General features: G+C 36.0%; 3 protein-coding genes, 2 long non-coding RNA genes and 1 pseudogene across 7 annotated transcripts; 1 reads left to right on the top strand and 5 right to left on the bottom strand.

Annotated features, from left to right (window-relative positions):
• The first annotated feature begins 15,703 nt into the window (after nt 1-15,703).
• Nucleotides 15,704-17,131, top strand: LOC113311434 (protein ENHANCED PSEUDOMONAS SUSCEPTIBILTY 1-like). Its single transcript, XM_026560273.1, has one exon. It carries the CDS (start codon nt 15,704-15,706, stop codon nt 17,129-17,131), a length of 1,428 nt encoding a protein of 475 aa, XP_026416058.1.
• A 4,154-nt stretch (nt 17,132-21,285) lies between these two features.
• LOC113313984 (crocetin glucosyltransferase 3-like) lies at nt 21,286-23,164 on the bottom strand. Its single transcript, XM_026562758.1, has one exon. It carries the CDS (start codon nt 23,076-23,078, stop codon nt 21,510-21,512), a length of 1,569 nt encoding a protein of 522 aa, XP_026418543.1. The 5' UTR covers nt 23,079-23,164; the 3' UTR covers nt 21,286-21,509.
• Nucleotides 23,165-44,172: 21,008 nt separating this feature from the next.
• Nucleotides 44,173-45,614, bottom strand: LOC113309194. Of its 2 annotated transcripts, none has more exons than XR_003340439.1 (4): nt 45,263-45,614; nt 44,983-45,081; nt 44,534-44,788; nt 44,173-44,363 (listed from the first exon to the last, which is right to left on the bottom strand). It is a non-coding gene; the product is annotated as an uncharacterized LOC113309194 (long non-coding RNA). The 2 variants fall into 2 exon arrangements; XR_003340440.1 differs by having other exon boundaries at nt 45,427-45,614.
• A 2,316-nt stretch (nt 45,615-47,930) lies between these two features.
• Nucleotides 47,931-49,944, bottom strand: LOC113311433 (annotated as a pseudogene).
• A 356-nt stretch (nt 49,945-50,300) lies between these two features.
• On the bottom strand, nt 50,301-51,641 carry LOC113313541 (protein SLOW GREEN 1, chloroplastic-like). The gene has a single exon (XM_026562329.1). It carries the CDS (start codon nt 51,570-51,572, stop codon nt 50,550-50,552), a length of 1,023 nt encoding a protein of 340 aa, XP_026418114.1. The 5' UTR covers nt 51,573-51,641; the 3' UTR covers nt 50,301-50,549.
• A 14,578-nt stretch (nt 51,642-66,219) lies between these two features.
• On the bottom strand, nt 66,220-69,727 carry LOC113314343. Of its 2 annotated transcripts, XR_003342369.1 has the most exons (10): nt 69,476-69,727; nt 69,122-69,166; nt 68,910-69,002; nt 68,754-68,819; nt 68,453-68,601; nt 68,234-68,369; nt 68,035-68,123; nt 66,820-66,865; nt 66,589-66,650; nt 66,220-66,464 (listed from the first exon to the last, which is right to left on the bottom strand). It is a non-coding gene; the product is annotated as an uncharacterized LOC113314343 (long non-coding RNA). The 2 variants fall into 2 exon arrangements; XR_003342368.1 differs by having other exon boundaries at nt 68,910-69,166.
• Nucleotides 69,728-72,089: the final 2,362 nt, after the last annotated feature.

Genomic DNA, 72,089 nt, shown 5'->3' with positions numbered 1-72,089 from the left:
AAATCTATGAAGAAAGTGAAGACGTTTTAGGTTTATAAGCAACAATAGAAGAGAATAATTCAAAAATCAAAGTTGAAGTTATAAGAGCAAATGATATAAGTTGTTAGAATCCATGATACCAAGACATCACAAGTTGCGAAGATCCAAGTTTTGAAAGTCCTTCTCTCATGGCCATGTAAATTTTTGTCTTGTAATATTATATCAAAAAGCAGGAAAAAAAAATGAAAAAAAAAAAAAATGAAAAAAAATGAAAAAAAAATAATAATGAAACATCATTACGTTCTTTTTGTTCAATAAGGCCATAGGGAAGAAGAAATTTATAAGTCAAGCAAGAAATCGAAGAGAAGAGTTAATTGTCAAGGTTCTATGAGGTTCGAGAGTTTATCATCAACAGTTGAAGACCGACGAAGGCGTTGTTTCTACTGGGCACTGTGAGAGAGTCGAAGAAAGATGCATTTTGGTTGCTTTGTTAGTCTGCTTTCAATCTGGCACAAGATCTTTCTAGCACTGGTTTAACTCATCACACGTAATTAGTCCAGCTGTATAGCAGATGTCCCTCTCATTTTTATCTCTCTCCTAATCTTATCCAGCTGTAAAGCAGCGGACGCATCTTACAATGTTTATCTAGCTGTATAGCGGATATCTATTTATCTAGCAGTCATGCAGATGTGTCTCCCTTTTTTTCTTCAGTCAGCTTTAGAGCTGACACCTTTAATTTCTCTGGCATTCTACTTACTTGGAGATAGGTTGAGAATATGTATGGCCTCATAGCTCTTTGGATACTTGTGACCAATTAGGAGTACAGGTTTTGTGGGTATATCTCTGGTAAGCCCTCCCGAGACTATAACTCGGCCACTAGGGCCACCTAGGGGTTTAAAGGCTTATTGCATACGCTAAATGCAATCGACGATGCCTGCGACACTGAGTTAGGATTTTATTTTGTAGTTTTGATTTGCTCGAGGACTAGCAAATAATAAGTTTGGGGGTATTTGATAGACGCATTTATGTTTCTAATATAGCTCATTTGTATATATTGTTAGTGCTCGATATCGTACTTATTTGATTATTTTATTGATTTGTAGGTGTTTTTGGAAGAATAAGGCTTTGTGGCGAAATTGGCTAAAAATGCGGCATTTGGACCTCCGTTGATAACGTGCCGGAAGCGCCCCAGGAATACCCCGGAGGAACCCCGAAAAAGTGCGGAAAACATCCCAGAAGAATTGCTAAAGGCACCCCTAAGTTGGATAAGGGGCACCCATTTCAGGGCATGTACTAAAGGGACTCTCGAACTGGATAAGGGGGAGGTCATCTTCATAATTCAAATATGAAAAAAAGGCGGGAAAACTTGGTTTCACGCTGTTGATTTTGGAAGCAAATTGTTTGAGCTGTTCAGGGAGATTCAATGCTGAAAATCGATTGGGATGAACTTCCCAGACAATAACAAGCCCAGTACAATCGATTGGACCCATCCAATTGGGCTGGAATGGCCGAGAGAGGGTTTCAAAGTCCCAACAGAGAGACGTGTTCTGTTTCGAGTTTAGAAGATTTTTGAGAGATTTCAGGAGGACTTTGACGCTAGATAACTATGCACCTAGTCTTGTTCAAGTCTTAAGAGAATTTTGGAGCGTAATAACTGGCCATAGGACGCGTACAAAGCAACAGAAAAGAGATTATTCTCTCAACTGCTCGAGAAGAAAAAAAGAGAAATACTCTCGGATTTGCACGAGAATTTTGGTCCTGTTGGCTATATAAAGCATTGCTTCGAGTCTTAGAGGGGTTAGAAACCCTTAGGAGAGAATTGGGAGTAGAGGATAGACGAGAAGAAGAAGTTACAGGAGATATTGTTGCTGCTGCTGCTGCCATTGAAGATCCTGAAGAACACGAAGAACAGACTCACATAGTCAGTCGTTCTTTAGTAGTCTTAAATGACAATACCAGTGTCGTTCTTTTACAGCAGTAATGGCTTATCGTTTACAGCAGTCTTAAAAGCACTTACCCCTTTGTAACAGCGGCGCTGTAACACCACTACAGCGTTGCAAATTTCTGTTTCATCTTATATTCATCAATAAAAACACCTATTTTAGCCATGAATTCATCATGTGAGTGTGTCTTTGGGATGAGGAGCTAAACCCATTAGCCGAGACGACGGAGGAAGCCATTGGTCCATATTGATTGGTATAATTCTAATTTTATTATTTATTTGCAATATTATTATTTGATTATTTGCATGGAATTGAATTTGAAATATTAGTTTTTATTGAATAGTTGTGAATTATTTTGATGAAGCATGCTGGGTTTTAAAAACTTTTGATGTTTTATACTTTGTGATTACAATTATTACTTCAAAAATATATTTGAGGCAAATATTAGAATTATTTTTAAAGATAGAATTGCATGAATATTATTTAAAATTTACTATTTAATTGGTCAATGGTGGAATCCTAGTCTTAGTATTTTCTCTAAAGGTTTGAACTATTTTATTTATTTTCCTGTTTAATTTAAATCTAGAAAAATTGTTTTCTTCACAAGTCTGAAAAGACCCTGTTTACCACTACAACTACAATCACTATTTGAAAACCATCAAGAAACTTTTTAGTTGCAGTATAAATAAATAAACTCCAGAGCCTAGAAATTTATGCCTATTAAGGATAGCATCAACCAATCTAAATGGATGGAAGCATCTTGGTTGTAGGAGTTGAGGAACCAATCTGATTAGATGGAAACATCTAAACAGTCTATTCATAAAAGCACAGAGCTCATGTATTAGGAATGACATGGTAGTTTCACCGTTTCTCGGAATCATCTTATTACTTCTGTTTTTGTTTTTTTCCAAAAATTTTATGTTGATTTCTACTGAGTAGAAATTCAATAAAGTCGACCACTGATACCCTTGTATATGCCAGTTGTGTTGACCTAGAGTTAGGATTATCGACTGTTGGTTCCCTTGTATATGCCAGTTGTGTTCATATTAGTCAAGACCAGTATTTCAATCCATTAGGTCATGTGATTTGTTTGATTTCAGATATTTATGTCCATAGTGCGACTATCTAAGTAGAGCTTTGTCACTTATATATGAATTTTAGTATGCTTGAGTGCAAACTCGCGTACATCAATTGAAATTTCGCATCAGGGTACTTCCTCCTATAGCCAATGAGAATATTCCAACCAAGGAGGTTCTTTAGTGCTATTTCAAGGTTTTGCGTAAATAGCTAGGGTCTGGAGTAAAGGTTTTGTGGGTACACCTCTAGTAAACCCTCCCGAGACAACACTCGGCCACTAGGTCCACCTAGCGGTTTGACGGCTTGTTGCACGTGCTAAGTGTAGATTTTATTTTCTAGATTAGATTTTCTCGAGGACTAGCAAATAAGAAGTTTGGGGGTATTTGATAGACACATTTTTGTGTCTAAGTTGTTTTCTGTATTATTGGTACTCGATTTTGTATTAATTTTGGTGTTTTTGTGTTTGTGTAGATATTTTAGGAGAAATACACTTGCGTGGAAAAAGTTGCTCGAAAAGTGATATTTGCACCCCTGAAGGACAACTGCTAAAAGGACTCTACTATTGGATGAGGGAGCCTCAATGGTTAAGGGGCAGCAACTTGATATTCGCACCCAAGCAGCTGGTTAATAGGCACCCTCATCCTCTTCGTTTGAAACTGGATTTTGGCGGGAAAAGAAGTTCTTTAAAAAACAGAATTAGGGTTCGAATTTTGATCATGTTCTCGGTAGATTCAAGTGCCTAATGTTGGGATCCTAGTCCCACATTAGTTAGATGGGGCTTAATTGGTAGTTTATAATTCAATGGGTTCCCTCATCTAGTCAACCGGTTTTCGAGTTGAGTTCTACCCATGGGCTTATGACGAGTTTAGGGTCGGTACCCTAACATTTGGTATCAGAGCCAACCACCACGACCCATGACCGATCCACGGAAGGGGTGACCTATAGTCTAGATTAAAGTGTTGGGGCACCTATGTATGGGCGTAGTTTTCACCCGCATTGACTATTGATAGGGGAGTGAAGACGTCATAAGAGAAAGGGATACCTTCGGGTCAGTGTCGATAGAGTGGGCCAACGAGGACGTTGGTTCTGGAAGCGTGGTAGGATGTTGGGATCCTAGTCCCATGTTGGTTAGATGGGGCTTAATTGGTAGTTTATAAGTCAATGGGTTACCTCATCTAGTCAACCGGTTTTCGAGTTGAGTTCTACCCATGGGCTTATGACGAGTTTAGGGTCGGTACGCTAACACCTAAACTCATTAAGTTTGTTTATTTTGGCTCAACAGGGATGGTAATGGTCTTCGTTTGTACCAGAACTGACTAGAATGGTGGATTTAATGATTGAAAAATTCTCGGGTTTATCTCCCTGCGGAAACCCTGTTAAGAATTTGGACAAGTTTGAGTGAGACTCGAGCGCTGGATTTGGTTGGTTTGGGACTGATTGGACCAAATAGGGATGGTAATGATCCTGGAATCGAGAGAATTGGACCGCAACGCGGGTTTGGATGTAAAACAGAGTATGAGAGATACACGGGTTTCAGTTGGGATTGTTTTGGAAAGTTTGAGTGTGTTTACAGCGTGTTGGATCACTCTTGAACGTGTACCAGAGTATATTGGAGTGTGTATGCAGCAATTGAATGCATGAAGAGGCAAGAAAGGAAAGAAAATTTCCCGAGATAATTTTATTTATTGTCGAGCTGTGGAAGATATTTTCCGGAGTAATGAGGAGTATTCTTGGTGCTATGAAGTATAAAAAATATTTACTAGAGTCGTACACGGGCATGGAGAGTTAGGGGTGAGAATAGGGCAGAGAATCGGGAGTTGCAGAGGTTGTCTCTGCTGCTGCCATTGAATAAGAAGAACAAAGAACAACAGTTAAAAAAAGTCGCAGAAACCGTTGCCTATAGTTTCAAATCTTTGTAACAATTTCTGTAACAATTATTTCGAATTCGCAACAGTCTGTTAGTGTTTCTCTGTAACAATGGATTTTGTAAAAATTATAACTGTTACAAGCACACTGTTTTATACTTTTTCTCCTTGCAAACACCTTTTTGAGCAATGAAAAATTCCTTTAATTGTGTTTTTACCATGTGAAGCTAGAACCCATCACTGGGACAACGGAGGAAGCAAGTTTTCATGATTGTGGTAAACGAATTAATTCTTTTATTGACTTTTTGCATAGATTTAATTGCTTTATGATTTCTATTAATTACTTGTTATTTTGTCTGATTTCGCATGCTTAGTTTAAATTACTTTTGATGCGTCATGCTTACAACTTACAAATAATGTTTTATGAAATCTATTTTTTGGCAAATAATTAGAGTCACAACTTATTTTGTTTGAGATATATTGTCTAGAGTTAATGACTGAACCACAAGAATATGAAAAGTAGTGAAATCCCGCGTCCCAGTGCCTCTTCATGTTGTCACCATAATTTGTATATTTTTGCTAGTTTAAGTATTTTTGTTTATTAATTCTTATAATCAATCTCATCAAGTCCGAGTGAATGACAACTCTATTTACCACTATATAAAATTCGATTAGAGACATACAAGTATTACTCGAAGACCTGAAGAACGTGAATAAGTAACGAGCTACAACGACGATATCATCCTTCCTCTTGAAGTTAGTAATATTGACTTGAACTGTCTCATTCCTAACGTATATTCTAAGTCGTGCTATATTGAAAACATAACTGTGAACCATTGTATGGATATATTACTCTAGTAGTGAGACATGATCACCTGATCATAGTATTAGGGAATTAGACTATGAAGTATAACGTTTATCTTTTGAACTTTGTAGATATGGAATCGACATAATCTTATGAATGATGTTATGATTATGTGAATGGGTAATGGTGAAGATTTCATCCTAGGAAACCATATTTTACATTTGTTTAAAGGAAGTAAATTCATGAACTTGTTTTATGAATCGAAAGGGAAATCGCTAGGCTTATTGGTACGACTATTCATTGCAAATCTTTGAATTACCAATATGTGTGAGATGGTAGAACCGATCGTAACCTTGTTATGTATCTTGGTACAACTAATCATAATGCATGACTTATGATTTGGTATGACTAGTTTTGATTAATTAGTGTAACCGATCCTAAGTAATCACCTGAGATGGTATGATCGATATTTGTAATTGGTGTGACCGATCCTAGTAATTGGTGTGACCGATCACAGAGTGTTGTGTAATGGATCCTTTTAATTGGTGTAACCAGTCCTAGTAATTGGTGTAACCGATCTTAGTGACTGGTGTGACCGATCACAAGCAATACCATGAGTACTGGTAACTTGTGTGACCGACCACAAGTGTTTCCAAATGAGGGTATAACCGATCCTAGTGATTGGTAGAACCGATGGAACCCATGGATGTGATTTGGTATTTGATCAATCACATAAGTAGTCTTCGAATACAGGTGAACCAATTCTAAACTTGGTTGGAAGTGTAGTCCCGATTCCAAGAATGTAAATATGAAAAATGATTTACAAAGAAAAGATGTCAACATACTTTGAATACGGACAGTAACTCTTATCATTTATTATTCAAATATATTCCTTAGTACTCAAGGAGATCTGTACCGAAATTATCTAAGAATTTTTTAATTAAGGTTTTTGGTTATATATGCTTTTAATGACCATCATTTAAATGCACATATCTAGAGAATAAAAAATAGTAATGTGCATTTACTAATTGGAAATTTTCTATTGAGAGATTTCGGAAAATATTGAACAAGCATTTACTGGAATTATGAAAACCGAATCTTGCCATTCATTGCATATCTTGAGAATGTTTTCGGTCTTGGAAATTTCTTGGTGTCCAAACATCCTTGATCTATAAATACCTAAGTTTGCATTTCTAGAAAACTATCCTAATTAGGCGAAATCTCTTACGACCGCTCGTTTAAAGACTTATGTGGGATCAAGAGATCTACGAGTACCGTTTGTGGGTAACTAGATAATTGCAGTGTTATTAGTTTTCGATTGATTTGATTGACTAACGGTTGCTTTAATTGCACCTATTTTGTTTATTCTTGAGAATCTTCTCTTCTGATATAAGATTCACTCAAACTAGATCGAACTATCAACGGGATCTGTAGAACTGTCTGTAGATCTAAAGACATCTTGTGATAATCCATTGTCAACAGACTACGTTCTGTGCGTGATTGATCACAAGAGATTCAAGTGGTTTTGTGCAGGTTTAATTGAAGATTAAAGAAGATTTGAAGACGAAGAAGACTTCTTATTGGTTTCTCATATCTTTGTGTTGCACAAACCTTGATCGGATGGGATCCAAGTAGAATCGATTGATTAGTTGCGTGAGATCGGCATCACTTTATAGTTTCTTGTTGGAATATATATCGATTGATTACGAATCTAAACTTGGCTACTTCAGTAGTTATTGGATAGGTTGATCTAACCAGGAAAAGGAGTTTATTAGATTAAACAGAAGAGCCTTTGCATATGACTTGAGATATCTTATCTTAAAGAATCAATAGAGTTGTTACCAAAAATATTTCTTGTTCCTTTACTTTTTGGAATACGATCCAAAGGAATTGTTCCAGTGCGTGCACTCATCGAAGTCGGAAGCACAGGGATACTGAAGAAACTAAGTGAACTAGGGGTATTTACTTGGTCTCAACTATACGATGTTGGTGTAGATTTTGTATAGCGGCTTAATTCTGAGAGTATTCAATTCTGGACTTAGTCCCGGGGTTTTTCCGCATTTGCAGTTTTCCTCGTTAACAAAATCTTGTTGTGTGATTTACTTTTTTATTTCCGCAATTATATTTTTTCATATAATTAGAAGTAAATTACACAAACGTTAACTCCGCTTTACTTGATAGTGATCCTATAGAGTTTGGTTAAGTCAGAACTTATTATCAAGTAATCACACTTTGGTTGTCCTATTGTCTCGATCTCGTATCCATAGACAATCACACAAAGTGTGAATACCGATTTGTAGTATTGCTCGACTTTGTCCATAGACAGTCAGTTTCAGTAAGAGGACTTATAGGTGGATTAATTAAAGATTTTGGTGTATTTGGGTACCCTCGTCTTTTCAATTGGTATCAGAGCAGGCAAACACGAAAAGATCTAATAATCTGTGTATGGTGCGATCCAACCTATAATAAATGAAGTCAAGGTTACAAGCCCGGTTTTATTATTTTTCTCCAATTTCATTATTGTGAACACCCTTTGATCAATAAAAATGAATTTTGAGCGGGTTTCCAATATGATGAGAGTTTAAGTACCCGGTGACTGAGGCAATGGAGGAAACTATTCACTCATGCTTGATTGGTAATTTATTTTTAAAATTTCTTCAATAATTTTTTTTATTTAATTCGCATGGACCAACATAAAGATAAAAATAGTTTTCTTAATTAGTTGTGAATCAATTTGATGTATTATGCTTAGAATTAATTCTTTGATAATTCATGCTTATGGATTACAATTCAATCTTTGGACACTTTATAAATTAATAGTGGATTAATGAGAAAAGAGCTTAATAATAATTTTTGAAATATTATTGCAAACCAATCAATCAGAAGTAATAGTGGAAGCTAGAGCCTTAGTCTACTTTTAAATCTTGAAATCAAATTTTGAATTAAATTTTGTTTATTTTTAAGTTTCATTAAGTCTAAAATCTATCGCTTTCACAAGTCTTGAACGAATAATCTTACTACAACAACATTGAAATCACATCAATTCATCCTCAAATTCCTTCAAGTTATCTTCATAAATTTCCTCAGTCAACGACCAAACGATCTTGTCCCATGCTTTCATAAAAATTTTCCACTTTATTCGATCCTCTTTCCAATTTTCTTCAAATAACCTTTTCTCTTCCTCTCGTTCTTCCACGGTTAATTTACTAATGCGCTTATCCTCTTCCTTCGACTTCTTGGTACCCGTCCTTGGCTTTTTATCTTGGAAATGATGATGGAAATTGGATTTGAGGTTGCATTGAATGTGCCACGTACGTTGCCGGCTTTGGGCTTCAGGAAACACTACCTCTATTGCATTCATTAAGGATTGATCATTATCCATTACAATAAACCTTGGAAAATTATCGTCGTTATAAATGGACCTCAATGTCTCCAACATCCAAACGAAACTCACATTGTTCTGATGATCCATTAGACCCCTATGCAACCGTAAACGTGTTTCCATCTGAAGTGTGGCAAGAAATGTTCAAGAACGACATGTTATATTTTTTTTTCTTATAAGTAGCATCTATCAACAAAAATTGATGAAAGCATTGAGCCAATTATATCATTTCGGGATGTGACAAGAAAATACAAACCACTTTACCATCCTTTTCTTCCCTTCTCAACGTGTAGTCGTGTAACTCCGCTAACCACTCCGATTGTTGCATGACCGTTCTACCATCCCTTTTCGTCCTTTTGATCGTATCTAGGGCCGACTTAATTGTAGACAAAGAAGACAAGTTGTTGGGGTCGTCCGCCTTTATTTTACTTAAGATCGCACTCGCTTTTTGGATAAGCATAGACCTCACCGTCTCCATTTCATTTGGTTTTATCTTGGCAACCGTTACATGTCCAATTAGAGTATCCGGATCACCGTGGTTGTGATAACCATTATCAACTTTAAACATTTTCCACTCTTTACCTTCCCTACCCTCGGGATTATAGAAAACAACCTTAAATGGGCATCCTATCTTCTTTGTATTGCTTTGGTAGTTCCTCTCTTCCTTCCTTAAGTACTTACTATTCTTTCCCTCGTGACTCTTTCGCTTCCCAACTCGCTCACAATTCATTTCAAATCGAGTTTCACCCACATGATTGTTTTGAACTACCACACACATCTTCTCTTTATTCTTGTTCATAAGTCATTCCTTTGCCTCCTCCTTACTTGCAAATGATTAAACACGCATATAACAAAAAAAAATCTCATAAGCATAAGCATTTAACATACATAATTTGAAAAATAAAAGAGTAGTAATGAGTATATCAAATCGTTTGCATAGTGTATGGAAATATCGCTCCTCAAATAGAAATCATCAACAAACGCTACAACGTCCTGCATAAGGAATCAACAAGTTATACTATACTAATCGGAACACATGTAGTAAGTTTGTCTACCGATTGTCCCATAAATGGTAAAAGATTGTGTGCTCCAAACAACCGATTTCAATATAAAAATATAGACAGTTAACTGAGTACAAAAAATATCACAATCAGAAGCAAAATATATAGCAAAACAACCGAATACTTCTAATCGATATATGTAAACGATATACAACCGATTATAGGCTTTAAAATTCGAAAATTTTGAAGTAAATTCAGTTTTGGGGCCACATATATAATCAGAAGATAATGGAATTAATCAACTTCCGATTTTTAAGGATGAAGAATTACAATTTTTACAAGTTTGTGGAAATTTGTTTTTGGGTCCATTGAGATATTCGAAAGTTAGATAAATTTACAATACTATCGATTGTAAAAGATAAGATATACGAAGTTTTATTATTTTGGAGCATTTCGGTTTTGGGGCCAATTTTATAATCGGTAGTAAAGATACTATACATAACTACCTAATGTAGATATTTTTGGAAAATCAATTTGGGGGTTTTCGCATGTTCGGTAGTATTCTACGTCCACAATACTATTGATTGTAGATATTTTGGGTGCAATATCCTATAATCGGTAGATATGTTACTCCATTATCTACCGATTTTGCGCAGTTCATGGCATTCAATGCATGCATAAGTAGAATTTTCTTGTTTACAAAAGCATACAAACGCATACAAAGTGGGTATTTGAGTTTCTTAACACAATACTTGTATGTTTGATGCATCATTAGCTTCGATCTCGGGTGATTCTCCGTTTTTTTCCATGAAAGCGTCGTCTAGGGATTCCTCTCAAAAAAGTTTGGATCATTCAACATATACCCCAAATCATCTTCTCTAAACGGTAGTGAACCTTCAACATTATGTTCATCATCATGTTTCTCACCTTCTTCTTCATACCCATCCATTTTGGTTGTAGATTTAAGAAAAAAAGGGTTTTTCATTTTTTTTCTTCTTTCTACGAATTCAAAAACAGGCTTAGAAACTCAAAAACTCAAAAAATAAAAAATCCTCCAAATTTTATTTAACATCCGAATACTACTTAAACTACCAAATGTGTGGTTATCTACCAATCGATTATTTGATGACAATTTTGCCATTATGAAAATTACGAGATACGGGCTAGATGGAATTTAGGTTTGGATGATCCGTCTTTGTTTTATTGTTGGCCCCTAATTTTTTATGAGTGGTCCTAAAAATGCGCGCGGTTATTTTACTCACAGAGAAAAACAAAGGTTACAAAGCAAAAGGCAGGCAATACATTGGTCCTTTAGAATAGTTGATGAACTGGACCAGATGTGGTTGGGCATGGCATACCGCAATACCACTGTAAAGGGCCGAACATTTCATGGTTTAATTTTCCATAACTTCATCACCAGCATGCAGCCAGTTGTCGACTGTACGGATAGGGAAGATACGCCATGCGCATTACGATACCAAGGTTGAATGCAGTGGGAGCCACGATTTTAAGAGAGAGGTAAAAGACCGCACAAAAGCCAAACGATTTTTAGGGATGTCTCTGGGGTCACCGACCCTCATAACTTTTGTTTCATCCCAGTTGCCCAATGTCCGGACAAGGGAGATACACGCTACATTCCAATGTTAAATTCAATGTCTGAGCCATGATTTTAAGCACAAGCATTGGGAGCACTGCAGGCGATTACATGGGCAAAGGAGATGGATATACATAATCTGCACCTGGCGGGAGATAACATGAATGGAATATAGGCGTTAAAGGGTAAACGTGATGTTATGAAGTGGACAACAAACTTTGTCATCTTGGACTACTTATGTTTGCCTAATTCTTTTGAAAATTAGAGTTATAGTTTTACTCTAAGAGAGTCTAATAATGTAACACATCTATTAGCTAAAGAGACGTATAATAAAGAGGCTAGTATTCTTAGAGTGACTAATTTTCCTGGATGGTTAAAGGCACGAATTGAAAATGACTATGTAGGCTATTTTTTATTTCAATATATGATTTTTTTCCTACTAAGAAGAAAAACAAACCACTAAAAAATAGTACGTGCCAGTATCCACCCACCCACCCCTTCGCTTCCCAACAGGATTCACGACTGTAACCATTGTATCCGTGCTATTTTACTGCTACACCAACCGGGCTTTCTCCTGGAAAGCTACCGAGAGGGAATGAAAGGACGAGATGAAAGCTCTTATCATTTGGAATAGGCTTGGGGGCATAGTGGGACCCATTCTCCATTTCACTCGATAGAAAATCTCGATCGTTTCAATAAAACTTGAACGATGAAATAAATTAAATTGTGGAAGCGATTGGTCAAAAACATTTCTGCTCTAATACTATGTTAGATTTTGATACGTAGGTCAAACTAACATGAATATCATTGATTTGACAAATAATAAATATATTAATCAATAATAAAATAACAAAATAATTACCTCTACGTACCAAAATGAAATAGGAGAAGGGCGATATACGTGGTTCAGTCGATTTAACCTACGTCCACGGATAAACCCCAAAAGATGAGATTATATTGATCTCCAGAATTTGATCATTCTGAGATAAAATTACAATTACACTCTATTTATAGAGTTAAGAGGATGAAAATATGTTACTAATTAATATTAATATATGCTTATTAAGGAAACTAAAAGATTACATGCAATATTCTTATCCTGCAATCTTTAATTGGTATTTTCTTCGCTACACTGCACTGACATTTCGGTGAGCTTTTCTTTGTGGTCACCTGGACTTGTAGCATCTGCGTTATATTATATTCTAATAGGTCGAAATTCTTTTATAAATTTTTGTATGACATTAATCTTCTATTGCATTGTAATATTCTTTTCAAGTTTGGGATTACTTAATCAAAGCCTCCCACATATCTTGGCCTATACTAGCAAGCTTCAGCTTTTCCGAGGCTCGGAATTGGAATGTTCTAAGAGGTAAATGCAAGATTTTATGGGATCTTATACACTACGCAATCATTTGGAATATTAGGAACGAACGCTAATGCATTCTAAGGACGGTTCCTATGACAAATGGCTAAACCCTGGTAAACTGGCCGCGCCACTATGGTAAAAAAGGTAAGCGGTCGAGATTCCACCGAACGGTTGAGACTACACCGCTAACGGTCTAGTTTACACCGCTAGCGGTCGGATCTACACCGGTAGCGGTGTGGTCTCAACCGTTCGGTGGATTTGAAATCTCCAACGGCTCTTTCTCCACCGCTATTAAAAGGGAAAAAATTCACACAAAAATTACACCAAATTTTTTACACAAAAAATTTCCATCTTTCTATCTTTCAAAATGACAAAGTTTGAATCCCAACTTGACTTGGCTACCCAACTTGATTTTTCTGGAGTGGTGCTTGAAACCGCCCTTAATAAGATATGTGAAGGTTTTAAAGAAATAGGTAAAAACCAAAGAAGTCTACAAGTTTTGGATATTAACCAAATCAAACCTCCAACTAAAAGAAGACCAAGAAAAGTTCAAGGGAAGGAAAATTTGAAGGCAAAGAAGAAGATAAACAAAGGAGACTCCGTTCATGAGCGCATTGATTGGAAGTTTGGTCAAATGAAGAAGATAAACAAGATGAAGAACATTGTCCCAGATTTTTACTTTTAAAGTCTTTATTGTAAGTTATGTCATTATCTAGATGAATGAAAGGGGCACTAATGTAAATTAAAATTCTAAACTTTTAATGAAAGATGCACTAGTTTTATATTAATATCTTAAAATTAAAATTTGATACAAATGATAGTTGCATTATACAAACGAAAGATGCATCATATTCGGGCATTTACTCTAAACTGTTCGTATTTGGGCAACACCCTCAAGATAAGATAACAACACTCAAAGTGAAAATTTTGACCAACTCTGTTACGCCATTTGAGCCGACACATTTGCTCCACGTCATTTGCGTTTTGGCCATTTTGTCGGTTTTGATAGCCTTCAGCAAGTACAGCATCCCACAACTTCACATCTTGTTGATTATTCCGAAGCGATGTCACAATCCATCTGCATTTCGATTATTGAGGTTCAAAGTTTCTTCTTGAAATATCTGAAATATGAGACTCCATACAACCTCTTGATGTTGATTTTGTCCACCATCAGGCATATCTTGCATAACAAAAACATAATGCCTCTAAATGGATTCATCTTCAGATATGCTAAATTTGCGAGTTCGAACTCGAACTGACATATTGGATTTGTGGAGTGAAAGAATGGAGATTGAAGAAATGGTGTGAGTTGAAATGAAATTTGATATTGTATTTATAGGTAGATGAAATGATGACCGTTGGATGAGATGATACGAGTGGTCTAGTCTACCCTACTAAAGGTGGACAGTACACCTAACGGTGTATACTACACCGAGCGGTCGAGTCTCGACCGCTCGGTGGAAACTTGATCTGGCCTGGCTAAGTGACAAATTTGCCACTTAGTCAGGCCACTTTGCCAGTTTACCACCTCCATAGTGGGTGCATAAATGGCAAACCCCCATAGGAAGTGGCATAAGAAGTAAATTCCAAACGTACGGATAATACAAATAGGTTTGGATTACGCATGGATAAAATTTTTAAACTAGTGTAGGGAACAACTGCGGATCTAGCACTTCTGAGCTAGTGTCTGAGAAAATTGTGCTAGATGTCCCCATAAAAAAGAGTGCTCACTGACCGTGGGCTCGATCTCATGATCTGTCCATCCAAACATAAGGTAGTGAAACCATTCCTCCATTATGGATCAGCAGAGGGCTAGATTTATGGACCGTGGCTCTCTCCCATGTGGCTGGTGGGACTATCCGTGCGATTTACCCTACGTCAATCTACCATTTCCGGTTAGTTAAGTGTCTGGTACTTGTGTCGCGTTAAATTTGGTCCATCACAGAATATCTCTCTCCTATGACAGCTGTTTACAGATAACTGTTCCTGGAGTTACTGTTATCCCCCTTTTATAAGTGAACGATGTCTGTAAAAGCTATCTCTAGTTAAATGAAAATCTTTTTCTTCTCTAAACATGTTATTTCCTCTTTGGTATCAAATTGTAAATGTGTAAAATGACAGTGTACTACTAATATAGAGCAGCTGGGACATTTTATAAGCAGTAGTTGGACATTAGGTACACCAATCACGCTGACGTAAAGATTAGTGTGTCTATTACTGCACCCCATTACTCATGGACCCTTTTCTTAGCGAGAGACTCACTGCAGTTAAATCCCGCAGTGAGTCCGGATTGGGCAATCCGACGGTTCTGGAAACGTGCTCACCATCGGGATTAGTAATGGCTGAAAGTTGGACCCGTTACATGTGTGAGACGGGATTTTGCGTCGGGAGATAACGCGGTAAATCTATCATCTCTCTTTCTTAGCTGCCAAAGTAAAAGGATAAATAATGCCTACGTCTTAGTTTCTCATTTCACCACAAAAAAAGAGGAGAGACCAATGCGCATGCCATGTGCTAAGAAGTGCCATCATGGAATGGTAGTTGGCATTTAAGTTCATTGATTAAAATCTGGTATAAGGTTTCATTTCAGATATTTTATATATATATATATATTCATCAGGGTTGTGTTAGAGTATGACATTATAGCTTTCAAGGAGTAATTCTTAAAGGGAGTGTGTGCGTGGTCGCAAAATGAGTGTTGCCGAAGTTCGTCGTATCTCTACAACAAAAGTAAGGCCGGCAAGTTACATCCAAAAATCTACCGATAACTTTAAGCGGATTGATTTAAATCCATGGGATATAGTATTTTTGCGGCAAGTATATTGGCAACAGGGTCTTCTCTTTGCTAAGTCACAACAATCATTTCCCGGGCGAAAAGATGAAGATGAAAAGACAAACAATGATGTTATCAGTAACATGATTAGTTCTTTGTCACATACACTTGATCATTTCTCTCCTCTAGCTGGTCGTCTTGGCATCCAAAATAATGAAGATGATAACACGTTCTCGGTCTATATCAACTGCAACTTTGAGGGTGCAGAGATCATTCATGCCACTGCAGACATATCAGTGAAGGAAATCGTCGCTCAGACCTACGTTCCTGCAAGCGTAATAGATCCATTGTTTTCCCTCAATGGGGTAAGAAACTACGAAGGTCAGTCACATCCTTTACTCTCTATACAAATAACTGAACTTCTAGACGGTGTGTTCATGGGGTGTAGTGTAAACCATTCTGTTGTTGATGGTACAACATTTTGGAATTTTATTAATTTGTGGTCTGAGATTTCTAGATCTTCTGATAATCATACTCCTTGTCCTCATCCGGTCTTTGAGCGTTGGTTTATCAAGGATACAGATTGCCCCATCCGTCTTCCGTTCTCCGTGGCTGATGAATTTTTGGCAGGAATGAATATATGTAATACTAAAGATTTGGTGTTTAAGGGTCATGTAGAGAAATGTTTCCATTTTACTAAAGAAAACATTGCAAAATTAAAGGCTAGGGCGAATTCTGAAATAATTTCTGTAACAAAACAAAATACAGCAGTAATCTCTTCATTACAAGCTGTATTGGCTCACCTTTGGATAGCTGTATTACGTGCTAGAACTATCATAGATAGCACTTCTGACGAAAATGAAAAGACTTTGTTTGGATTTGTGACAAATAACAGAAGTAAGTTGATTCCACCCTTGCCAGAAGCTTACTTTGGTAACTCAGGATCCTTGGTAGTGATAACAGCAAAGGACGACGAGGTGCTCCAGAGGGGATTTGGGTTCCTAGCTTCATTACTGAATGAGGTTGCTAACTCTAATAATGATGGAAGGATTAGAAGTGAATTCGAAAGGATGACAAAGAAACCTTTTATCATAAGTGACGAGGCAGGAATTACAAAGAAGGCTCTACGAACGAGGAGTTCCCATAGATTCAACATGTATGGAAACGATTTTGGTTGGGGTCGACCTATTGCCATGAGAACCGGTATCCGTGGAAAATCAAATGGAATGACAACTGTGGATGAAGGACCAGATGAAGGAAGTATTGACATTGGTATCAGCCTTCCAATTGAGGTTTTTGAGGCTCTGGAAAATGATGCTGAATTCATGGAAGCCTTCTTATTTTAACCTTTTCTTATAAGATCTCAAATAATGATGTATTCAGTAATTGTTTCTCTACTGCTTTCTCCTATCCGTATTGTTCTTCCATTTTCACATGTAACGTTTTTTCAATCAAAATGTAAGTGATGCAGGTGACCGTGCAAGGTGCAATGTTCTATTTGTAGACTCAAGAACCAATTGTCGTAAAACAGCTGAACAGTAGTCTATTCTGATGGAAAATGGACGATCATTTCTTGTCGTACATCCAGCATGTTCTTAAATCTATGTTATCTCGAATTTGTATCCATCATTTCTTGTCTTAAATCTATTTAATTCAGCATTTTCTCAAATCTATTTAATGGTGTTCAAGTTAGTTAGTGTTCTAGTAAGTTAAATTTAGTATAATTGTTTTTATTAAGCTTGTAACTTATTGTTCTAGTGAATTATCACTCGTTTATAATCGTCTAAAACACTACTTCTTCTTTAATTCTCCACCTGTTGTTTTTTTCTTGGAAGCCGTATAAAAAAAAGTGGGAATTGGGTAAATACTCCTACTATTCGTGATTCATGAGCCTTCGAGCAGGTGATAAAAATCATGTAATAAAAATTACATACAACACAAAATTTTAAAACTATTAATTCATGAGCCAAATCATAAATGTACATGTATGAGTTCTTTATTTTTGTTTGTAGATAAAATCAATATACATGTATTTTTAGATAAAGTGATAATGGTTTGTGTGAAAGGACAATGGTCCTACACCGCTAGTATCTGCATAATGAACTTAAAATATAATATGAAAGGGTCATCCTATTCATCGCCAATTGATTTTGAGTTGAATGTCCGCAAACATTAACATGGTATCAGATCCTAGAAAGACTTAACTAATAACAATCTGATCTATTCAAAGGATTAACTTTATGACTGGAAAGCAATTCTCTTCCCAACATGAAAGGAAAGTTGATTTAACTTCACCATATTACTTACACACTTCATTTCATACGGGAATGATGATTTCTCCAGTGAAGTTGAAAACTTATGAAGAATGTACGGAAACTCGTATCTTGTCCCCCAAATATAAATATTGTTGGTACCAAATGGATATTTAAAAACAAGTCTGATGAATTTGACACCACTATCAGAAACAAAGCTAGACTTGTCGCTCAAGGATATTCACAGATTGAAGGGATCGACGTTGAAGAAACCTTTGCTCCTGTGGCACGTCTTGAGTCCAAGCTCATGCTTGTTTTCTTAAGGTTAAGCTGTTTCAGATGGACATTAAATCTGCCTTCCTAAATGGAAACTTAAAAGAAGAAGTCTATGTCGCTCAACCTAAGGGTTTTAAAACCCTGATTTTCCCGATCATGTACTTAAACTTAACAAGGCATTGTACGGGTTAAAACAAGCACCTCGTGCCTGGTTTGAAAAACTAACTACTTCTCTTCTTAGGAAAGGTTTTTCAAGAGGTGGAGATGATAAAACATTGTTTACCAAATGGAGTGGGAAAGATGTTATAATTGCTCAAGTTTATGTAGATGATATCATTTGTGGATCAACATTGGAGAAACTTGCAAAAGATTTTGAAGTTTCTCTTGGTAAGGAGTTTGAAATGAGCAACGTTGGTAAATTAAAATTCTTTTTGGGTTTACAAATTCAACAACACAAGGATGGAATTTACTTATCTCAAGACTTACTCCTATGCCTAGCACGGGTAAACTACATAGAGATGAGAAATGTGTAAATGTGGATCAAAAGCTTTATCGATCTATTATTGGAAGTCTTTTGTATCTCACTGCCACGAGACTTGACATTGCTTTTAGTGTTGGTTGTTGTGCTAGGTTTCAGGCAAATCTAAAGGAATCTCATCTTTCCGCCACAAAGAGGATCATACGCTATATGAATCACACTGCCGGGTATGGTCTTTCTTACACTTTCATACTAACACTGATCTTATTTCCTATTCAGATGCCAATTGGGAAGGGTGTTGATGCGTGTCGTAACCACAACAAATTAATTAAGATTAATTAAGATATTTCCCACTAATTAACTGGTAATATAGCGGTAGTAAGGATCGTTCCCACGGAGAGCTGTGTAATTGATAGGTTGTTATTTGATCAGCAAAATTGCAATAAAAGGAAAACACAGAGGGGGGTTTGTTTGAGTAAAATAAAAAGATAATAAAGAAAGCAAAGATGATTAAGGAATCATTCTTCATCACTGAACAGAAACTTAATAAAAGTACTTGTTTATCTCTTATAAAATTTCTATTGTCACCAACCGTAGAATAGCAATAAGCTCTGTTATCCCCAGAGTTCATGTTGTCACTGGATACGGAAGTGCTCGACTACCAGATTCTATCCATCCGAGCCACCATGAATAAGCTCTCAAGGTGTAACCCAGTCGAATGCATTATGGTTTGTTAATTAAGTTGATTCTAGCATCAGACGCATAAGCTCGGTCTTCTTACTAGTGTCATCTTTATACACAATTGCTTAACAAAATCCCTTTGTCAGCTTTTGCGATGTACTGCTTGTGTATGGAATTGAGTTACTATTACACGTATCACCAATCCCAATACTAGTAAAAGAATTATTATCAGGTTAATTCAGATGGCCGGTTGAACAACCCAATAATAATCTTAGGCGATAAAAATAATAGAAATAATCGACAAGATAAATCAACTTGAAATAAACTTGCAGGAAGAATTAAAATTTCATTATTCATGACTTTGAAATCATCTCTGACCGGTGAAAGTTTAGCTAAACATGAATTTACTAAAACCCATGAAAAATATATGAAAGAACAACAAAAAAAGAACTTGGTTTCCCCCTAAAAGGGTAAACCCTAGATATGAAATAAAACTTTTCCTCTCTTTGTTTCTATCTTCTAGCTACAAAAGGAATAATAAAAGAAGAAGTGATCACTGTACATAAAAATAATATGGTCGTACAAATTTGGTAACTCATACTTTAAAGAAAAAGAATTACCATGTAAGTTAAAGAAAGATTAAAAAAATAGATATATACTTAATATCTATCGCCAAGTGTACTAAAATGCTAGCACCTAAATCCAAATAAACGGGCATGTGCAAGAAACCATCACCGTAGAAGATGTTGGTGGCTAAAGAAACTATCCAAAAAATATGCTTTTTTAAAAATTTGTTTTCCAGTCAATAACACTTACGTTAGGGTATATAACCATTAAGTGGTTGTTATCACTTTAATCCATACGTTACACTTGGCCGAGATTAGTTCACGGCGTATACCTAAAATAAGCCAATATAAAAACTTAGTTAGTCCTATAAAAAAAAATTAGAAAAGAAAAATAATAAAATCAAACCAAAAGAAAAAGTTAGATATAGATGTAGAGAATCTTCTTCGTTTCCATGGATTAGTTGGTAAAGCAACATGCATGATAACGTCTTGTAAAAGGAGAAGGAGGCAAAAAATAAAGGGGAAGAAGAAGGGAGAAATTTTATTCATAAGTATGATAGACAAACATTAGAACCTCTATTTATAGGACTAGACACAAGGACGTCTCATTAATAAGCAAGATTTACACTAAATATTCTTAATATAATTACACGTTCTTCTGTTATTCCGTATTTTGTTTTTAGAACTTAGCCCGCAGCACAAGTCCGAGTTCAGGTCAATATCGATTAATTACTATTCATAACATTATCCCAGTGAGATATAAGAGTCCCTAACTCTCTATAATGACTTCATCTTTATCTCTAACTCTCTTCTCCCCCATCACCCTCCTGTTTCTCTTTGTCCAAATAATAGATAACATTTGGATCATAATAGAGCTTCTCACATTAACAAATACTGTAGGTTAAAAGTACTGTAACTTGTTTAACTCACGGAAAAGATGTACGAAATAAATGATAAAACTTCAGTAAATATCAAGTTAACGAAAGATAAATTTTACTCCTCCGTCCCTAATTAGATGACCTATATCATAAATAAGTGGAGTTATAGATTAGTATTATTATAAAAAAATGTGTAAAATTTGATAGCCATATTTATATTCATTAAATGGGTGTTTTAAAATGCTTTCCGACGATATAAAATTTACAAAAATCCTTTGTATAGTTTGAGAGATAAATCATTTCTAAATTTACTAGTAAATTTTAATTAGGTTATCTAATTAGGGACGGAGGTAGTATTAACCAATAAACTGAATGGAACAATAAGTTGGACAGAGTTAAAGAGACTTGGGACATGGTGGAAAAATCCAAAACCTACATGCTCGAAATTTGCAATTTTTAGCAGATTCGAAATTATTTAAAGTACTGAAAATGCGAAGAAGTAATTGTTAAAGAGAAACTTGATCATCGGCTTATTTCCCATCAAATGGATCCTTCTTGAGCTATATTTCGCTGGTCCAGTCTATAGCCTCAAGTTAGCCTACTGCACGCTCTTCTACATCAGCTACTTTTTCAGAATTTACAGTTGCAAAAAACTCATCAGCTGATCTAATAGAAGACCCTTTCTGATGACCACCTGCTTCATCTGTATATTCTCTCATTGCAGTTCCAATTTTCTCTGCAATTACGGTTGCCTTGTTCTTCATATCTTGTCCTATACTACCGTCCATTACTTGTTCAATTACTTTCTTCACATCTTCACTGCATAGCTCGCCTTCATCTCCTCTAGCCAATTCCATACAAACCCCCATTTCTTCTTGGATCATCTTTGAATTATAATGTTGCTCTGCAAATAAGGGCCATCCAATTATGGGTACCCCTTGACTCAAACTCTCTAAGACTGAATTCCATCCGCAATGACTAAGAAATACCCCTGTTGATCTATGACATAATATCTCCAACTGGGGAGCCCATTTTTTGACCAGCAGCCCTTTTTTTGTTTCATTCATTCTCTCAACAAATCCTTCTGGCAACCATTCCGATTTGAATTCAGACTTACTGTCAAATCCACTTGGTGGCCTTAATACCCATATAAAATTCTTGCCACTCTTCTCCAAACCCAGAGCTAACTCCATCATTTTTGGAGCACTAATTGTAAATTGAGAACCAAATGATATGTATAGAACTGAGGATGGTTTTTGATGATTCAACCATTCAATACAACTCTCTGGAGAAATCCCAAATTCTTTCTCTTTCCTAAAGTGTGAAACAACAGACCCATTGTTCTTATTTTGATGACCGTGTAGTAAATATGAAGGAAGTAAAGGACCGATAGTCCAAACTCGTTTCGACTCCATAAGATTTCTAAGAATTTCCAAACCCACAACATCAATTTCTTCAACAGAATTACAAAGCATTCCATCCGATTTCAACATAAGAGAAATCTGTCTCTGAGCAAATTTACCAAATGCGGATTCTTTGTTTGAATATCTTAACATCGGAATAAGTTGAGATAAATGTAATCGACACGTATCAGGGAATTCAGGTACGTGAAATTCTTCAATAAGCTCATTGGAATCATCATTTGTACGATGTGGGAAATGTAAACAGATTGAGAAATACATAGACGCTCCATACGCAGCATCAAGGAAACAAAAACTAAACGTGCCGACACGTTTGGCAGTATCTGTAACCCAACCAAGGAAAAGATCAAAGATAATACAACTAGGGACAAGTTTTTCAGTTCTTATGGTTTCGAGTATAAAATTGTCGAATGAAGGTTTTAGAGTTTCTAATGCGTAGAAGAATGTTGGGATTAGCTTAGGTGGTAAAGAATCAAGGCTTTCAGAATTGGGTGGTAAGCCATGATCAGTACTAGAGAAAGGAATCTCAGCTAAACCAATATTGCTGTTGGTTTCTGATGTTTGTAGGGTTGATTGAAGGTGTTTGACGTTGAGAGGAGTACTAACAATAGTGATTTTAGTGTTGGGTTTTCTTCGAGAGATAAACTTTGCTAAGGCTATAAATCGCGTGAAATGACCATGAGACATGAATGGAAACATTATTATATGACCATCTTGTTGTTGTTGTTGTTGGGTTGACATGGTGGATTGCTTTTCTATATGATGAGTTTTTCTTTTGTTTTGACAGAAAAAATAACTTTGGGCTTAAAGACAGCGTATACAAGTTCGGAAATTATATAGCTGATGAAAGCGTCTGTCTTTTAATGGCTGAAGGTATTAAATGACATTCATTAGCTAAGAATATTCGACCTATAGTTAACCCCTCTTGTGATTACCTGATCAAACAATCCAACTAACTTCGTATTTAATTTACCAAAATTCGTACATAATTCGATATCGAGTCCGTGGCATGCATTTTAACCAGCAGATTCTATGTGCGTTTTCAAATACAGCCGTGTCACTTACATTATTAATACACAAAATTGGTTAAAAAGACCAAAATCAATAATTCCTGGATGAAATGGACAGTTAGATTTTGATACTTTTTAAATGGACAAAAATGTAAAAATATATAGGCAGGATGTAACTAGTTTCATCGTGCCCATTTTCAAATATTTTTTCTTATTTTTAATTTACACAGGATGTATCCAGTTTCATCCTTACTATTTTTTAAATTTAAGCTAGGATGAAACTGGTTTCATCCTTACTATTTTTTTTTTGGCCATTTCACCCAAACTATTTTTTACTTGTCCATTTGAATCGTGATTTAAAAATATTTGGACAAATAAACCATTTTCCGTTATTAATATACGAGGGTCGTCAGTTCGCGGGGATTGATGGTTCATGCCCCACCAAATTTATGGAATCCGATCCAGTTGGACATGCTCACATGCATCTTAGATTTATTTCGATATGCAGATCTAACGTGTGCATGCAGGTTCGACTAGACAAGCTCTACTATTGATTGCACTGCAACTGTAATGTTAGGTAATACATGCGGTTCTTCTTTGTTAAGCACACTTGTGGTTGTAATTGTTTACATGCACGTACGTTCTACCGGGTCAGAATTCAGTAATGAATTTTGCCAGACATTAATTTCCAGATAAAAGTAGTTCGAAGGATGAAATTTGTCCAACAATTTACATCCCTATCATATATAAGTTTTGAGATTGTAGATGGACAGTAACTCAAATCAAATTATTGAGCAACCGACACTCACAAGACTTATTACAAACGGACGTCATTAAGACTTATATTAAGTCTTGTGAGTGGCACGTTTGTATTAAGTCTTATGCGGACGTCATTAAGATTTATTACAAACGGACGGAGTTAGATTGCTAGGGAGCTAATAATCAAGGGGGTAGACTCTAGGTCAGATACTATCAGCTGACAAATCTTATTTAATGTCTTATTACATGGTCGGCACTTTAAGCAACGAAGATGCACAAGAGCAACATATCAAAACCATAATAAAACAAAGGGGTAATGGGTAAAATGCCCCATTAAAAAACTGTCAGGATAAGATGTAATATCACTAAAAATGAGTGTTCAGTAATCTAGAAATGGCTCTTTCCAAAACGACTCTGGCTGGCAAAGGTTGAATTCTTTAAAATAAACCATTGCCTTCAACAATATGTCATAAAAGAAAAAGTTGATATTGATTCAGCTGAATTCAAAGCTGATTCAACTGACCAAAGCTAATTCAACTGAATCAAACGCTAAAAGTTGAACCACATTTGAATTAATAGTGACTTCAAAACTGAATTCAAGAAAAATTAAATTGATAGTTGTTGATACATGAAAAATAATTTTCCTTAACTAGGATGGGGTGCCCCAAAGAAGGGAAAGGTCACACAAAACATGAGGACTTGGGGATTGAGGCCCAAGTCCACCAAGGAAGTATCCATAAGATGGAAGGGACAATGAAGGGATTAACAAGAAAGAAGAAGGTCATATTAGAGAAGGGGTGGCATTAATAGTAATTAAGGAGGTTTAGGACACATGGCAAGATGTCATAAAAAGAAGGCGCTTTTGGAAAGTCTATATAAGAAAGGAAAAGGTACAATGGAAAGACAACTCTCTCTCATACCATTCTAAGAAAAGTGAGGTCATCTTGGTGCATTAGGACGGGTAGCACCTAACGAGAATTCTGGTATTAACAATAGTGACTTTAAAACTCAATTTATATTGAAAAGCGAATTCAGTTTACAATTTCAACTAAATAATGGGAGTTCCAAGTCTGAAAAACTTCTAATACTAAGTTAGGTTCAGTGGTGTAATGTTAAGAGGTTCAGGGGTATGCTGGGATTCGAGAAGAGCAGCACCTTACGATGTTCATGACCAATCGGATCCTGACGTACCAGTAGGTACCAGGGGAGATCGCTATGATTGTTACTGTATCCGTATCGAAGAGATGCGTCAAAGTGTTCGGATCATTGTGCAATGTCCTAATCAAATGCCTAGTGGGATGATCTAAGCCGAAGATCTTAAGCTATGTCCTCTATCACGAAGTCGAGTGAACCTATCCATGAAATCCTTAATTCACCATTTCGAGCCTTATACAAAAGGTTTTTCCGTACCAGCTCCTTCTACCTATACCGCAGTTGAAGCACCTAAAGGAGAATTTGGTGTCTTTCTGGTCTACTATTGAAACGACAAATTAATATGACATCCCTTTCTACCAGGGCCGCATGTCCTAGCATAGCTTGTTGGAAGAACTGCTTGCCTTGGTCAACAGAAGCATAAAGTTTCAACACATGAAAGTAAGACTTTACCATCTATGACTTCATCTTCTGATAAACTAGCTCAAATCAGATCCATGACTCCATCCCTAAGCTGCAAACAAAACCCAAGTATATAACAATTAACACGATTAAAAATAGAGAAAATGGAACAAGGAATCTACTCGATCACTAAAGCGAGTGATAGATCTTCCTTGTAGAAAAAGCTCTGAAGGAAAAGTAAAAACAAAAGAGAAGTCGTTTTAGAGTTTAGAGTTACATTGTAAAACCTAGCACAGTTTAAGTAATTCATAAGACATAAAACCTACAGAACAAAGAATTGAAGAATACCAGGCTACCCTCAAGTTAGGGTAAATGATCAAGATTACCTTGTTCATATTGTAAAGAGCCTCCACCATTTCTGCGAATTTTGCACCACACCACGTAACTAATTAATGATCCAAATAAACAAGTAACCAATGAGGATGAGTACCATTTGGGTTATGCAGACAAATATCAGAAGCATGAATAAGATAACTTATACTACATAAAGAACCATCAAGAACCATGAACTTAAAGAACCATGTTTACTCACCTTTACGTAGTGAATGTCCAAATGAATGGCTCCCTTCATTCAGGAGTCTTTTCTTTCAAAAAAAAAAAGTGCACTAGATAACATTTGGTTGTCAATCAACAAAAGAAAATAATTTCAATATTTCCAACTCATACTGAGAAAATAACGTTATCACCTTCCACGACAACATAGTTGTTAGAGCATTACTCGGTTTAACTCGCATGTGTTGTTATCTCAAGCATGTTTGTCAATGTTAATGATCAAAACTATAAGTCTTGATTTCTAGTCTACTATAGCTAAGTCTTGGACTAGGATAGAAAGTGTAGTTGATCTCAAGAACTCCATGGCAATCATCATACAAGACGAAGGGCTACTCAAGGAACTGGTGGATCTTCATCGACTAAAAGGTATGTGGAGACTTGAACTTATCTATAACTCAAAAGTATATCTACTCTATCTCCTATTCTGAGACAAAAGTCGTTTTGCTATATAGACTTTGATTATACACATTTTCTATTTCGAGCCGAGTTTATCTCGCCTATCTATTTCTCGAAATATGTCTTGGTAAGCTTTTTCTTTGGCCAAGTTCATCTTTACCTAGTGAAGAAAGTCACGATATGTTACAATCACTTTGAAAATTGATTGACGAAAAATGGTTTGTGAATAACAACTATATAATGTCCTCTAAGAATGTTTCAATGATTGAAATGAGAGTTTAGATTATATAACCAATGATGGATATAAGCATTGTGTGGCAACACATATATGTATAAGTCCCCTTTCCTTGAACCGAAGTTTGCGAACTTTGTTGATCAAGAGAACCGGAACAAGAGCCGTGAACTCAGTCCGCGAACTGGCGGAAGTTCTCAATCCGAGAATATCTGCTGGAGTTTGAGAACTCCTTCCGGGAACTTAAGTCCGCGAACTAAGTCTGCGAACTTAAGCTGGTTATATCTAAAGACGATTGTTTGTGAACTTATTTATATTAACTAATGAATGCTAAATGAAAACCATGGCTATATAGTTCATGAACCGAGTGAATCAAATTGTTTTTGCTTCGATTGTGTCTTGTGTAGTTACAGAAGATTTCCTTGCAATTGAACAACTCTCTAACTAGTTCATTTGAGTCATTTGAACTAGTTATGGTGAAGAAGAACATGGTTGATATGAAAGTGCTCATATGGCTAACCATTGGTTAACTATTGTTGAACCAAAAAATGTTCATGTTTGGGTACGATTACATAAACCCAAAATAGTACATTTCATTTGTGTATAACAAGCTAAGTTTTCGATCTAACGGTTGAAAGATATTAGCTTGAATCTAATCAGGTTTGAATATTGAATGCTTTGTTACCAAGCTAACATTGATTGAAAACCCTGATTTGAAAGACTATATAAGGGAGAACTCTAGCAACTGGGAACCTAATCCCCACACCTCTTGTGTGATATTAGTTGTATTATCTAGATTCGATTCTCCTTTAACCTTAGGTTTCTTCTTAAAAACCAGGTTAACGACTTAAAGACTTCATTAGGATTGTGAAGACAGACTGATACTACTTTATCGTAGTTGTGTGATCTGATCTTGCATCTTCTATCGTTTTGAGTAAAATCGTAACGATTGGATTGAGATTTATATCTCCTATAGGCAAGATACAAAAGTAATCACAAACATCTTCGTCTCATCGTTTGTGATTCCACAATATCTTCTTTCGCCAAGTCGATTAAGATTATTGTGAGGTGATTGATAATACTAGGTTGTTCTCCGGTTTATCAATTGGTTCATGTTCACCTTGATTTATCAAAAGACGGAATAAAAACTTGTAGGTATTTTTGTGGGAGACAGATTTATCTATTCCTGTAGACTTTTCTGTGTGATACAGTTTTATTTATTAAAGTCTTCGACTTTGGGTCGTAGCAACTCTTAGTTGTGGGTGAGATCAGCTAAGGGAATAAAGTGCGTAGTATCCTGCTGGGATCAGAGACGTAGGAGCATAACTATACCTTGGATCATTATGAGATTGATTGGGGTTCAACTACAATCCATACCGAAGTTAGTTTGTAGTAGGATAGTGTATTTAGCGGCTTAATACAGTGTGTGTTCAATCTGGACTAGGTCCCGTGGTTTTTATGCATTTACAGTTTCCTCGTTAACAAAATTCTGGTGTCTGTGTTATTTCTATTCCGTATTAAATTTTGTTATCTAATTAAAATATCATAGGTTGTTCTTTAGAATCAATCAATTGGAAATACGACCTTTGGTTGTTGATTGAAATTGATTGATACTTGAACATTGGTCTTTGGTACCGCTCAAGTGATTTCTCTTGTATTCAATTAGACTCGCGGATTATCATTTGATTGATTAAGAATTGAATCGAGAAAGAGAGATATTAACTCTTTGATATACTTTATTAAGATTGAGTCTAGTTGATTCTCTTGAAAGTACATTGGAGTTTGTCCATACAGATTGCTAATCGAAATATTGGGTGAGGTTATTGTACCCCCACTTTTTCAATAGTTAAGGGTGATATTTCTCATTAACCAAACTAAACTAGATGGCTTCTGAAAAGACGAGGGTTCCCAAATACACCACAGTCTTTTAAATATCAACCTACAAGTCTGATACCAAGTGTGATCGTCTATGGAAAAAGTCGAGACAATACGACAACTATGGTATTCACTTTGTATGATCATCTATGGTATGAAATCGAGACAATACAACAACAAAGTGATCACCTGATAATAGGTACATTGTTTTACCGAAACTCTACAGGTCAATATCAAGTAACTAGGATTAACGTAAGTGTGTAATTTACTTAATTATAATAACAATCATAATGCGGAAATAAAGTAAATGACACAGCAAGATTTTGTTAACGAGGAAACCGCAAATACAAAAAAAAACCGGGACCTAGTCCAGTTTTGAATACTTTCAAAATTAAGCCGCTATATAAAATGTAATACCAACTTCATATAATTGAGACCAAGTACAATACCCCTAGCTACTTGGTTTCCTCAGTATCCCTGCACCTTCGAATTCTAGAGTCACACACGTGAATCACCAATCCTTTTGATCGTATTCCAAACTGTAAAGGATAAATCTGTTTGGTAACCGCTCTATTCAATCTTGGTAATAAGATATTATGAGTCGTTGACAAAGGCTCTTATGTTTAATCTAATAAACTCCCTTGTCTGGTTATATCAATCTAAACTTTGATTACCGAAATAATAAAATCCTAGATTTGTAATCAATATAGATCTCAAAGAGAAACTATAAGGTGATGGCGATCTCACGCAACTAGCCAGTCAAGTCTATTCAAGATAAACACGATTCTAGTTGGATCCAAACTGATCAAGGTTTGTGCACACAATTCACAAGATAATAAAACTAATAAGAAAAAACTTTATCGTCTTTAGATCTTCGTTTGTCTTCAATAATAACCTGCAGAACACAACATGGATCCTCTTGTGATCAACCACACACAGAATGGAGTCTGTTAACGATGAATTATCACAAGATGTCTTTAGATCCGAAAATGGTTCTAAAGATCTCGTCAATACTTTGATCTAGTTTGAGTGAGCCTTATATCATATGAGAAAGTTCTCAAGAATAAAAAAATTAGGTGCAATCAAAGTTTCAGCAACCGTTAGTCAATCAAATCAATAAACGGAAAGTAAAATAATAATGCAACTGTTAGAACATTGCTCGGTCGAACTCACAAGTGTTTCTATATCAAGCTTGTTGTCAAATTTAGTTATCAAAACTATATCTTGATGTCTGGTCTACAATTAGTTAAGTCTCGGTCTGGATAGAGGTAATTGAGAATCGACCCAGTCATCATTTGTGTTCTACCGTTTGAACGCGAAGACCAACCGAAGCTTTTGGAGAACTTCATCAACAAAAGGTAAGTGAAGACTGAACCGCCTATTTCTCAAGTTATATTCACTTTTCTATCCTTGAGACGATTATCTCATAACTAGTTAGATTACCTGGCATAAACAATAATTTCGAGTTGAGAACTAATTATTTAGTTTACGAATTTCTCGAAATATAATGACTAATATTAATGAATATTTGTTCATACTTGATCAAATTTGGTGGAGAATAATTTATTGTTCGGAACTAAATCATGACTCAAGTTTATCATTCGAAAATAGCATGGTGTAGTGATATGTGTCATTGATGTTATTCAGAAATGTTTCGAATTGATTTATAGAAATATAAACTACTATGTTCGGAATACAAGACAGTGTTATCAGTCTTACAAACTGAGAAAACTCTTATATTCTGAAGCCGTATTACATGTACTTGTACACGTAGCGGAGTAGATATATATCGACTTTCAGATTTGTGTGATACGCATACTCGTCTGCATATCATGGAAAAATCTATTTGTTTCGTGATCCGTATAGGTATGTACATTAGTATACAAACCATTTTGGAATTGTGGCAAGGGAACCAGGTTAATGTATTAAACCGTTATGCGAGCCAATACAGTTTTATATTCTAGAACCAGTTAAGTACCCAAACCGGTACATGAACTGAAAAAGTTCTGAGAACTCCGGAACTCGGTAAAAAGTCAAACCGGTACGTGAACTGAAAAATTTCAGCAGACTCTACTTTGAATTGTTAATAAGTTTGCAAACTGTTACGTGAACTGAAAAAGTTTCGTGGACTCTGGAAATCGGTATGCAAACCGGTCCGTGTAATGTTGACTCAGCCGACTCACGAAAGGTTCAAGTATTTGTACCTTGTACATCTACAAATTATGTCGATTGTGGTTCAATTGCGACTAAATTATTTCTATGAAATGATTTGCATTTGAAAAATTCTCTAATTAACACTAGACTCATTTGATCACATAATTGTGACTCAATATTAATGTCTTAGTGAGCGTGAAAATGAGTGTTAAGCTTTAAAGTTCAAATCGGCTAGTTTCGGCTAACCTTGTTGGACATAGTACTTATATACGATTCGGTTAAGGTTTCCCTAACCAGAATGTATATCTTTTTTATGTGATTAATATTCAAAGCTTTCATCTAACGGTTAATATTGTTTGCTTGGTTCCAAAGCTATCTTAGCTTACACCTAAAGCAACTTACGCTTTAAAGTCTATATTAGGGGAACTCTTGGAAACTGGTATCTTTGAATCAGGACACCACTTTTTAGTGTGTCCTACTTGTTAGAGCATAGCTCGGTCGACCTCGCATGTGTTGCTATATCAAGCATGTTTGTCAAAGTTAGTGATCAAAACTATGAGTCTTCATTTCTAGTCTACATAGCTAAGTCTCGGACTAGGATAGAAAAGTGTAGTTGAGCTCAAGGAATTCATGGAGATTCATCATACAACGACGAAGATCTATAGAAGGAACCGTGGAACTTCATCAACAAAAAGGTATGTGGAGACTTGAACTTATCTATCACTCAAAAGTCTATCGATTCTATCTCCTAATTCTTATGAGACAAAAATTCGTATGTTATATAGACTGGATCATACACATTTGACATTTCGATCTGAGTATTCACTACTTATTTTTTTCTCGAAATCATGTGTTGGTAAAGCGTTTCTCTTTGATCAAGTTTATCGTCACCTAGTGACGAAAGTCATGAAAAGTTTTAATTACTTTGAGAATTGCTCTGACGTGAAACGGTCTGTGAATAACGGCTATATAACATCCTCTGAGAATGTCTCAATGATTGGAATGAGAGTTTAGGTTACATTACCATGTATTCCTTAATCCGAAGTTTTCGAACTTTGTTGATTGAGAGAAACCGGGGGAATTTGCTTTGCCAAGTCCGCGAACCCAGTCCGCAAACTCAGTCCGCGAACTGACGGAAGTTCTATTACCGATAATTTCTGCTGGGATTTTCCAAAAACTCGTTGCATGTTTAGTCCGCGAAATGGCGGAAGTCTCTTTGCCGAGATTTTCTGCTGAGTTTGGAAAACTCTGCCGATTGCCTTAAGTCCGCGAACTTGTTTGTGAGCTTAAGTGGTTATGATCTAAAGATGTGCTACGAAGATGAAACTTAAATTACTAAGGAATGTTTTATGCAAACCGTGGCTATAAAGTTCATGAGCCGATTCATCGAATCGAATCATCTTTGTTTCAATTGTGTCTTGTGTAGTTACATAAGATCTCATAGCAATTGAACAACTCTCTAACTAGTTCATTTGATTCAATTGAACTAGTTATGGTGAAAAAGAACTAGGTTAATATGAAATGCTCATATGGTTGACCTTTTGGGTTACTATGTTGAACCAACATACACGTACACGTTTGGGCATGGTTTTCACAAACCCAGTGAACGTTTACCCAAGTGTGTGTGACAAGCTAAGTTTTCGATCTAAAGGTTGAGAAATATTTGCTTGAATCTAACGGTGAATATGGATTGCATTGTAACTAAGGTAAAATCCTGATTTGAAGACTATATAAAGGAGACATCTAGTATTGTGCAAAACTAATCCTCACACGTCTGTGTGATACTAGTGTGCTCGCTAGAGTCGATTCTCCTTTAACCTTTGGTTTTCTTCTCTAAAACCAGGTTAACGACTTAAAGACTTCATTGGGATTGTGAATCCAGACTGATACTACTTTTATCGTAGTTGTGTGATCTGATCTTGCATCTTCTATCGTACGAGTACAATCTTTGATTGGCTTGAGATCGTGAGAGTTCTCCGATAGGCAAGATAAAGAAGTCACAAACATCTTCGTATCACTGTTTGTGATTACTCGACAAACCGCTTGTGTAGTCAAGAAGGATTGTTGAGAGGTGACTGATTAATCTAGGTTTTTCTTCGGGAATATAAGACCGGATTATCAATTGCTTCCTGTTTACCTTGATTTTATATCTTAAGACGGAACAAAACTTAGGGTTTTTCTGTGGGAGACAAATTTATCCTTTTTGACAGACTTTTTTGTGTGAGACAGATTTTTTTATTATCAACTCTACGATTTTGGGTTGCAACAACTCTTAGTTGTGGTTGAGATCAGCTAAGGGAATCAAGTATGCAGTATCCTGCTGGGATCAGAGGCGTAGGAGTATAACTGTACCTTGGATCAGTGGGAGACTGATTGGGGTTCCACTATAGTCCAGTCCGAAGTTAGCTTGGAGTAGGCTAGTGTTTGTAGCGGGTTAATACAATGTGTATTCAATCTGGACTAGGTCCCGGGGTTTTTTCTACATTTGTGGTTTCCTCGTTAACAAAACTTCTGGTTTCTGTGTTATTTCTTTTCCGCATTATATTTTATATAATTGAAATAATACAGGTTGTGCGTTAAAGATCATCAATTGGTAATCCAACCTTTGGTTGTTGATTAATATTGATTGATCCTTGGATATTGGTCTTTTGTATCGTCCAAGTTATTCCTTGTGTTTGATTAAAGATTCGCTATTGTTTTAGATTAAGTAAATCAAAAAAAGTGAGAGATATTGACTCCTTGAGATACTTTAATCTAGATTGAGTCTGACTGTCTAGTTGATTCTCTAGCAAAGTATTTTGTAGTTAGTCCATACAGATTGCTAAGCGAAATATTAGGTGGTGTTGTTAGACCCCCGCTTTTTCAATTGATATCAGATCAGGCAGACACGTTTAAGACCTCATCAGTCTGTGTTTGTAGCGATCTGACTCTATGGACAAGATTCTCTCTCGTCTAAATCTATTAAAGAGAAAAAATCAATCTCGAATATAGAGAAACCTTGTGGTTCGACGAGACAGACAAACAATGGCATGAGTGTTTATGATTACCCTTCGAAAGAGACCTTCTCTTCTAATGAATGGGATACAGCCGAAGAGAGTAAGTTGATTCTAAATCTTGTTAGAATTAAAGTTTTTAGAATGAATCAGTTAAAACACCATGTCAATGTTCTTCTTGGTATTGTAAGAGATTGCAAAGTCCATGGCAACACTGAAGATCAGTCTTCATGCTTTACTCTTGAGGCCAGCCTCGAAAAGGATGCCTTTGATATTGAACGCCGCTTGAATAAACTCTTCATTCAAGGATGTTCAAAGAAATCTAATGTACCAAGAACTTCTGATGTTTTACATTCATAAGTAAATACAGATGTTCCTAATGTTTCCTTTATTCATGAACTTGGGACATTCTGTAAAAGAGACAACTCTTCTGACGGTAATATTAAGACTACATCCTCAAATCATTCCTATAATCAAAAGGCATGTCTTGTTTGTGAGACTGTGTTCTGTTATACAGAAGAGAAACTCCAAGTTGAATAAAGACTCTTTAGTTCAACTTCAACACACCCTAGATTTGATTCTCAAAGGTGTGACTGACATCCGTATGATTGAGCCAATTGGTTTTCATACCCATCCTGTGTATACAACCAGGAAAGTCAGTATAGTGAGTTCCTCCAATGTTCAAGGGCAGAATAGACGTCTTAATAAACATCGTCATAAGGAAGTTCAACGCCTTGTCTCTAAAAGCAACATTGTTCCTGTTGAGAAGATCATTCCAAAAGAAAAGAAAATTGATAAGATAAGAAAGGATATTAAAGCGATAATTGTAAGATACAAAGAGCTTGTCAACATATTATCTTCTTCCTCATGTCAAGGCACTTCTGGTAAGAACACTAACTATGTCTCTTACTTTGACGACAGTAAATTTTATGATAATTTCTCATGTCAAACAGGATCCCTCTCTAAGACTAAGAGGAAAAACAAACTTAACCAAAGACGTAAACCTCGTAATGAGCCTGTGGCTCGTACTTGGGCTAATTAATCACAAGGTTCGAGAACTTACTCATATAAAATCCTGTTGAGTAAGTTGTGTTAAAAACAGGTATACTTGTTGCTTGCATCTGTTAAATTAAGCTATTTTCTTATCTTCCATAGCTAAACTTGTGTTGACTAAGATCAAGTATTGGTTAAGTCAAAATAAAATGTTGCATACTGTCTTAAAATTTGTTTTTAGGGCCTGTTTTCAAATGTTTGAAGGAATTTATTTCTGGGGTATTTGTTGTACTCGAACGGATTCCGTTCTGGCCCGAGTCAACAGTTTATTTGAAACCCTAAATTGTTTTCCCCAAGGATAAAATATCCAACCTCTTAGGGTTACAAGTCACGTACGTGTACTTATGGTGGTTTTTGGATTTTCAAAGAATGTCTTCCTCCTCTTCTTGCTATGGTGGTTTCGGAAAAGGATTTCTTGACAAAAGTGTTGAGATTGATTCTAGGAGGAAGAGAACACTTGTAGATGAAGATCATACCAATGCTTCATGCTTCTTTGCTTATCCTCATGAAGATATTGAGAAGGATTATATGATCTCTGCTGAAGTTGTTCATGACTTTCTTAAGTACTTTGGGGAATCAAAACAACAGCTTGTGTATACTTTTAAAGGTCTTGATAAGGTGAAAACTGAGTTGGAAAAGGTTCTGTCTGACCTTGGTCTCATCAAATCTCAAATTAATGATCTTCGTAAAGAGAATCATCTCTCTGATGAAGCAGAGAAGGCTGGCTTTCCCAAGCCCGAAGACTCCATGTCTTGTGAGGATCCTGTACTACCCATATCCCTAGTTGCTGTCAGGGAAACGATGGAGTCTGATTCTCTCTAGCTTGTCTTTACAGATACCTAGTGGATTAGTTGGAAGAATAACTAGAGCCTTTAATAGAGAAGATTGTGACTACATGTAGCTATTTTTGTTTTCATCTTCTTATGTTATTTTTTTTGGTTTATTGGTTTTTAAATTCTAAAAATATTTGGAGGATGATATTATTGCAGTATTAATCTGTTTTGAAGTATTGCAATATTTTTATAGGATATGTATTGTTTGCGTCCATGAACTTGAAGGTCCCATATTGTGTCAAAAGTAAAGTCGTTCATAAATTGATATTCGTATTGATGAAAAGACGAATGGACTTTTGACAATTACAAAAGTTATGCCTATGCAGTCATGTATTTGATGGAAAATATGATGAATTTTTTTGTTTGACAAGGATAAAGTCTATTATGTCGTTATGCAAATAGTGATGGAAAATAGAATAGATCCTTGTATGTTATCCACGGTATTGATCTTCATTGATCCATTTTGTTATGTTTTACCGTGAAGGCTCCATTGTGTATCTTATGTTGAGCACCTTACAACTATGTCGATTAATATTGGCCTTGTTGGTTGTTCTATGAGATGCTATATGATGAGCATTCTTGAACTAAATTAATCATCTTGATTGGTTATTTAGTTGTTTGCTCCGAAAGTCTTCTTTTGTCGAGCAAAATCTTTTGAAAATTAAATTGATTGCTTCTGTGATTAGTTTGGTTATGTATTCCATTTAGATTAATTATAGGTTCTCTTGTAATTAATCTAGTTGAGCTTTTCATATATTCCACAAGTTCTTGTATTGAATATATGAACGGCTATATTAATCATGTTCTATTGGCTGATGTAGTCGTATATTCTGTAAGGTTTTCCTTATGTTGAGTATTTGAACGATTAAGGTAGTCATCTCCGTGTGGCTATCTTAGTCGTAGCTCCGTGAGTTTTCTTATGTTGAGCACAATCAATTAAACTAATCACTTTTATGGTTTGATTTAGTTGTGTATTCCGATTAAATTAATCATGGGTTTACTTGTGATTAATTTGGTTGAGTTTTGGATATAGAAAATCATTTACATGGGTTTTGGTGTCCAATTAAAAATCCTTCTTTTCTTTCGAAATTAAGGTCGCTCTTGTTGTTCTTTCGGGAATGACATTAAATGGAGAAGAGTTCTTTTAAACTTGTGTTTAATGGTAATATCTTGCGGGGTGTGCGGATGTGGAATTTTATAGGGGTTATCTTGTATCTTAAAACTCCTTGATGAATGCATTTAGCTTCGGCTTTATGATTGCATCTAAATTAAGATGGTATGTATTTTTCTTCTAGTCTATGAAATGTCTCTTGTGGAAATTTCATTATGAACTCGTTCTTTTACCTTTGCCAATTTTATTGACGAAAAGGGGGAGAAATAATGTAGTTCACACTACAAATACATATGGTTTTCGGATCATTGTGTAAGGGGGAGTGGTTTCCATGATCGAGATGGAGTATTGACTAAGGGGGAGTAATACATATCACCATATTATTGTTTTTAAAGTCGTGATACAATTGGACTTTGATGTTACATAATGATACTATGACATTGTATAATAATGATCGAGAATCTCGATTTCTCTCATTGTTATAGCTACGGATCTTCAACAACAGTGGTGTTAAACTTACAACCTTTGGGATCATTGGAGTACATGGAAGGACGAAGATTTCAAAGAACGTTGAAGATTAGACTATGGAATAGGAGCCACTAAAGTTTATCTTTTTTGTATTCCATATGTATTAATAGTTTTGTAACTAAAATTGACAAAGGGGGAGACTGTTAGATCATAGCTCGGTCTACCGCGCATGCGTTGCTATATCAAGCATGTTTGTCAATGTTAGTGATCAAAACTATGAGTCTTGATTTCTAGTCTACATAGCTAAGTCTCGGACTAGGATAGAAAAGTGTAGTTGAGCTCAAGGACTTCATGGCGATTCATCATACAACGACGAAGATCTATACAAGGAACTGTGGAACTTCATCAACAAAAAGGTATGTGGAGACTTGAACTTATCTATCATTCAAAAGTCTATTTATTCTATCTCCTACTTCTTATGAGACAAAAAGTCGTATGCTATATAGACTGGATCATACACATTTGACATTTCGAGCTAAGTATTCACTACTTGTCTTTTTCTCGAAATCGTGTGTTGGTAAAGCGTTTCGCTTTGATCAAGTTTATCTTCACCTAGTGACGAAAGTCATGAAAAGTTTCAATTACTTTGAGAATTGCTCTGACGTGATACAGTATGTGAATAACGGCTATATAACGTCCTCTGAGAATGTCTCAATGATTGGAATGAGATTTTAGGTTACATAACCATGTATTCCTTAATCCGAAGTTTTCGAACTTTGTTGATTGAGAGAAACCGGAGGAATTGGCTTTGCCAAGTCCGCGAACCCAGTCCGCGAAATCAGTCCGCGAACTGACGGAAGTTCTCTTACCGAGAATTTCTGCTGGGATTTTCCAAAAACTCGTTTGCGTGTTTAGTCCGCGAACTGGAAGTCTCCTTGCCGATATTTTCTGCTAAGTTTCAAAAACTCTGCCGGTTGCCTTAAGTCCGCGAACTTGTTTGTAAGCTTAAGTGGTTATGATCTAAAGATGTGCTCTGAAGATGAAAGTTAAATTACTAAGGAATGCTTTATGCAAACCGTGGCTATAAAGTTCATGAGCCGATTCATCGAATCGAATCATCTTTGTTTCAATTGTGTCTTGTGTAGTTACATAAGATCTCATAGCAATTGAACATCTCTCTAACTAGTTCATTTGAGTCAATTGAACTAGTTATGGTGAAGAAGAACTAGGTTAATATGAAATGCTCATATGGTTAACCTTTTGAGTTACTATGTTGAACCAACATACACGTACACGTTTGGGCATGGTTTTCACAAACCCAGTAAACGTTTACCCAAGTGTGTGTGACAAGATAAGTTTTCGATCTAACGGTTGAGAAATATTAGCTTGAATTTAAATCAGGTTTTCACCTAACGGTGAATATGGATTGCTTTGTAACTAAGGAAAAACCCTGATTTGAAGACTATATAAAGGAGACATCTAGCATTGTGCAAAACTAATCCCCACAAGTCTGCGTGATACTAGTGCGCTCGTTAGAGTCTATTCTCCTTTAACCTTTTGTTTTCTTCTCTAAAACCAGGTTAACGACTTAAAGACTTCATTGGGATTGTGAAGCCAGACCGATACTACTTTTATCGTAGTTGTGTGATCTGATCTTGCATCTTCTATCGTACGAGTACAATCTTTGATTGGCTTGAGATCGTGAGAGTTCTCCGATAGTCAAGATAAAGAAGTCACAAACATCTTCGTATCACTGTTTGTGATTACTCGACAAACCGCTTGTGTAGTCAAGAAGGATTGTTGAGAGGTGACTGGTTAATCTAGGTTGTTCTTTGGGAATATAAGACCGGATTATCAATTGCTTCCTGTTTACCTTGATTTTATATCTTAAGACGGAAAAAAAACTTAGGGTTTTTCTGTGGGAGACAAATTTATCCTTTTTGACAGACTTTTTTGTGTGAGACAGATTTTTTTATTATCAACTCTGCGATTTTGGGTTGCAGCAACTCTTAGTTGTGGTTGAGATCAACTAAGGGAATCAAGTGTGCAGTATCCTGCTGGGATCAGAGGCGTAGAAGTACAATTGTACCTTGGATCAGTGGGAGACTGATTGGGGTTCCACTATAGTCCAGTCCGAAGTTATCTTGGAGTAGGCTAGTGTTTGTAGCGGGTTAATACAGTGTGTATTCAATCTGGACTAGGTCCCGGGGTTTTTTTTACATTTGTGGTTTCCTCGTTAACAAAACTTCTGGAGTCTGTGTTATTTCTTTTCCGCATTATATTTTATATAATTGAAATAATACAGGTTGTGCGTTAAAGATCATCAATTGGTAATCCAACCTTTGGTTGTTGATTAATATTGATTAATCCTTGGATATTGGTCTTTGGTACCGTCCAAGTTATTCCTTGTGTTTGATTAAAGATTCGTTGTTGTTTTAGCTTGAGTAAATCAAAACAAGTGAGAGATATTGACTCCTTGAGATACTTTAATCTAGATCGAGTCTGACTGTCTAGTTGATTCTCTAGCAAAGTATTTCGGAGTTAGTCCATACAGATTGCTAAGAGAAATATTAGGTGGTGTTGTTAGACCCCCGCTTTTTCAATTGGTATCAGAGCAGGCAAACACGTTTAAGACCTCATCAATCTAGATTAAAGTATCTCAATAAGTCAATATCTCTCACTTGTTTTGATTTACTCAAGCTAAAACAATAGCGAGTATTTAATCAAACACAAGGAATAACTTGGACGGTACCAAAGACCAATATCCTAGGATCAATCAATATCAATCAACAACCAAAGGTTGGATTTCCAATTGATGATCTTAACGGACAACCTGTATTATTTCAATTATATAAAATATAATGCGGAAAAGAAATAACACAGACACCAGAAGTTTTGTTAACGAGGAAACCGCAAATGCAGAAAAACCTCGGGACCTAGTCCAGATTGAATACACACTGTATTAATCCGCTACAGACACTAGCCTACTACAATCTAACTTCGGACTGGACTATAGTTGAACCCCAATCAGTCTCCCACTAATTCAAGGTACAGTTGTACTCCAACGCCTCTGATCCCATCAGGACACTGCGCACTTGATTCCCTTAGCTGATCTCACCCACAACTAAGAGTTGCTGCAACCCAAAATCGCAGACTTGATAATAAACAAATTTCTCTCACACAGAAAAGTCTATCAAAGGATAAATCTGTCTCTCACAGAAAAACCCTAGGTTTTGTTCCGTCTTAAGATATAAAATCAAGGTAAACAGGAACCAATTGATAATCCGGTCTTATATTCCCGAAGAACAGCCTAGATTAATCAATCACCTCTCAACAATCCTTCTTGACTACACAAGCGGTTTGTCGAGGAATCACAAACAGTGAGACGAAGATGTTTGTGATTTCTTTATCTTGCCTATCGGAGAACTCTCACGATCACAAGCCAATCAATAGATTGTACTCGTACGATAGAAGATGCAAGATCAGATCACACAACTACGATAAAAGTAGTATCGGTCTGGCTTCACAATCCCAATGAAGTCTTTAAGTCGTTAACCTGGTTTTAGAGAAGAAAACTAAAGTTTAAAGAAGAATCGACTCTAGCGAGCGCACTAGTATCACACAGATGTGTGGGGATTAGTTTTGCACAATGCTAGATGTCTCCTTTATATAGCCTTCAAATCAGGGTTTTTCCTTAGTTACAAAGCAATCCATATTCACCGTTAGATGAAAACCTGATTTAGATTCAAGCTAATATTTTTCAACCGTTAGATCGAAAACTTAGCTTGTCACACACACTTGGGTAGACGTTTACTGGGTTTGTGAAAACTGTGCCCAAACGTGTACGTGTATGTTGGTTCAACATAGTAACCCAAAAGGTTAACCATATGAGAAATTCATATTAACCTAGTTCTTCTTCACCATAACTAGTTCAATTGAATCAAATGAAATAGTTATAGAGTTGTTCAATTGCTATGAAATCTTATGTAACTACACAAGACACAATTGAAACAAAGATGATTCGATTCGATGAATCGGCTCATAAGCTTTATAGCCACGGTTTGCATAAAGCATTCCTTAGTAATTTAAGTTTCATGTTCAGAGCACATCTTTAGATCATAACCACTTAAGCTCACAAACAAGTTCGCGAACTTAAGGCAACCGGCAGAGTTTCTAAACTCAGCAGAAAATCTCAGCAAAGAGACTTCCACCAGTTCGCGGGCTAAACACGCAAACGAGTTTCTTGGAAAATCCCAGCAGAAATTCTCGGCAAGAGAACTTCTATCAGTTCGCGAACTGAGTTCGCAGACTTGGCAAAGCCAATTCCTCCGGTTTCTCTCAATCAACAAAGTTCGAAAACTTCGGATTAAGGAATACATGGTTATGTAATCTAAACTCTCATTCCAATTATTGAGACATTCTCAGAGGATGCTATATAGCCGTTAATTCACAGACCGTTTCACGTCAGAGCAATTCTCAAAGTAATTGAAACTTTTCATGACTTTCGTCACTAAGTGAAGATAAACTTGATCAAAGCGAAAGGCTTTACCAACACACGATTTCGAGAAAAAGATAAGTAGTGAATACTCAGCTCGAAATGTCAAATGTGTATGATCCGATCTATATAGCATACGACTTTTTGTCTCATAAGAAGTAGGAGATAGAATAGATATACTTTTTAGTGATAGATAAGTTCAAGTCTCCACATACCTTTTTGTTGATGAAGTTCCACGGTTCCTTGAGTAGATCTTCGTCGTTGTATGATGAATCGCCATGAAGTCCTTGAGCTCAACTACACTTTTCTATCCTAGTCCGAGACTTAGCTATAATAGACTAGAAATCAAGACTTATAGTTTTGATCACTAACATTGACAAACATGCTCTATATAGCAACGCATGCGAGGTCGACCGAGCTATGTTCTAACAGATAGTAATCGACAAAGTTTTCTTCGTCTCAGACTTTGTTGATTCCGCAAGTTTATACTTGTGAGGTTAATAATAATGTAGGTTGCACTTCGGGTTGTATAAGTCCGGATTTTGAGGATAGGCAGACTTCGGTCAAAGTTTCTATCGATTTTCATCACTTGGATCTTTCGTTTGATCTAAGCATCAGTTTAGATCGTAAATCAGGAAATCAATCATATTCTTAATTTGTGGGAGGCAGATTTGGTTTGAATTCTTCAATTGAGTTGAAGCAACTCTTAATTGGTGTGATATCATCTAAGGGAATCAATTACGCTGAGTCATGCTGGGATTCATTAGGCTTAAGGAGCGCGATTGTACCTGAATCACTGGGAGACTGAGTTTGGGCTCAACTACTTTCCAGACTGAAGAAAATTGGTAGTAGGCTAGTGTTTGTAGCGACTTAATACAGTTTGGTGTTCAATCTGGACTAGGTCCCAGGGTTTTTCTCCATTTGCGGTTTCCTCGTTAAAAAAAATTCTGGTGTCTGTGTTATTTGTTTTTCCTCATTATATTGTTTATCTATAATTGAAATATCATAGGTTGTGCGTTTGATCAATCACAATAGCTACTTGAACATTGGTCTTTGGTACCGTTCAAGTACTCTCTGTGTTGATTAGGTTCACGCACTTGTTTTTGTAAACGTTCTAATCTCAAGAGAGAGATATATAACTCTATACACTTTCCTTGATTGAGTTTTTACTCTCGGAGTTGTGCTGAGTTTGTCCATACAGATTTCCAACGAAAAAGTTATTGGTGTATTTTGGTACCCCCAGTGTTTTCAGCAATTATCTAGTTTCCCATCAACGGTACTCGTAGAGATTCTTGATCTCATGAAAGTCTTTCAACGAGTAGTCGTGAGAGATTTCGCCTAATTAGGGTACTTTCCTCTCCAAATAGACATCTCCACCAAAAACAACAAGTATGAAGTTTTCCTGGCTCTTAGGATAGTTTGCAAGAAATATGCAAACTCAAGTATTTATAAACCAAGGTTTTTTGGACAACAAGGAAATTCCAAAACCGAAAATATTCTCAAAATATTCACATTAAAGTAACTAATTTCGGTTTTCCTATTTCCAATTAATTACCGAACCATATTTTCGTAAACTTTCTTAAAAAACTTTCATTTTTAATCTAGCACATTAACTAATAATATTTTCCAGAGGATATGCTTTAATTACTGGAAATTAAAACATACATTATGAAAATCATAATTAAATTCTTTTCAATTTTTCGGTATGGGATCACCTTGAGTATCAAGGGATATCTTTGAACAACTAATGATAAAAGTTATGTACATGTTCAAATGATGTCGTCATCTAGAAGTTTCTCAGCAAACCCTAATTCCAAGCTCCACAGAAAACATAAAGAGATATGTGAATATTGGAAACTCGATTTTGCTGCTTGGGATCGGTTCTACCATGACTCACAATGTAAGTTATGATCGGTTATACCATGCTTCCAAAACTAGGTTGTGACCGGTTACACCTTGCTTTGCCATTATAATCTAAAGGGTGATCTATAGATCACAATTCTTCTGCAATGAAAAGTGTGATCCTACCCTATGCAAAGAACTCAAAGTTTTGAAAAGTTGAGATATAAAGACAAGGTTTTAAGAGACAGTGATCTTTCCTCTAAGTTTTCAACCCAAATTTACCCTATACAAACAGTAACCCAAAGTGTGATCCCATACCATTTCTGCACCTGTAACTCAGATCCAAACACTGATATAAAAAGGAAACAATGTCTGAATTAAACTCATTCTTTGATTGAATCAAATTCATTCAATGTCTGAACCAAATTCATTTCTAAACCACCAGTAAAAATTACACATTTCTATTGTAATAGTTCTATTGTAAATCTCGTTACATGAATAATAGTTCTACTATAAACTGTAAATGCAATTTCAATTTGCAAATTCCGTTCCAAAAGGGGAAAGCTCATTCATCGACCAAAAGAACATGAAAGGAAACTTCATCCAGCGTCATTACACAAGTTGTGTGAACCGAACAACCTGTAATTGATTCACTCAACATATTCAGGAATTCCAATATTTTCCACACCCATAAGATAAAGGTAAAATCTATCTTTTATCATAAAAATACTGACCAAAATGTTACCCTGCGAGGTCATGGGGTAATGCAATAACATTATAATGCAACTATCAAAAGGAAGTCTATGTACCTTTAAGGCTTCATAAATTTTCTGGTCTTTCTTCCTTTTATCACCAACTTTTTAGGCTATGCAACGCGATATACCTCCGCCTCTCTTACAAGGAATATTTACTCTTCGCCTTTAGGAGGAATCAGGAGACAAAATCTTGGCTTTAATGCCACTTCTACAAGTACACACACATTTCCTTTACCATACGGACATTGTGTAACATATCATAGCTCTTTGAAGGAAAGACCTTTCCTTTAGCCACAACAATAGATGGACCTGAAGATTTCAGGCACATTATACAAGATTTTCCCTTTATTCAGAAAACGGATCAACTACTCAGAATAAATATAGATGCAAACCAAAGAACAATGAAAAGAGAAAGAATACAAAAGAAAACACCTTTCTGTTTACATAAAAAATGTCAATGCACAGCTAAAATAATAATACTATAAAAATATGTACGCACTAACCTTCCCAATACCAATATTACGTTTTGTTTGAATGATTTCATCGTCGACACCCTTGTCCTCACTATCCTTGATTATTTTTGGTGAAGAACCAGCTGACTACTACAATAAAAAATCAGGAACAATAAACATTCTAAGAGATACATAACCAACTTTAAAGCTAATATCTCCTAAATATTGAGTTTATAAATCTAAAATCTTGTTGCATATGTCATATTCTTCTCTGTCTCTGTACATCTAGCTGCATAATTATCATACATCTATATTAATTAAGGAATTATACTTGTTGAAGGTTTGCTCGCAGCTGAATGGTTTTGATGTGTGTATATCGAGGCTTCAGCTCCCTGTTAACATATCGCCAATAACATAATAGTAAAACGCTAAATAAAGAACTTAGTTACTTCATCACCTAAGCTAATTCAACCTACTATTCCACATGCAACTTACTTGAATCCCCATGATGATGGCAAATTGAGCTTCTAGGCGCGAAATCCTCTCACTTTCTGAGATTGATTCTGTATTTGCACTGTGGCAACTTGATGCAGATCCACCCTGCATAATATGTATATCATTTTGAGTTTGACCTAAAGATAAGAGCAAGAGCTATATGTTTCAAACATATCAAACCACATGAAGTCATCAAAAATATTACCATGAATGCATTAAGTTACTAAGTTAGGTTGTGTGTTTATATAGTTGTTGCATATATTTATTGTGATGTGATACACTACATATGAGAGTAATTGTTGTACGTAGTTGTTAACTTGCTGACCTAAAATCTAGAATCAGCAGATCAGTAGTTGCCCAACTACTTAAACAGACAGATTATTAACTTGAGACAACTTTAATGCATACAAGAAGATGTAAGTTACGACGCAAACGTAACCCTTTGCAAGAAAGATCAAGCTAACGACCTCTGCCAATTTATGAAATACTGTTGAACCCACACTCCAAATTTCTTGCTCCTTATCCATAAGTCTTTTGGCACACACTATTTTCAATTGCTAATCTATTGGTGCGTGCACTACCTCAATCAGAAGGAGCAGAAAATGAAGAGTAAAGGTGTTGAAGCTTATGTTACTTGTGTTTGGAACACAAGAGCTAATTTTTCTTCTACACGAGCTAGACTTTGCTTTGTTTGACAAAGTTCAGCTTCCACTCTCAATCTGGCCTCTCTTTCCTCCTGCATCTTTGGTCGCGCAGTATGAAAGTAAGATCCTTGTGAAACAAACTTTAGCATGCCTCCAACATTTCCAGAATGTTCAGCAGTCCCTAAAGCAAGTGTTAGGATATCATTGCTGCCGCTTGTGACTAGGGAACCTTCTTTCACCTTTTCTGTCAACTTGTCCTACAATTTAAGAGAGAGAAAAAAATCCCTATTAAAAAAATACCAGCGATAGTTAGGGTCCTTTGTAACCAATAAGGCAGTAAATGAATCAAAATAAAGATTATTACTTCATTTGTTTTATCTTACAATTGTCTCGGCTCTTTCCTTGGTAGCATCATGTGGAATGATCTCGTTTTTATCTTCCCTATCTTTCTTTTGTAAGATGCTCCTGTCCATGGCATCAGAAGAAAGCTCTCTTTTTTTCTGCTAGCAACAAAGCCACATTAGATTATGAACAGTGATGTCTAGAAATATGAGAAAACCCATCTTACATACCAATTGCTCCATAAGACCTGCATATCCTTTTTGGATTAACTTATGAGGATATCAGTTTTTCTTCCGCCTTGTCGACAGGATTTCACGACGAACCTTTAAAAAATTGGGAATAACAGATGTGAGATTAGTCGACAACTTCTTATAAATTCTACAAATTAGGAAAATATTTGACTATCATATATACCTGGATATTTGTACTCAATTTTGTCTTTACTGATGATGCTAACGGTACGAATTGTGCTTACATTGACGCAATCCGTCACACGCTGAGCGTTGTTTCTTTGAAAGCTTTAGGAGAAACTAATGTTACTTATCTGAAATATTTTGGCCAAGCAAGGAAGGCCAAAAGTGGAGCAGAAAATGTCCTTGAAAAAACGATCACAGCAAGAGGTGCTAGAAGAAAGAAGAAACCTTAATCATCCGAAACAAAACAATGATTGGTGAATTTCCTTTATGTTTACACGATGTTAATCATCCGAAACCATTTCGTATCCACATTCTAAAGATTTTGGATACGAAATGGTCGACACTCCACTCACGTTGCTTGGAGGGAATGATAATTTGTACTTGGTTCATATTAGAGCTTCTGGCTGGCATTGACATATGGGTATACAAGAGAAAGAATACAAGTACTGGAATTACTTGCACAGTGAAAGATTGTAACCTGATACAGAACTACCATATCGTCGTGTTGGAATAAGGAAAACCATATTTGTTCAAAACATTTGCAATCCCAAGGACCAACAAAAATTCATCTGGGCAGACTGGCGCACACTTTTTCGCACGACTCCCTGTTGCTATGACCATAAAACTTCAACATTAATCAAAACTTACAGATGATATGGAATGTGGGTGCCGTTACATTAAAGTGATTCCCCACACTCCGAGCATTGTTTCTTTGAAAGAAAGATTTGGAAGAAAAATATGTTGCTTCTTTGAAAGATACGGGAAAGTTATTTTATTCTGAAATATATTGGCCAAGTACCGGAGGCTAGTGGACCTGAAAAATTCCTGGACAAATCGATCAAATCAAGAGGTGCTAAAGGAAAGAAGAATTGTTAATCATATCAGAAACAAATATGACCATGACCATGACCATGACCCATGAATTACTTTCATGCTTTGTTGCTTGTTCTTCAAATTTTTGCAGGTACTCAGTTCACAGTATATGGTTTACTTTATTTAGATGCGTGCTCTCAGTTTTTATTGTTAAACTCTTTCAAATAACATCGGATCATGTAACGTATTGCATTCATTCAAGCATAGCAAGGTCAAGCAAGACTGGAAATGTAAGAAGACAGAAAACATAAATTTAGATGCACAGTAAAAACTTTGAGTATCCTAAAACCTTGCAATTAACAGAAGCAACAAAAATCACCTAAAACATATTCATAGGAAGCAATTTATAAACCACAACCTAGCGAGCTGAGTAGAAGACAGACGTCTCATTTTCAAATCTGCAGCCACAACCTTGACAGATTCGAAAGCACATTCGATCCCCAAATTTATTTCTTCCACTGACAGGTTCAGGTCGACTACATATCAAGGTTGAACGGATCGAAACGGGTGCGCAGGTCAAGTAAGATAGATTGGCCATTGGAACAGTCAATCCAGGTCGGTCAGTCGTATCAATTACTTTGCTGCCGTTACTGCTAATTACCTCCCAATCCAAGCATTGGATAATAGCAGCCAGTACTGCTGGTCCTTCGACTAAAAATAACCAAATCCCAGCACACCCTCTCCTCCCAGTACCAAATGGCAGGAATTCAAAATGTTGCCCCCTAACATCCTTATTAACTCTACTTGTTTGATACTGATCACATCTGCCATCAACACTTTCACGTATCATGAACCTCTCTGGTCTAAATTCCAAGGGGTCGTTCCAGTACTTAGGGTTCCTATTGATAGACCGCACATTTACAAACAACCTAGTTTTAGCTGGGATATTATAGCCTCCTATCATGCAATCTTGGGTGGATTCTCTAGCAAGCATGGGTGCAGGAGGGTGAAGACGAAGCGCTTCTTTAAAAATCGCTTGAAGGTATTTGGTAGATCAGATTCATCCACCAATCTAACATTTCTACCCACAACTGAATCTATCTCTTTCCTAGCTTTCTGAAGCATATTTGGATGATTAATGAGCTCCCCTAGTGCCCATTCAGTAGAACCAGCTGATGTGTCTGTCCCAGCCGTCTTGATATCCTAATTAACCACAAAATTAAGGGAGAATATGTAATTAAACTCTGAACAAGTTAACCCATCTTACTAAAAAAGCTAACAGCCAAACATAACCATGGGCAAGTCCGATAGCGATCCGCCCCTTTATGCACTCAAATGACTGCAGAGGTTAGTACTAAAAAGAACAAGTATCAGCAGCATATCCGAGAAGGTAAAAGGCAAGGGACTTACCAAGAGGAAAGCATTAACATTATCTCCGTTAAGTTTGACCTCTGAGTTCATATCTTCCGATACATCAAGTAAGATATCCAAAAAAATCTTTCACCTTGTTATTACCAACATCACTAGTCGGCTTCCCTTTCTTCTTGTTTCTTACTTCTTCATGCTCCTTGATGATTCTTTCAAGCAAAATGTAATATCTACCTCTTATATCAGTGGATTTTCTAAGAAAACCCTGCATAGGTTTCGGAGAAACCCAAAAAAATCTGGGACATTGAACTGACCAAAAATCTTTGTAACCTCCCTAACCAAGGAACAAACTTCCTCTCCCTTCTCTTTACTTGCAGAATACTTCATACTAAGCGTCATTTGAGTAATTATGTTATTCGAAGCTTCATGAGTTCTTCTGAAACATTTACTCTTTCCCCATTGACAGATTTCTTCAATAAAAGCTGAACTAAGTTCTGAATCTCATTATGCTGAATGTGGCAATGTTTCTTAAGAGCCTGGCCACCGAGGAGCTCAGACATTAAAACTTTTTTCATAAAACTCCAGACAGTTCCAAAATGAGTGAAAGCAAAGCCAGCAGAGTTGTAAGTGAGGAAATCTATGGAGATGGTTACAGGACGTGAACCAAAGGTTAGTTTATTGGTCATAAGACACTCTTTTGCAAATTCAGGAGAGGAAACTACGATGCATGGAACAGAGCCTAGACGAAGATGGATCAAAGGACCATATCGGATTGCAAGCTTGTGAAAAGATTGGTAAGGGACGCTATCAATGAGGTGCATATGTCTAATGATTGGTAAGCACATTGGACTTGGTGGGAGTCTATATCCTACTCTATTTTTGAAAGAAAAGACGGTCCCAAGCAGAAGCAATAGAGAAAAATGAAGAGGATTGCATAAAAGAATAGGTTAAGCACCATTATTACAATTAATGCACACCACACTATGCCTGGGACTTAGATCTCTGTCTGTTTGTCTATCTCTCTGAATATATTATCTTTCCTTACGGAGGAACTACTCATAGGAACTAAATGAACTCGAAATTGAGAACTACATAAAACTGAATTTATCAAGAAACCTTTAAACAAATAACATAGATTTTGTTGTTTCTGGAAGGTAACACAAAGTAGCATACCCTCACATGATTATGTATTTTTCAGTTGTCAGTGGTGTCACTATATGAGAATCATTGCCGCACTCAAAACTACCACCACCATTATATGTTAAGCGTGACATAATACATAAAGGAAGCGTTAAGAATAAAGCTAAGTTTATTTAAATCCCATTAGGCAAAATATTCCTTGTCATTTTCAACAAAGTAAAAGCAAGATAACAACATCAAACAATCTAAATTCAACCATCAAAATTTCCGATAATAAGTTTTCCTAATGTCTCATATGTATTACCAAGGCTGCAAAACTTTAATAAGAAAAACAGAAACATAAAATTCTAGAAAGCTCTTACCAACCTCAATTCCCCCAATGACGCTCCATATCTCTCATTCAACTAGTCTGACTACCAGCCATTTGCGAGAAAACCTTAGTAGCCATCATGTTATCCTCGAAATAGCGATGATAAGGATGATCTTTTGGAACCAATTTCTGATACTTCTCAAATGATTTTGCAGCTTCCTCCGTTTTCCTCAACAAAGTATAAATAATACCTTGACATAAATAAGGTCTAAAATCTCTAGGCTCCTCTTTAACAAGCTCTTGATAAACACTCAACGCTTGGTCATAATTCCCTTCAATCACTCTAACTTGAGCAATCAACAATCTAAAATCTCTTACATCTTCTTTCTTATTCTTCTCCTTCTTACATTTCTCCATTGCATTCTCAATTCTCTTCAACACATTCTGTAACTCTCCCGTTTCCGATTGCGAGGCCGCCATCACTAACCCATGATATGCTTCCACAGACAGTGGATCTTTGGATAAAATTTCTTCAAACCCTAATGTGGCCGCTTCTGCTTCACCTATTGAACTCTGCAAATGAGATTTCAATAACGGCCATTGAGGATCAGATGGATCAATTTCTATCAACTTATCGAGTATCGTCACCGCCTCCACCACTTTCTTATCCTTAATCTTGTTTTCCATCAGTAATTTCAAGCTCTCAACATCATTAGGAAGTGAATCAATGGCCTGTTGTTTCTCATCAATGGGCTTTTCTTCTTCTTCTTCTCCCTGAGCAATCTTTATTTCTTCTTCTGTTTCTTCGATAGATTCGAAGGTCTCTTGAGGAATTGGAGCTGCAATTGAGGGTTTAGTGAATTGATTCAAGAACAGTGAGGTGGTGAAGATGGTGACACATGTGGTTTTGATGATTAATGAGAATGGGTTTTTTGGGGTTTTATCAAATTGGGGATTTTTGTTGGAAGAAAATGAAGCTACGAGGGTTTTGTTTGATTTTGAAAGGGTTTTGAGAGAAATTGAAGAAATGGGTTTTGTGAATTGAAGGAGATGATTACGATTGTTGGACGAGACATTCAGTGGATGTTGATTGAATTTTGCTAGGGATTCCATTTTGTAGGGGAAGAGAAAGGAGAAATGAAGAAAGAGCTAAAACCCCGATATTGATGAGAAGATAAAATGGTTCTGGGGAGTACTGACTGAATATCCCTTTGACATTTTGACCAAATAGTGAAAGTTAGTCAAAATGTCAAACGAGAAAGTTGACTCTAGTCTGAATGAGCTGCCAAGGTGGATGTTTGTGATTTTTTGATGTAGAACATCTCTTCGTTCGTTCTTTCTTCCTAGAACTATTAGATGACTTGAATACCAAGTCTATTGTTTCCTGTTTTTAGACTTACTTCTTTTAGAACTTATTTATTTTTAGATTCTAGTTTCATGTCTATATAAACAGACTCGTACTTTGTTTTAAGACACAATTATTATTATCAATTTATGAAACAACTCTGTTACAGAGAATTTATCTCTTCTTTTCTTTTCTTTCAATCCTGCTCAAGAATATTTCGTCTGCTTCGCATCCTTTTCTTCCTTCGTATCCCTTACAACCTCCGTGTTGTATTCTTCCAAACAAGTTCTATATTAAGTGGCATCGAGCCAGAGTTTTGAGATTCTTATCTCAAGACAGATCCTTAAAACCTCTTTTGCAATTCTTTTTCAAACCCTTATAAAAAAGAATTAATTAGCTTTTGTTTCAATGGGAAACCAAATTACTAGAGCTGAGCTTACCAAGATTACAGAAAGGTTGAATCAACATGATACAACTTCTGCAAACATAAAAAGTATCGTACAAGATTTACAAAAAGAGATTAATAAGATGAATATTAAAATAAATTCTCTTGTTGAAAACAATCCTAAAGATGAAAAATCAGAAGGTGAAGAAAAATCTGAAGATGAGACAGGTTCTAAGGGTGAAGGAAAACACTCTAGATCCAGATATTCTTCAAAGAATGGAAAGAAAAATAATTTTATCGAAGACACTAGTACTCCAAAAGGTGTTAAAGAAAAACTTAACAAGATCAGTCAATATGAAGGGTATATCTGTCACCCTGACAAGAAGCTTGCAAATCCTCGTGGTAACAGTAGTGAAGAAGATGAAGTTGAAGAGATTTTAGATAAAACTTAGCCAGAAGAAAAGCGCTTGCAATCAGGTCAACACTCTTATGGATCTTTACCTGAGTACAAGCTTAAAGCAGACATTCCAACTTTCAATGGAAGGTTCAAGATAGAGGAAATTTTAGATTGGTTTTATGAGGTTGAAACTTTTTTTGAATTCATGGAAGTGCCTGAACATTCTAAAGTAAAGCTTGTAGCCTATAAGCTTAAAGGAGGTGCAGCTGCTTGGTGGACTAAACTTTGTGAAGATCGTAGGAACCATGAAAAACAACCAATACGGACCTGGAAAAGAATGAGTGATCTTTTAAGAAGTAAGTTTCTACCTAGAGATTTCAGGAAACAATTGTTTATAAAACTGCAGAATTGCCAACAAGGCGCAAGGTTGGTTGAAGAATATGTAACCGAGTTTTACAACCTAATTGCTCGTAATGAACTTCATGAAACAGAAGAACAACTTATTGTTAGATTCATAGAAGGGTTGAATATAGTGATTCAAGAGGGAATAACACAATCTGTGTATACTATGGAAGAAGATATACAACAAGCCATCAAGATCGAACGTCACATTTTTCGTACTCAAAAGTCTTCAACTAGGAAGTATCATCGATTCCAAGGTATACCTTATTCTTCAGTTAGTTATTCAGAGAATGCATATGCTCAATAATACAATATACATTATTCTTCTTCTAAGAGACAATATCAAACACCCAGTTTTACTCATTCTCAGCACCCGATACCAAAGAATAATCCTCCACTTCTTTCTAATCCAACTGAACTTCAATCCGTACAAAAACAATTTTCTTCTCGTCCAAGCTACAACCAAAATAGTCGTTTTTCATCAAAGGATCAAACCTCTTTTCCACCTTTACCCAAAACAAATAATCCTTATGCTAAGTTTAGGGGTGAGAAGTGCAACAAATTCCAATTACCTGGCCATACTTCTGCTGAGTGTCGTAGAATCCATGGGTTAGTGCATGAAGAACCAGAAGATACGCGCAAGTATAGTGGATTGGTTAAGGATGATAATAATGATTTTTAGAAGACTGAGGATGAAGTAGAAAGTGATGAAATTGTAGAAGAATTGTACAGTGAACACTTAATGGGTATGATTCGACCTCTATTACTTTCTCAACCTTCTTTTTCACAGAGAAACAATATTTTTAGAACAAGATATTTAATTAAGGGAGTTACCTGTGATCTAATCATGGACAGTGACAGCATGGATAACTATATTTCTGCTGAAGTTGTTAAAAAACTGGGATTACCAGTGATTCCTCATCCTCAGCCTTATTCTGTTGGATGGGTAAATAGCTCTACTTCTCAAAAGATTACTCACCAATGTCTTGTTGAGTTTGCACTTAAGGGTTATCAAGATTCAGTTTTGTGTGACGTTATTAATATGACTGCTGCGCATTTACTACTTGGAAGGCCTTGGCAATATGATATGTGTGCAGTTCACAATTGCTTTGAAAATACTTATACCTTTTTCAAAGATGGCAAGAAGAAAATTTTAGTTCCTTCTAAATCTACATCCGTTTACAAATAGCATAGTGATGGCAAAACTAGTGCATTAGTAGCTAGCATTGTGAAGCAACTGCAAGGACATCCTCTACATTCACATGAAGATTCTAAGAAAATGATAGTCATTCCAGAAAAGGTACAACCCTTGATAAATCAATTTCATTCTATATTTCCTGATGAGCTACCAAAATATTTACCGTCGTTGAGAGATTTACAACATCAAATTGATTTCATTCATGGAGCATCTCTTCCAAATCATGCTCATTACAGATAGAGTCCTAAAGAACATGAGATTCTACAGGGGCAAGTAAATGATTTATTAGAAAAAGGTTTAATAAGATTTAGCAAGAGTCCTTGTGCTAGTCCATATTTTCTTGTTGATAAGAAAGATGGAGGTTGGAGAATGTGTATTGACTGTAGAGCTCTCAACAGAATCACTATTCCTTATAGATTCCATATACCCATATTGGATGATCTTATTGATATGTTTGTGAGTTATAAGGTATTTTCTAAAATAGATCGTCGTAGTGGTTATCATCAGACTCGCATTCGCATTGGTGATGAGTGGAAAACAGCTTTCAAAACTCGTGAAGGATTATATGAATGGTTAGTGATGTCGTTTGGATTATCAAATGCAACCAGCACTTTCATGAGATTAATGAATCAGGTACTACAACCCTTCCTTGGTAAATTCATCATTGTATATTTTGATGATATTTTGATATACAGTCAGTAATGAAGATGAACATCTTTCTCATCTTTCTCAAGTATTTCAAGCTCTTGTTGAGAATGCACTATATGTGAACCTTAAAAAGTGCACATTCTTAACAACATCTGTCACCTTTTTGGGTTATATTATTTCTGATCAAGCAATTTCAGTGGATGATTCGAAGATTAAAGCCATTTCTGAATGGCCTACTCCAACAAATATTAAAGATGTCAGAAGTTTTCATGGTTTGGCATCTTTCTATAGGCGTTTTATTCGCAACTTTAGTTCTATTGCTGCTGGAGTAACTGATTGTTTGAAACAAGAAAAATTTCTTTGGACTGAAGAAGCAGATAAGAGTTTTAATCTTCTTAAGGAAAAGTTATGTAGTGCACCAGTTCTTGCAATGCCTTACTTTACTAAACCTTTTGAAATCGATTGTGATGCATCTGTTGTTGGGATTGGAGTTGTATTATCTCAAATTGGTCATCCAGTTGCTTTTCATAGTGAGAAGAATTCTGAAGCTAAAAAGAAGTTGTCAACTTATGAACTTGAATTATATTCTCTTGTTCAAGCTTTAAAACATTGGCATCCTTATTTAGTGCATCATGAGTTTATTGTCAGTACTGACAATCAAGCTTTGAAGTTTTTGCAGACTTCTGCTAAGATAAATAGAATGCATGACAGATGGTTGTCTACCATAAATCAGTATACCTTCTCTATTAAACACAAGAGTGGTAAGTTGAACCAAGTAGTTGATGCTTTAAGTAGGTGTGCTTACCTTCTTGTCACTCTTCGTAGTGAACGTATAGCTTTTGACTACATCAAAGACTTGTATATTGATGATGAAGATTTTAAGACAATTTGGGAACAATGCAAGAAAATGTCTTCACGGTTTGATGATTTCCTTATTCAAGATGGATTTCTTTTCAAAGGTAATCGACTTTGCATTCCACAGGGTTCCTTAAGACTTCATTTAATTCATGAACTTCATGGCAGTGGACTTGGTGGTCATTTTGGTCGACATAAGACAATTGCTTTAGTAAAGAGCGATATTTTTGGCCTTCTTTAGAAAGAGATATACAGAAGTTTGTTCAGAAATGCATGGTGTGCCGACGCTCCAAAGGTATGATTCAAAACACTGGTCTATATACTCCATTACCAGTGCCTGAAGCTCCATGGATTGATGTGAGTATGGATTTTATAGTTGGATTACCAAGATCGGTTAAAGGCAATGATTCAATTATGGTAGTTTTTGATAGATATTCAAAGATAGCACATTTTGTTGCCTGTAAAAAAACTACGGATGCTTCCAATGTGGCTTATTTATTCTTCAAGGAGATAGTACGCTTGCATGGAGTACCTAAATCTATTACTTCGGATCATAATACTAAATTTCTCAGCTACTTTTTGAAGTCTTTATGGATGAGATTGGGAACTAAGTTACAATACAACACTACAACACATCCACAAACTGATGGACAAACTGAGGTTGTCAACAGATCCTTAGAAAATCTGATACGTGCAAAAATTGTTGATTCAAATGAAAAACAATGGGAAACTTTTCTTCCCCATATGGAGTTTGCATTTAATACTTCGGTGAATCGTTCTACTGGTAAGTCTCTTTTTGCAATTGTATATTCCAAGGTTCCAAATCATATGACGGATTCAATAGTGCTACCTAGACTTTTACAGTCTCATGTGAAAGTTGAACAACTGGTCGACAAAGTTTCCCATCTTCATAAAGAGGTGAGAACTAAAGTTGAGGAGTCCAATGCCAAGTACAAGACAGTAGCTAATCAACACATACGACTCAAGACCTTTGAAGAAGGAGAGCTTGTCATGATACATCTTCGAAAAGAACGTTTTCCAACTGGTACTTACAGCAAAACTAAAATGAAGAAGTATGGTCTTTTCAATATTTTGAAGAAGATAAGTGACAATGCTTATGTGGTGGATCTTCCTACAAACTGGAACATATCTAACATATTTAATGTGCAGGAAATTTTTATGTTTCATGGGGAGAATGATTTAAGTTGATCAACTTGAGGCCAAGTTGTTTTCAAGAAGGGGGGACTGATGTAGAACATCTCTTCGTTCTTTCTTTCTTTCTAGAACTATTAGATGACTTGAATACCAAGTCTATTTTTTCCTGTTTTTAGACTTACTTCTTTTAGAGTTTATTTATTTTTAGACTCTAGTTTCATTCCTATATAAACAGGCTCGTACTTTGTTTTAAGACACAATTATTATTATCAATTTATGAAACAACTCTGTTACAGAGAATTTATCTCTTCTTTTCTTTTCTTTCAATCCTGCTCAAGAATATTTCGTCTGCTTCGCATCCTTTTCTTCCTTCAAATCCCTTACAACCTCCGTGTTGTATTCTTCCAAACAAGTTCTACATTATTTTTACTGGCGTGTAATAATTTTATCACTGTGGTAGAAAAACATCTGTTAAAAAAATAGTGCAAAATAGTATCAAATCTTCCTTGCTGCAAGTTAAACGCTTCATTCGCAGCTCAAACGCAACTGTTGTTCCTCATACCTTACTCATGTACACTACAATGTAAATGAACGAGATAACACATCATTTCATTGATTAGTTCTCATCATTGAAAATTGCATCTGATTTTATGTATTTAACCTCCCACTAATTGGGTGACTACAAAACCATTTTGGTATGCTCTTAATTAGTAGCATGTGTGTATATATATATATATATATATATATATTTTATAAGAATGTGTGTATATATGTATAGGAAATAGGTGACAAAATATTTGAAACCTGAGAAACTAAAAAAATAAAGAAAGAGATAAGAGAGAAAGGAATGTCTTTGCTGGATTCAACGGATTAAGACATTAGAGAAAACAAAAATATGTATCAACCAATAAAGAAAATGCAGACGCCTTTGATAGGGATAATCCATATATGTAACAACTGAAAGTTTGTTTTTTTCAAGCTTTTTTACTCTTTTCTACCTCTTGGTAGCACGCCGTAAATTCTTCTAATCTAACACTCTTCCTCTCTTCTTATAAAATAAAAAGATCATGAGAAATAAGAAATTCGTCTCCGTAATAAATATTCCTAGCTAGTCATCATTTATATTCTTCTAGTCTATTAAATATTATTTCCTTTGTAACTATAGCTTGTGGATCACATACATTCTTCTAATATGCCAAAGAAAAAAGTTAAAGTAGACTACTTGAGTAAAATCAAAACACGGGATTTCTTATGCCTTCTTTTCTTGCTTTCATGTGGTTTTTATCAATACATTCACTGATAAAAGAATACAATTTCACAGTAACTATGCAAATTGTTTATTTTTACTAGACGGAGTAAAATTTGTTGCTGATTTTAAACAATCAAACAGTGAAAAGAATTTCTTTCGTGTTTGGGCATTTTCCATCACATACAGATTTAAGAGAATACACGGTGATGATGACTATACTTTGACATAAATCTTTTTGGGGATTTGTTACCATCTATATTTGGTTAATAGTTTTGTAACAAATATCATCATTTCTATTATCGGGGTTGATATTTTGAATTATACTAACTCTATTTATTTCTGAAAATGTTAAGAAAGAACAATCATTTTAAATTCAATTCTTTCGCCCATATATAATTAAGAAACGAGCATTACTATCGGAATCATTCGATTTTTCTTCCCTGAATTTTTTGTATGACATGGTGTTCCAAATTACAAACTATTTAAAAAAAATTATGACGCTTCTCGATACTTTGGTTTTGTTATTTTTCACCCTTTACTGAATTGGAGATGTGTTATCTTATTGTAGCTTAATTTGTTGTATATATTACTTGTGGATAATATGTAGTTTCTTCATATATCTCGCCGCTTCTCATTGTTGATGCAGAAATTGCCACTAGTTCTTGCTCCACTAGATTATGTTGATACATGAATTGTCACTACCACTTGATGAATTAGATTACTGGGTTTTTATTCTGATTTTCAAATTTAATGTACGATGGACCTATTAGAACACCATGAATAACCATAAGGAAAAATTTAACTAATTGAATTAGGTTATATTCGTATTTTTGGCAAAACAAATAGTCCATACAAAATGAAAGAACAACCTCTTCTTCTATTTGAATAGGTTGTAACGACAATACGAACTCCACTTGTAACTACTAACCTTTGAATAAGTTGTTTAAACCATCAAGAATGCGTTGCGACGAGTGATAAGAAGACACGGAATAACACTCTATTTGGTCATGACTCAAACGTAACTGTTATTCCTTGCTCATGTACATTGTAAAAAAATGAACAAGAACACATCGTGTAGTTATTTCCAATCATATGAACTTGTCTCTCATATCATGCGTTTTATCTCCTCAAATGGGTGGCTATGAAACTATTTTGGCATGCTCTTAATAATATATAAATAGGAAACACTATCCAAAGATACTTAGAACGAGCGAAAGTAAAAAGTAATTTTTCAAAAAATTGAAAAGGCCGAGAACTTCATAAGTTATTCTTTAATTGTAACGACTCTCTTGCATTTTGATAGTTGGGGAAGGATTTATGTTGATCAATCTTATGAGATATTAGAGGAAACCAAACATATAAGTATTACAAACTCAAATTAAATCAGAATAATCAGTATGCCAGAAAAACATATTCTTCTGGGGATCAATTAACTCGATTGATTTTCGTTTTGTCAATCATCTTGGATGTAATTTTTGCAAGGATTTTGCCTTACGGAAGTTTTTGGATTTATAATAAAATGTTTCCTAGAATCTGAATATCATTTACAACGTTTATAAAGAGGGATTCTGGAAGTAAAATTATTTTTCTTAATCTACACATCCTTTATAAAAACGTAAGCTTTTGTTAGTCTTGTGGTTTATATTAATTATAATGGAACAATGTTTTACACCACCACAAATGGTACTGAAGTTGCATTTTTTGTTTCCTTGATTTTATTTGTTGGTATATAATGATGACAACAAATCCTCAATTAAATTATTAAGTGTTTATTTCTTTTTTGAAATTGAATGCACATCTAAAATTCGAGATAAACTCACAAGCCACGTGTAACCTATCAGAAACATTAATTAGTAGAACACAATGAATAATCATAATAAAAAATTTAAGATATAGATTCGGTTTGAAAACAAGTACTATTTATCTTTGTGTCTCCATTCTAAAGGAAAATTACTACCCTAATTGTGACGTTTTACACATAGATAGTGCACCAAAAAAGAACGAAAGCTGGATTTGGAAAGGTCTGTTGACTGGTACAAACCTAATCAAAAAAATACTGCTTTAAGGAAATACGAAATATAAAAAAATATGTATATTTAGGATGACTTTCGGATCCTAGATACAACACCCCCTTTGAACAAACGACACAATCAAACTGATAGTTTAACAAAAATATGTTATTTGATCACTCCACAAAACTCCTGGGATTTGGACAAACTTAAAAAAAATGTTTTAATGTTCAGACAATAGAAACGATAAGAAAGATCAAGTATTATGAAAAAAGATGAAGAAGACACTGGTCACTAAATGAAGAATGCTATTTGGAAGTCTTTGTACAAGAAAATCAAGTCTAATGGTAATACTAATTAAATTGGAGCAGTATTTGGGGAATGGACACCACTTCATTAGTCAAACATTTCATGTGGAAAGCTGCGCATGCCATACTTCCCACTGATATGAGGATGACAACTATAATACCACACACAAACATCACTCAACTTTTGTAACGAGGGTCAAGAAGCTCTAACCCACCTTTTCTTGACTGCAACTTTATAACTCGAGTGTGGATGCATTTTAATTTGGATAAACAATTTGTTACAGTGCGATATCATTTATAAACAAAGGCCTAACATCGAATTTCACAGTAACTACCCTTTGAAGAAATTGTTTTAACCATGAGTGCAGGAACGTACTCCTATTTTCCATAAGAATGCAAGTAAATGAATGACTCGAAACAAAATGTTGTTCCTCATTCTTGTATGCTTTATAAAACCAATGACCTGCAGCAGATCATTTGGCTGGTTCCAAGAATTAATGTGAAATTGTCAGTCATGTCATGCGCTTTATCTCCCACAAATTAATTAGGTAGCCACAAACCCATTTTGGCATACTCTAAGTCTTAGTATTAAGTAGCATACAAATTTTTTAACTATAAATATTTGAAAAGGGAGAAACTAAAAAATAATTGTTCACAAGTTATTTCTTAATCACGAGGATGCTCTTGCGTTTTCTATGTAGATCAATATTATGAGATATTAGAGAAAATTAAACTTTCCACTACTACGAACTCCAAATAAATTTGAATAATTTGCACTAACTGATTCATATAGTTTTTTATCAACTTGATTAATTCTTTCTCTGGCTCGATCATTATAGCTGTAATTTATCATGCTTTTGCCTTATTCCAAGGTGTTGGCTTTATAATATACTCCCCCAGTCCCTAATAAGATGACCTAGTTGTAATTTGCACAAATTTTAAGGCAAGGAAGAAAGTGGAGTATATTTAACTATTTTTTACAATTATATCCTTATGGACAATAATTAGTAAAATTTAGAAACGATTTATCTCTTAAACTATACCACGGTTTTTTGTAAACTTTATACCATTGAAAAGCATTTTAAAACACCTACGCAACGAATATAAACATGATTATCAAATTATACATATTTCTTATAGAAAAAATAATCAATTAAAAGGGTAGTTTTAGAAATATCCCTTGATTAGTGAAATAGGTCATCTATTTATTGAGACAAAGTTTAAAACCAAGTAGGTCATCTTATTAGGGACGGAGGGGAGTATAAAAATTTTTGCTTGGAATGAGAATATCGTCTACAACGTTCATAAAAAATGATTTCCAAAGTAAAATAAAAACGCTCTACTGTCCGAATATTTTTCCCTGCAATTATCCAGAGCGGGAGAAAAGGTGGAGACCCGGGAAGCACCTACACGGCACGACACAATGTGTATACTGATGCTGATAAGATCCAACATCATCGGGACGCGGACACCTTTATGCATATATTAATTAAATAATCACATAAATGTCATTATTATTATTACTTTTTTTTTATTTCAATGATATGTTAAAAAAACAAAAGTAATTACATGAACGGCTGAAGTCTAGCAACAAGATGAGCACCCACACCTTTTTGAATAATAATACCAAGTCTATGAAAAAGAGAACCATCTACTTTATTGTTGACATCATAACATACTACGCAATTTTTCAATCTCTTTAAAAAAACAGAAATGTCTTCCCCAAGTTCACCAAGAGTAGAGAAGGATAGAACCCCAAAACCATCCGTGAGCCGTGCATTTGTCTAAGTATTTGTTGCATTTTGGAGTAGCAGCGGAAATAGCTTGTTCGGGCGTAAAATTGCAGCTAATAGTGAACGGTGAAACACCAGTGACATCGAAGCACACGTCTTTCCCGTTCTCCCAGTTGTAGACGAGGATATCCGTGGGCCTTAAATTGTTGTTTCCTGACAGAAAACTAAGAGCAACTTCTTTTCTAGCTGCGGCCCCTGCCCTGTAACATATATCTGTCAAAGCATCTTTAACTATATTGTTATATAATATATCAAATACATTAATCATGCAAATCCATGAAAAAAATCTAAGTTTATCGTTAGGTTAGCCCACCGGTAGAAAAGTTAACTCTTATACTAATTTCCGTGACGCAGTAGATTACCCGACTAGTAAAATGGAGTATAAATTTCCACACGTGTGTCATATGGGTGTCCTACGCGCGTCTAACGCAGTCACATCACCAATAATGGCGTGTCGGTGCTTCACGGGTGGAGACTCACTTTGCCCAAGTCATAGTTCTAATAAAAAAACTCCACATAAACCACCAAATTGAACTCCCTAAAATCATGTTTTCACATTATGGGGCCCAAAAATGACCCCCTGCTAACTCCAAAAGGTGTGGATTCCGCCCTCATGTGAGAGGGCGATTTTCATGTGGTTTGTTGTAGGCGTCTCATATAGAACCACTGATTTCTAATAAAACAATTCTACACAAGCATACTGTTGGAAAGTCAAATTTGTAATATGTGAAAAAGCAGGGGTCTAACAACACCACCCAATATTTCGCTTAGCAATCTGTATGGAATAACTCCGAAACACTTTCTAGAGAATCAACTAGATAGTCAGACTCAATCTAGGTAAAAGTATCTCAAGGAGTTAATATCTCTCTCTTGTTTTGATTTACTCAAGCTAATAGAAATCAGCGAGTCCTAATTAAACACAAGGAATAACTTGGACGGTACCAAAGACCAATGTCTAAGGATCAATCAATGATAATCAACAACCAAGGTTGGATTAATCTAATTGATGATCTAAACGCACAACCTGTATTATTTCAATTATAAAGATAAACAATAAAATGTGGAAACTGAAATAACACAGACACCAGAAATTTTGTTAACGAGGAAACCGCAGATGCATAAAAACCCCGGGACCTAGTCCAGATTAAGTACACACTGTATTAAGCCGCTACAGACACTATCCTACTCCAAGCTAACTTCGGACTGGACTATAGTTGAACCCCAATCAGTCTTCCACTGATCCAAGGTACAGTTGTACTCCCTATGCCTCTGATCCCAGCAGGATACCGCGCACTTGATTCCCTTAGCTGATCTCACCCACAACTAAGAGTTTCTACGACCCAAAATCGCAGGCTTTAACAATAAACAAATCTGTCTCACACTGACAAGTCTATCAAAGGATCAATCTGTCTCCCACAGAAAAACCCTAAAAGTTTTTGTTCCATATTTTGATAATAATCAAGTTGAACAGGAACCAATTGATAATCCGATCTTATATTCGCGAAGAACATCCTAGATTAATCAATCACCTCATAACAATCTTAATCGTATGGTAGCGAAACAATATCTCGTGGAATCACAAACAATGAGACGAAGGTGTTTGTGATTACTTTTTATATCTTGCTTATCGGAGAACTCTCACGATCTATAACCAATCAATATGATTGTACTATTACGATAGAAGATGCAAGATCAAATCACACAACTACGATAAAAGTAGTATCGGTCTGGCTTCACAATCCCAATGAAGTCGTTAACCTGGTTTTAGAAGAAGAAAACCTAAGGTTAAAGGAGAAACGACTCTAGAACGCAAACTAGTATCACACGTAAGGTGTGGGGATTAGTTTTGCACAATAATAGATGTCTCCTTTATATAGCCTTTCAAATCAGGGTTTTTCCTTAGTTACAAAGCAATCAATATTCACCGTTAGATGAAAACCTGATTTAGATTCAAGCTAATATTTCTCAATCGTTAGATCGAAAACTTAGTTTGTCATACACAAATGAGTGTACGCTTCTAGGTTTGTTAACTGCACCCAAACGTATACATTGTTGGTTCAACAATAGTCTACCCAAAGAGGTTAACCATATGAGCGTTTCATACCAACCATGTTCTTCTTCACCATAACTAGTTCAATTGCCTTAAGTTCAGAAATCATCTTTAGATATATAACCTTCTCAAGTTCGCAGACTAGGTTCGCGGACTTAAGACACCGGATAGAGTTTACAAACTCCAGCAGAAATTCTCGGGTTCGAGAACTACGCCGGTTCGCGGACTGGGTTCGCGGACTTGGCTCACGCAAGTAGTTTGTCAACTCCAGCAGAAATTCTCGGGTTTGAGAACTTCGGCAGTTCGCGGACTTGGAACTTGCCATACTTCCGGTTCTCTTGATCAACAAAGTTCGAAAACTTCGGTTCAAGGAATCCATTGGTTATGTAATCTAAACTCTCATTCCAATCATTGAAACATTCTTAGAGGACGTTATATAGTTGTTACACTATTTCTCGTCAAAGCAATTTTCAAAGTGATTGAAACATTCATGACTTTCGTCACTAGGTAAAGATAAACTTGGTCGAAGCGAAAAGCTTACCAATGCATATTTCGAGATATAGATAGGTGAGGTATACTCGGCTCGAAATACCAAATGTGTATGATCTAGTCTACATATATAGCATGCGACTTTTGTCCCAACAATACACCATTTTTGGGGATTAGCAACGGCTTATTGCAGTTGCAAAAGAGACTTGCAACAGCAGCCAGCCGTTGTGAAAGGTGGTGTTGCATTTGTTTTGCAACAGCTCTAAAGTCGTTGCAAAAAAAAATTTGCAACTATTTTCTGTTCATCCAACTTTTTTATTCTTGACTTTGCAACTGTTTTTATCGTTGCGAATAGATTTAGCAACAACTTGAGCAGTTGCGAAATCAAAAATTCGCAACTGTTCTGCGGCTGTTGCAAAATTTGGAACCAAAAAAAATTAGAACGTCTCCTTTTAGCCGGGCCGGGTTTCGTTGTTCTGGTTCTAAATTTAGCAACAGAGTGAAGCCGTTTCTAATATTTTGCAACAGCAAAAAAAAGTCCAGTCAACCTTCTATTGACCAAGTCAAGGGTTCACTGCACCATTTTCCGGCCACAATTCAGGCCATTGTTACTGAAAACATATAATCACTATGGGAGACATTAAGTGTGCGTTGAGCAAAGAAGTCCTCCATTACTAACAGAAAATTCCAATAAACATTCCTTAAGTTTCTAAAAAATGATGTACAACAAAAAATAAAATGTCTGTAAGTTTATAATGTCTTCAAGTCCTTCGGGCCAGTGTGAAGCTAAATTAGATATTATGTAAAAAAAAAAAAAAAAAAGGAGGACAAAGACCTTAATCTTATGTAGGGCTGAACATGGTTTCGGTTTTCCGCTGGAACCGGACCAAACCAGACCAATTAGGAAGAAACCAAACCGAACCATTTACTAATGGATTGGTTACAGTGTAGAAAGTGGAAAACCGATAGTGTTGGTTTTGGCTTGGTTTGACCTCTAAAACCGAACCAAAAACCATTGGAAAACCGATTAATTTTTAAACTTATTTTCTACCGTCGATTTACAAGTATTAGATTCTACCCATTGATTTAGAGGATAAATAGAAACCTTAAATCTAATATTTCATTATGATACTCTCTCTCTTTCTCTTTCTCTTTCTCCTTCTCCTTCTCTCAGCCGCCTCCCTTCTCCACCCCAACTACAGCTGCTGCTACTCGACTTTTTTCTTCCCGTCTTCCTTCTTTTTTATTTGTCAATAACTAAATTAAGATATATTATATATCTTTTTTTAATCTCTAGAATTAGAGTAAGCTTTAACTATTCTTGATATTTTATTTTATTTTATTTTATCTTTTTTGTCTGTATATTTGTGTAAACCAATACATTCGGCAACTACGATTTTTTTTATCTGTAAATTTGTGTATTTTTTTTTTTGGTTTGACATAATTATTAGTTAACCAAAAACCACTGGGACAAACCGAAACCAACTGGAACCATTTGGAAACCGAACCAATGGTTAATGGATTGGTTTGGTTTAGATTTTTAGAAACCAATAGTATTGGTTTCGGTTTTGGTTTGGCTAGAAACCGAACCAAAACCGACCATGAACTGCCCTAATCTTAGGGTTGTTCTTTAGCAGACCTGGCTGGCACTATACCGACATACAATAGTTGTATCCACATCTAATTACTTCAAACCAGCATTTCGTCACCAGCATTTAGTGCCTGCCCATGACACCCCAGAAAAACATGTTAAAAACTTTAAACTCTTCTTACTCTTGAACCAACAAACAAGAAAGTAAGAGAAATTCTAGAGTCACATGGGCGACGAGCAGCAGACCAAGTTTACCTGGTTGAGAAGTTGTACATGTGACAGAAAAACTCAAATCCCTCGAAGAATTTTGCTTCGACCTGTAAAAACGCAAGCATGTACACTTTAAAAATTGCAGTTAGTAATAGAACTTGCAAGGGAAAGTGAAAACAAACATAGAATTGAACACCACAGTAGCGCTTAACAACTCCATTCGTTTGAAACCAACTAACTTCCCAAATGTTAATATAAAAATAACAATTAACTTACAGTATTCTCAGTAACGCAAAATTGCATATTCAAGCTCAGAAAACCCCTGAAACACAAGAAAAATAACTTAGATGTACATACAGGATGCACATAATATACTCGCAAGTAATAGTATGAGGATTGAGGTGTTCAGCACAGCAGTTAGCAAGCGACATCAGTGAAATTTTTGAGAAAAACAGATCATGAATTATGCATTAAAGATAACTGAAACTTAGTCATCATGTATACATTGTGAACCTACGTGTACTGTAAATGGCATAATAATCAAAAAGTTGCAGCTCATATCTACAAAGTCCCAAACGATGGATGATTTGTTGCCCTGTGTTGCACTCAGATGAAGCATTTTCTATCTTGGTTCGAAGAAAAGGAGAGAAAACAAACAAAATACACATGGGAAGAATCATATGAATGCATCCAGTGTTACTAATGGCTGTACACAGGTAATCACCTACTTTTGTTTCTTTTTCAATTTATAACATCAAGTTCTTTCATTGTGGTTATACTTCTCTAAATTGAAGGTACTGAGAAACATTTTATGGGATATAAACCAAAAACATGATGACAAGGTCAACTAAAACTGAAGAAACGTCCAAGGTATATTGATTAGCTAAAACTCACTTATAGATATAAAAAAGGCTCATTGCTGACTACAGACACTGAGGAGAATTGGCAATACTCAACAGATAATCTCCATTCACACACAATCACTTTATCAGCAAGACAAGTTGCCATTTTTCGGCATCTTCTGTTTTACAATTGTATTTCTATTCGTAGAGAATGCTACAAGGAATCAACTTGCCTAGGTCTGTGCACTAATAGACCTCCAGATCTCGGCATTGTAATCCATGTAGAAGAAAAAAAACCCACAGATTTAGCACCTCAATTCACGACTATGTATATGTGACAACCAGTAATTCAAAAGAAAAATTTTGTATAAATTAGCATACTCAAGTATTGATTTGACACATTCGCATACATAAGACATGGCCATATCGGTTTAATACCATCTCATCAAACATAACAGTGGCTGTCTAAGTCTCATACGTTGTCAGCTTTCCAGGCAATGCATTGAATTTCTAACCATATACAACATCCCTAGGATCAACACATACAATACCAATTGTAAAGCAAGTAGTCGACTATCTTTATCATCACATGCTAGTACATCAAAGTTAGATAAATCAAAGACAAAATCTCATGGGATAGTTACCATACCCCTCCAGTACAAGCAGCTTTTGTTGGAGCAATAAGAACATTAGATTTCCTCAGTACATCAACTGCTTGAGTACAAGTCATAGCTGAGACTGTAAACCAAATCATAATGCACAATCATGAGAGATACAAATACCAAAAAAATAAGAAACAAAACTATCTCCGTACCCATTGTGACAGTTCCACTAGAATATTTGTTTACCTTCTACCAATATACGACGACCTGAGCTGAAAAAATTTACAACATCACATGTGCAGGGGAATGCAAGATCACAGCTTGCATTCCAAGGTTTTGCATATCCTCGTAGTACTTTGATGAGTATAAGTCTTGATAATCTCTGCAGATTAAGGTAACTTACAAGGTAAACTTAAAGTGAGAATGAAAACTAAGAGATGCAATATGTTCGCTGGCGAAACAAACCTCAAACTACTTTGTTAAGCTTTGATGTCCCTCACAAGTGCCACTTTTATATAATTGAATCCGTCTTCATCAAGTAAGTAACCCTTGGAATCCAAAATAGCATTCAGATTCAACTATTTTTGCAATAATGCAATAAAATCTGTACATACCTACAAAAGTTTTATATATACAAGGAATGAATACTCCACTAAAGTATTCTACAAGGCATCAATACTTCCAAGAAGAAAGTCTTCAACATAGATCTGTAAAGAGTAACATCTTAATGACCAAAACTAAAGGAGTTTTGAAGCTAAACACTCACTTTCCTTTGCTATGAGACATGTGTCTGTCAAATACAACACACCCCTGAGCACGATATTCGACTTATCTGCAAGATTCGAGATGATACTAATCATAATGATGAACTCAGAATTGAAAAATGGTCACAGAGTTAACATAAGGACAAATTGTATGTTACTTGGAAAGAACTAATAGTTCAAGAGCACAAGCACTTCCCCACAGTCAACAAATCTCTGATTTAACTTGACGGGCCTCTGCAACAAATCCATCACTGATCTAATTTTGTTAGAAACCAGATGAAGAGAGTCACATATAATATAGAGTTCGAAACAGTAAAGTTTAACAATTAAGATGAAGATTAGGTGAACTGATTTAAGGAGATAAATTTACTGCAACTCAATCACCAGTATCCAACCAAGCAAAAATCCCATTCAGCTGAGGACAAAAAACACACAAAATTAACAAGCCAAAAATCAAGTTTCAGTGGATGCAAACTCTAAAATATAAAAAAATTCAATCATGAACCCTAGAATTTTTTTTGGTAAATTTTCGGAAATTTTATCTCAAAAGAAAGATCAAAATGAGATTAATGTAGATATCAACTCTTATCATAAATGAGAAAAGAGAGACAAGATGAAACAAAAGCAATTAGGTTACCAACATAGAAAATAATCTTTTTCTGAAATTTCAATTTAAGACGGAGAAGTTAATCTATTAAACTAAAACTACAAGGAAAGATTATACCCATCTTTCGATTCATTTTTTGTTGCTGAATCTTCGTTTTGTGTTGTTGATGATCTTCATCGATTCAGAATATATGTTCAAGAATTGATATTGTTGATGGATCTAGTTGAAGCAGAAGAGGAAGGAGAACCTGATAAAATTATGATTCACGTATGCAGAGAGATTAAATCGTGAGAGAGTAAGAAGAAGAAATTAAAATATCTCAGGAGCACGAGTAGGGGGAGACGAGGAGAATGAGTGTGTGAACACACAAATCACGAAGGCATCCGAATGCTCACAATCAATCATCGTAATCTAAAGAGATTTGTGATGATGATATCCTAGTGTTGATTCCTTGGCTCAAAACCTTCGGGTTTATCATAGCCTCATCTAACAACTCCATGCGAGGCGTCTGCGCACGGGATATAAGTACAAACAAAGAAAACAAAACGTATAAGTATAGATCCATGGGGTTAGACAAATATAAAGTGCTGAAATGTAAACAAGACCGAGGTTTACGTGGTTCAGCACTAAGACCTACGTCCACAGGGTTTGTTGTTTTACTATATTCTTCCCGGTTACACGAATAGTCGAATGACTTTTGGGTTTACATGTTTCTCTCTTCTAAAGGATTAACTTATACTTGCAGTCTCTCTCTCTCCTTCCCTTCCTGATTTTTCCGATCCCCCTTCCTCTTGGTGGAGAAGGGGTATTTATAAGGTTAGAATGTGGGACCCATCTCTGAAGGCCGTTGGAACCTTATCTTCTTGTGTTCTTGCGTCTATCACGCAGAGGTCTGCGTTTGCCCCTTGATCCCGCAGATACATCCTCGCTATTTCCACAGGTTGATCGACACGTACACTGCTCAGAGTGTTTAATGTGGGTAGTTGAGAGGTCTGCTCGTGTCAGACAAGTGTCTTCTGCCCCTGTCACGACCGTGTCAGCTAACTTTCTCTCCACCGTTGATCTTAGCTTCTTTTGGGGATGAGATAAAGTAACTCCTCGGGGTTTATTTGGTGTTTCGCAGCGCATCATGTTTTGATGTTTTGTCCTGCATGCTTTCCACGTATCTTTTTATATACACGTGTCTGATAGTGAGATATATGTGGACACAATTTGCCCCTTTTCTTCGGGCTTGAATGTCTAATGGGTGCCTTGAAGAAAAACCATCGTCGCATATTCTTCTCACTCCTAATAACTTCTCCTAGATACTCGGGCACGTCTTTATTCGTGCATTAACTGCTTATGTAACGGGCACGTTTCCCATTCCTCCATTAATTTCCTTTTCTTTCTTTCGGGTATATTAAGGAGAGAAAGAAAATTAATTTCATTCTTCCTAAACATTCTCTCAGTTTTCATTCTTTGTTTTTCAGCCCTTAAATTCTCTGTCAGTCTTCATTGAACCTGTGACCTTAAATTCTCTGTCAGTCTTCATTGAACCTGTGACCTTAAATTCTCTCCAAATTAGCATTAATCACGCCTGCTTCCACTGTTTGTTTCTTCTGCTGCTGTTTTTGCCGGTAAGTTTTTCTTTTCTTTGTTTCCACTGTTTTACGCTGTGTTGATTTGTAAATTCTCTGCTACTGTTGTTCCTTGTTTGTGATGAAGAACTTCTTTTAATGCTTGCATACTAGTTTGCCCCTGTGCTTCATCTTAAATCAAGGAAGCCACTGTTTTGCTTGTATTTGAGTTTTTCAGGGTGTGAATTTTATGGAATTTTGAGCATGTATACTATTTTTAGGGTTTCCGCGTTATCGTGTGTGGATTGCTATTTATGTGGTTTTTTGATCTTTGGTAATGTTTCTGAATGTGTGTAACTTGTTCCTGATTTTAATCTTTTCGCAGCCATGTCTGACCGTCCGCGGCTTCCTTATCAGACTCCTGGTTCTGGCCTATCGAGATCTCCTCCGCGTAGAGAGTCTCAAGATGATGTTCGTCGAAGTCGAGTTTCTTCTGGAGCGAAGGCCTCGTCTTCTAGGGAAGAGATTCCTCCGACAAATCCTTCTGGGTCCCGAAGAGTCTTCCATCGCGCAGCGTCTCGTCCTCGTGATGACATTAGGAGTACGCAGGCTCCGCCTCGTGCTGTTGCTTTTGATGTTCCTCCTCTACGTTCGTTAGTGCTCGAGCATCATCTGCCGTCTCCTCCAACTTTTAAAGGGAAGAATACGAAGGGTGTAGTTCCGAGGGCTGAATCTTCAAAGAATCCTTCTGTGAATAGAAAAGCTTCCGAAGCGTTCATTAGTTCATCCGGCCCCGCCGAGGAGGATGAGGCTTCCCCCTTGATACGCAGTGTTTCGGTTAGTAAGAGAAAAGTAACCTTCAAGCATATTGATCTCGAAATATTCAAGGAAAAGCATGAGCTTCAAGCCTTCGGGGTTCGTTTCTATGCCCCTGAGGATGATATTACTTATGAGCTTATCTCAAAGTATGAGTTCGATGAATTTCATTTGTTGACGACGGTTGTAGCGTTCGAAGCTGGTCTTATGCTGCCGTTGTACAAATCAGGTGATTCCTTCTACTATGACGTGCTTGCTAGTCGTGAAGGCTCTTCCACCAATACTCATAGCCGTTCCGTATCCCAACTATCGGGGAATTATCTCCGCGCCCTGAAGGAGTGCTATCTGCGGAGTAAGGG

Source organism: Papaver somniferum, chromosome 9 (assembly GCF_003573695.1).
Source record: "Papaver somniferum cultivar HN1 chromosome 9, ASM357369v1, whole genome shotgun sequence".
NCBI lineage: Eukaryota > Viridiplantae > Streptophyta > Magnoliopsida > Ranunculales > Papaveraceae > Papaver > Papaver somniferum.
Note: the sequence above shows the minus strand (reverse complement) of the source record. Positions and strands in the feature narration are given on the sequence as shown.

Bases quoted from the DNA above. Each gene is read 5' to 3' on its own strand.
- LOC113311434 (XM_026560273.1), top strand. From the start codon at position 15,704: ATGAGTGTTGCCGAAGTTCGTCGTATCTCTACAACAAAAGTAAGGCCG.
- LOC113313984 (XM_026562758.1), bottom strand. From the start codon at position 23,078: ATGTCAACCCAACAACAACAACAACAAGATGGTCATATAATAATGTTT.
- LOC113313541 (XM_026562329.1), bottom strand. From the start codon at position 51,572: ATGGAATCCCTAGCAAAATTCAATCAACATCCACTGAATGTCTCGTCC.